This window comes from Ursus arctos, unplaced genomic scaffold (genome assembly GCF_023065955.2).
Source record: "Ursus arctos isolate Adak ecotype North America unplaced genomic scaffold, UrsArc2.0 scaffold_15, whole genome shotgun sequence".
NCBI classification, from domain to species: Eukaryota; Metazoa; Chordata; class Mammalia; order Carnivora; family Ursidae; genus Ursus; species Ursus arctos.
Genome location: NW_026622819.1, coordinates 21,622,356 through 21,694,444, shown reverse-complemented (window position 1 = coordinate 21,694,444; position 72,089 = coordinate 21,622,356). Strand labels below are relative to the sequence as shown.

Genomic DNA, 72,089 nt, shown 5'->3' with positions numbered 1-72,089 from the left:
TTTCCCACCTACTTGACATATGCCTGGGAACACACTCAAACTTCCCACATTTTCCAGAATCTGACTGAAACAAGTTTATGTCTTGGACACATGACGGGTTTCTTTGTTCTAAGCAGAGCCAAAATGTGCCACGACTATACCACAGGGAAGTGTAACACAATATAGGGCGAGGTACATTGGGAAGAAAGAAGACTTTTCCTAATATAAAACAAACAAGTTCCAGAGCTAGTTAAGTTTGAGGAGTTTAGGTTTTTAGGTCCCAAAAATGAAAGTTCAGCATCATAGAATATAATGGGAGAGAAAGAGAATGCTATGGAATGAGGTTAAAGGGTAGAAAGTGAATCATATTGAGAAAAAAAACTAAAAATATTCTTAGTATTGGATTTTATTTTAGAGAGAGAAAGATTAGGTATCAGATAGATGGGGTTTAAAACTTTCTTTTGTTGGGGTTCATGTAGAGCATGAAATTAGCCATAACACCTGGCTTGCTAAAATGTAACACAGAGGCCGCAGGGGGTGAGAGAGGGTTTCAGAGACAGGCATAGGTCTTTGGAATGCTGAGGCCTACATGACCACTCTGCCGTGGAAATGCCTCCCCTGGAGCTTTCTTAGCCCAAATAGCTGCCCTGTGATCTGAGAGATGTAGGCATTGTCCCTTAGGCTATGCTTAGCAGAACTCGTAGAACATACAGATTAGTATATCGTTTTCCCTTGAACAGATCCTCCTAGTTCCAGTAAGACCCCTTGTCACACATCTCATGTTTGAGGAACAGTGATAAGGATTGTGATTATCCTGAAGGACCAATAAAAGCGGGAGCAAAGAAGAGCAAAGGGTCTTCATCTCTGAGTGTTGACTCCCTTGCCTTCTCCTCTCTTTCACAGCAAAGTTTGGAGTAATCTTTCATCCATTGGTACAGGGATTGCTGGCCATTCCCAGCACTTCTTGACCATTTACAAATAGCTTTCCTAAGCCAATGGTTTTATTTGTTTCTTTATCCATAAAAGAGGGATTATAATGGCACTTCTTGGCACAGAAGATTATTGTAGAAATTCAGCGAGATATTACATGTAAGTCACTTAGCGTAAGTTGACAGTTTCATACGTGTTCAAAAATGTTAGCTAGTTTTTCTGATGAGTAGAAGATAGTGTGAATTTGCCTTTTCCCTGACATCTAATGAAGTTAAGAAGTTATGTATGAGAAAGTTCTTGACTTAAACAACTATTAGTTGTATAAGCTAATTGGTATTACTTCAGAATCTCAGCAAAAACAAAACAAAATATCTCTCAAGTTAGTTTTTCTGATGGGTAGAAAATAGTGTGAATTTGCCTTTTCCCTGACATCTAATGAAGTTAACTTTCTCATAAATATATTTTTTATGTGGATATCTTTGTGAAAGGCTTATTCAAAACTTGTTCATTTTCTCCAGGATATCTGACTTTTACTGACAAATTTCTTGAATTTCTTAATACATTTTACATATTTCATATAAATATATGTATTTCAAATATGTTTTTCCATGCTGAAGCTTGCCTTTTGGTGTCTTTTGATAAGTAGAAAGTCTTTCTTTTATGTACACATGTATTTCTTTTTTTTTTTTCTCCATGGTTAATGGTTTCTGGGTTTAAGAAATCTTTCATACTCACTAGAATTACTAAAATGAGACAAACAGTAGCATGTCTTGGCAACCATATGGAGCGCCTGAGCATTTAGTGTTAATTGACCCAATTCCACTCTTGGATAAGTAGCCTCTATATGGAAATACCTATATTTATATCTACCTGAAAACATGCACAAAACTATTGGTATCAACATGCATGTAATAAAAAAAAAAAAGAAAAGAAAAAAGAAACAGCTCAAATGCCCTTCAGCAATAGAAGAGATACACAAAGTGAGTTAGAGCCACACAATGGAATGATAAGGAATAAACTAGGTCTACACACAATAGTTCAGAGTCTAAAGATGATTTTTTCCCTTCTTCCTGATAAATTTATCTTTATTATTATTATTACTATTATTTTGCCTTGAAAGCTCCAAGACTCTTTATTCAAGAAGCCCAGTAGTTTCACATTGGATATATCTTGGTGTTGATTATTTTGACATTTACACTGCAGCTTCAGATATTTCCATATTTCAATAGTTCTTATATTTTTCTTTGAAGTGTTTCTATTTTTCATTTGTTATTCTCTTTTCTTCAGCAACAAATGTTATGCATGTTAGATCTCTTTTTGTGCTATAGCTATCATTTACTTCCTAATAATACATACATCTTTATTTTCCCCAGCTTTACTAGTGTTTATTTCCTCAAGTCATTCCTCTGTCTGCAGTCCTTTTTTTTTTCCAGCTTCCAAATTACAGTATATTTACTGTTTTTTCCTTTCCTTTCCTTTTCATTCCTGAGTGTAGTCTGGAAATTTTTATAGGCTTCTGTTGTCTCATTACTTCTTAAATGCATCGTATCTCTTATTAGGTTACCTCTTAAAAAGAAAACCATTTTCTTTAATCTCTTTTATAGTATTGAAAAAAATGGATAAGTGTTAGATTGTTCTAATTTCTGATTCAATATTGCTAGTGTGCATTTGTTTTTGTATTTTGGGGGGATGATCTATTCTTTTTATTGTTCGGGGGTTTTTTAAATTATATTTTACTAATACCTATGAACACGCCTTCTAATAATTGTCAGAGTTCTCTTTTTTCTAGAGTAGCTATTTGCTGATAATTTTTATATGAGAGGTTTAAAAAAATCAGGTTGGCAAGAAACAGACTCTTAACTATAGAGAAGAAACATGGTTTCCAGCGGAGAGGTGGGGGGAGGGATGGGTGAAACAGGTGATGGGGATTGAGGAGGGCACTTGTGATGAGCACTAGGTAATGTATGGAAGTGCTGAATCACTAAATTGTACACCTGACACTAACATTACACTGTATGCTAACTAACTGGAATTAAATAAAAACTTTAAAAAAGTTAGTTTGGGAAACAGACCTTTTGGACTTAGGGATGTTTTCACACGGTACTTACCTACCACCTCAGCACTAGAAGTATACCTCTGCTCCACATTCTTTTTCCCTCCTATGCTTTTCACTAGACTAGTACATTTTTAGAGTGCTTTGTTTTCATTTTCATTTGTTTGTTTCCTTGTTAGTTTATTGGTAATGTTTTATTTTTTTCAATTGTTTATGTATTTGGAGAGCATTAGTAATTAATGATACAATTATGTGAGTTGAGACACATAAAAGCACCTTATGGTCACTAATCCAGTGAACTTTATTTCAAACAAGAGGGCATTTACAAAAAGCCTGATGTAAGAGAATAATGTAAGATTTGCATTTTAAGAGGATCTGTCTTGAGTCAAAGTAAGGGGATTTCTAGTAGAAGATAGAATGGTCAATTTGGTATGTTGGCACTACCAAATGAAAATATGTAAAATGACTAACAAATAGAATATATATATGAATATATCAGGACCCAAAATACCATTTATAAAGAAAACAAAAGTTTTGGAATGAAGAAAATGACCTGGAGGTTCCTGTGGGGGATACCAGTGATGGCAGTCTTAATGGCAGTCAAAGTCACATGGTTAATGTAGTTTCACCTTTATTAATTATTTATTCCTTAACAGATATTTTGGGAATTTACTGTGTGTCTGGCTAAGAGCTAGGTACACGGCAAGGAGCAAAACAGAGAATGTTCCAGCCCCCATATATTCTAGTATATGTAGAGTAAGAAGTGACCCACAAAAAATAAATGAGTACATATAATGGGGAGTCTGTAATTGAGACTGAAAATAGACACAATAGGTAAAATAAGGAGATAATTATGACCTAGAAAAACCTACTTTGTATATATTCACAAAGATCAGCTAAGAGTTTTCTATTTAATCCAATGTGTATTAAATCATTTTTTCTCTGAATATTCATAGATTAGTGTGGATATGGAAGAAAGTATCATTTATCCTTGAGGCATGTAAGTAGAAAGCTATATAAGAGACAACATATGTGAGCTTGAATGATGAACAGGTGTATATTTGTGATAAGAATGCCATATTATAAACAAGCGTATGGAGGCATGGACTGTGAGGGGTCAGAGCAAAGATGATGTCGGTGTGGGTTACACTGAGAAACAAAACTAACTTAGTTATTTTTGGTTTGGTAAGGAATTTGGCCTTTACACTAAAATACATGAAAATGTTTTAATAGTGGGGTGAGATGAACATTTTGGTTTTAGACAATCTTTGATTTCAATATAGAAGATTGAATGGGAAAAAGAAGGAAGTATACTACCTATGGGCCCCATGACATATTCACTGTGAGAGATGAAGTGCTGAATTAAAGCACTAATACTTGAGATGTTAATGAGAAGAAGTTTTATTAATTTTTAAAGCGTAGGGATAAGGAAGACCCATTTGACTTGTCAGTGAAAATTTGTGAGTAAATCTAGGTGGGAAGGAAACTAGCTTGTTTAATTTTGCAAATGATTTTTTTTGAAGACATCATAAAGTATACTTACTGGTGGCAACATGGAGTGGGTAGTAAGTAAATCATATGGATATAGGTATTAGTGCCATAACAGGTGTGAGAATGTGGAGAGAATTCTCAGCTAAAAGCAGAAACCAGGGGTGTGTAAGAGATTGCTCAAAGTGAGATATATGTAAGTGTAACTAGATAGATAGATGATAGATAGATGATAGATAGATAGATAGATAGATAGATAGATAGATAGATATGCACACAGAACTTACTCACAAACATGCCCATATACTTAACACCCAGATCAAGAAAGAAAATCATGCACTATGTATTCCATTGAGTCTCTGTTCATTCAGCCAACACTGTTTGAGAAATTTATCCATAGTGTATATAATTTTAGGTAGTTCATTCACATTGTATATAGTATTTCATTGTGTAAATAGCTTGTAATTAATCAAATCTAGCATTGCAGGATGAGGACATCAGTATTTTTAAGGTTTAACAGAACTGTCGAATGCATAAAGATATAGAAAGGGACATTTCTTAGTGACAAATGGTGAACCATGACAGAAATTCAGGAGACCAAAGAGTATGGAGAATGTGAGCTTTATTAATAATATCGGTTAAAATGAACATCAGATAAAACAAGAATTGTAAAGTTTCCATTACATTTGGCAATTATTGGCAACATGGCTTAAAACTGCTCAGTAGAGAAAGATACATAGCATTGAAAAGTTTGAATGAGTGATGTTTGAATAAAAGGAGGCAGAATAATATAAAGACTGCTTTGTTGTTTTTTAAGATTTTATTTACTTATTTATTTGAGAGAGAGAGAGAGAGAGCACAAGCAGGGGGAGGGGTAGAGAGAGAGGGAGAAGCGCCTGATGCAGGGCTCCATCCCAGGACCCCGGGATCATGACCTGAGCAGAAGGCAGACGCTTAACCGAATGAGCCACCCAGGTGCCCTGAGACTGTTGTTTTATAACAAACATTAATAATTATATCATGCAGTCACCACAAGAATACATAGATTTCAGAATAGCTTTGTTGTTGCTAAATTATTTTTTACTTACTTTGAGAAATGCATATTTTTATATGTATAGAGAAAAGAGTGACTACTAAGAGAGCTAAAATTGTAGGGGAAAAAAGTCCTAAACATAGGACAGCATTTCAATACTGAAACATACAGGAGGGCGTAGAATCCAATGCAGAGACAGTTGATATAAATGTACACTAGAAATGAGCACCCATTCTTTGGAACTGAGGAAAAAGAAGCACGTAGTTGAGTTTTTAAATAAACACTACAATGTGGTTCAGAAAGTGAATGTCTGGGAATTTTGTGTCTGCTGACCTTGATAGTTCTAATGAAGTGTGAGGCAAGGGTAGCAGCTGAGAAAAGAGGATAGCAGTGACATAGAGGTTACTTCACAGTGATGACATTTTGCAATAGCTAATTCATGGGAAGCTTTAAAGTGTGAGGAATTTGAATGGCAGGTTGTTGAGATGATTGATGAGAATTTAGTAGAGAGCTGTGATTAAAAAAACAAGTATGGAATCAGAATGAATGGGTTTCAAACCCACTCCAACCACTTATATATTTTGTGACTTTGAGTTTCAGATTATTCAACTGTAAAATGAGAGTAAAAAATAATTTATCCACCTGTAAGATTGCTGTAAAGAGAAAATGAAACAATAGAGGTAAAATAATAGACACACTATCTCAATAAATATTAGTTACTCATTTTTTTATGAGTTAGTGGATCTATATGACAAGATAAAGTGGAGAGAGTTTGATAGAGTAGGAAAATAGTAAGGGTCAAGACACACGACACATGATTTTTACTTTTTTAGATCAAAAGTAAGTGAGGTGGAGGAGCTGAAAGAATAAATAGTTTTAGTAAAACAAAAATTAAGTTGATTAGCATTCATCATTTGAGGAGAAATTATACCTGATGGCAAGGAATAAAATGTACTAAAAATTACTAGGAAATGGGAAGTTGTTTGTGAAGATTCGTGGTAAATTCAGGATGTCTCACCTCATACTTACTCATTCTTCAACCAATTTTCATCTGTATTTTGCTCTTAACACTCCAACAGCATTGCTTTGTGAAAATCTGATATCTATTTTTATTTGATCTAGCAACAAGAGATAATACAACTGAATGAACCCTCTTTCCCTTTTAAAATACTCACATCTCCTGACTACCTTCACATTTGTACTCTTGTCTCAAAGTCCTACATCCATGGCTGCTCCACCTCTATCTTCTAAGCAAGTACCACCTCCTCTCTAATGATTCTAAATCCTCAGTTTGGGTGTCTTCAATATAGAAATGGTATTTAGGCTGTGGATATAGTTTACTCCACTTTGGGGGGAAAAGTGTAAGTGGAGAATAGGAAAGCCCAAATCTATATCTTGAGTAAATTTAGTATTCAGAATTGCTTAGAATGGAAGATTTTATGTTTCTCTATTGATACTGAGTGCTTGAACTAGTAAGAATAGCCACCTATCCCCATGGCTTCTTTTTCTCCCATAGTAGATAGATAAAACATGATGTACTCTTCCCATAGTCTCTAATCTAGTCCTTACTAAAGAGTTCTAACTAAGCTATATGTAGTTTTCCTAGAACTCCTTAACCTCAAACTTCTAGCATTATTCTTTTCAGGCTCTTGACCTTCTGGTCAAGTCTTCTACCACAGCACAGAAAATGAGTATTTCCACACCTCAGGCCACCTTTCTTTTCATACACATTGAATGACCAAGTATATTGCTTGTATCTCTGCCTAATAGTATTATTTCCCATCACCAGTACCCTTCAAGGTCACCCCAGGGGAGAGATGGGCACTGTAATGACATAGCAGTCCATTTTCCATAGTGACAACAGACCATACCAAACTTTTAACCAGTCATAAATCTTTTTCATCTCTCTCTGCACAACCTCTGGTTGTAGGGAATCCCTTGTAATTCACTTCATGTTTATAGTGGCTGGGAGCTCAAAGTGTAACAAGGTATTTTGTAAGTTAGGAGAATTTTCTAGACCCACTAGACCCACATAAACATCACAAATATGTCAGATGAGTGAATTTTTGAAAGTTCTATCTCTCACTCTCTGGTTTGCCTACATCTTACTAGATAAGAGTATATCCCATTTACTGCTTCCTTGTTCTCATTAGCATGATGTCATTAATATAGTGGATCAACATGCTGTTTTGTGAAATATCAAGATAGTCAAGGTCTTTGTGAACTATCTTATAACACAGAGCAAGAAAGTTAACATACTCCTGTGATAAGACAGTCAAAAGTTTGAGAACTGAGTGGGGGAAGCCCTTATCAACAGTGCTAGTCCTCAAAATGAAACAAAACAGTGGTGCTTCTCAAGAGCATGGAGTTACCACTCCATCAGGCAGACAAGTGAGAACCAGAGTGCTGGCCAAAGAGGAGCCAAATCTAAGATGAATGGTGAAGGAAATAGAAGATAAATATTGATTTTGATTTACGGATTTCCTGTAGCATCAAGGACTATATCCGAAGATATTCAAATTGACCTCTACTTTGAAGGATTGTACTTGTTCCCTTCTTGAGAAAGAAGTAAGGCCCACTTTTTGTAATAACAGATTTGTATAGTTGCTATTTAATTGGCATGAAAGGTAAAGTGTTACAAATTGAGTTACTACACCACTCATAGTTACTTGGGTCTCATTTATTTCCCTTGCTTCCAGAGTAGAGGGAATGATTGTAAAGCCCTGGCTGAGGTGACTGTGTCTCATCTCTGAACACCATCTCTGGGTAGCCATGGGACCAGGGATGGTTATTAAGTATGCTGCTATTGTACCCTCCAAAGCATGAGCTGCCCCGACTTCAGCCTCCAGTTCAACTGAACTGCACTTAAATCCAACTGGGAATTTCTGCCTTCCTAGTGGCCCAGTTCAGGTGAACTAATGTCTTACAAGTATTTTCATTCATAAGAGACAGGAGATGGGAAGCATCTAGCATAGAAATGTCTTTTGTTCCTTGCATCAAGGAACTGATCTGATGGCAATGGTTCTGAGTAATCTCATAGAGATGTCCCATAACTGAGCAATCATCTTTGTTTTCTTTGAAATTATGTTCAGTTGGATAAAACACATTTTATCTCCTATTCCACTTTTCCCACACTTGCTTGCATTGAACTTCCTGCAGTAAACATTGAGCATGTTAAGACTCATCTCCTGCTCTGCTTTTTAGGAAGCTAAGGCTAAAACATGTTTCTGGGACAGTTAGATAAGATAAAGTTGAGGGTAGAGTAGAAAACAACTTAACATTTCACAGTCCTATGATTATATGAGGCCTTTAGTTAATTACACTTACATTTTAACCCTCACAGTATTATTGAAACTATAGGCAATACGGGAAAAACAAAACAAAACAAAAGAACTATGAGCCCTTACTACAAGAAAGACTTTTACAAGTATGTTTTCCAAAGACATTTTTTTTTCTAGCGTGAACAGATGCAACAAATTAATTTTTTTCCTTGCAGAGCTATAAAAATATTGCAAACAACCTGTCAGTTACGACCTTTAAAATGATACTGGTCTTTTAATCTCATAATGGTGAAAATGCAATAAAGTGTAGCTGCACATAAATTGTATTTCAAAAGTCCCCCCACAAGATTGGATAAAATAAGAAGCAGAAAAATACAGGGTTGTTCAGGGCACTCACATTCAGGGAGTGTAAGAGTTTGTGGAACAATTAATTATTTTTCACATCCAGAAAAGAAACGTGTGTGAGAATCTTGCTGCTCTAGGCTGCATAACTAGTTTTCTTTTTCTTTTTTTTACACTATATTCACCAACATTGAACTAATTTTACCCTAATGTTAGAATGAGTTTGAAGAGAAGGATAGTATTATAATGAGAAATATATGACTACGTGAAAAGTGCATATTTAAAGACAACTCTGTATTACATTGAAGTTTATGTACCAATACTAATGGAAAAGGGGCAAAACAGAGCCCTTTTATGCTTAATTAAGGAAGAGATGTATATTAGAGACTCTTGTTAATGTTTATATTAAATAGGGATTTATTAAATAGTGATTTCTCCTTTAAGGGATTGCCTATATTTATGTATAATACCCCAAATGGATGCCTATGTTTCTACGAAGTCTCCAGACCTGTTTCCCTCAACTTCTTTGACAAGGACAGAGGCTCCAAAGCCACCTATTTGAGCGACATTCCCTCTTTTATGTGGCTCCAGGTCTAGGACTCTGAGTTCATCAAATAGCCAGGTACTTCTGGAAGGTAGAGGAGTTGCGTGGTGAGGTGGTGAGTACTTCTATCCATCTGCTCTCTGTCTGTTAGAGTGAAACTCCAAATGAAGCCATGTTCACAAGTACGTCCCATAGCCTGTATGAGGCTATTCATAGATCTTTTAACTGATGAGTCAGAGAATTGTTAGAAGTTGACTCAGAAACTTTGAAGGAGGAGACCTAAAGTCAGTAAGATATGTGGTGTTGATTCTTTTTTGAATGGACAGGTAGGTTGGGGCAACTCCCTTTGAACTCCAGGCAGTGTTAGAATGTGTTGAGGAAATAGGTGAACCAAGCAACTTTGGGGGGTTACCAACTAGTAAGGAATCAAATACTATTAGTAGACTAATCTGCCATGATATTAACTTCTTTACTACTTATAAAGGTGACAAACTATAATTTAGGCCAACTGTCACCTGAACAGAATATGCCATTAAAGACAATTAACACTCTTTGCCGGCTCCTGTTTCTTTTGGCCCCGTGCAGTTCCCAGTTTCAAGCTGTAACTTCAAGCTGAACGGGAGTCTTAAGCCAATAGGCACAATCATCTTTAATTCCCAAACATGCCTAACAAGATGAATGGTGTATTTGGCTATTTAAATGTAAACTCTTACTGTGTTTTCTGAGGAAAAATGTATCAAACGAACTGCAAAGAAAAATGAAAACAGTAGCTGCAGTCAAGTTGAAAACCTTCCCTTAATGTGTTAAGTGCAATTAGAATTATAAAACAAAAGAAAACAGAAACAAAGTTTCAAACATATCGCTAGAACAGAACTTGGAACCATATCTGTGTATGTTACCTCTAACTTTAATGAGAAGGAGTGTTTTCTGACAAATGGAAAATGCTTCCCATTTATCAATGACAGATAAATGTAAGATCATAGGCAGTACCAAATAAGCAAAAATGCTATAAAAATATGCGTAAGATGGAGCTACTTCTTTTACTTTATAATACCTGACACTGAGAGACTAAGTGTTTCACATGAATTAGTACATTTGGTCCTATCATTCCCGTATCACAGGTGAGGAAATCAAGGCCCAGAGAGTTCAAGGAAATTGTTCAAGGCCACAAAGCTAGGAAGTGGCAGTCAGAAGTTGCATCAAAAACTTGGACTTTAACCACTAAAGTAGAGTGTCTTTTCTACACTCGTGAAGGTATGAGAGATATACAAGTCAAATGTTTAAATGATTTTGTATATACATTAGGCAAGGTAAAGTAAATATGTGGAGTCTCTATTTTTTATAGAGTCTATGTTAATTTAACCCAGGTGTATTGATTATACTGATTTCTGAAAAGTTGATTTGATAAACAAAAGTTGTGAAAACAAGATCTTCAAGTTGTTAATTTATTTTGGTTTTGATATTATTATTGCCTATTTAATATAACACTTTGGGGGGGGGGACCTCTAAATTTCCCTTTCATGATTCCAATAGTTAAATAAAAGAAAAAAATAGCATGTGAAGAATTACATCTTTCTATTTATAAATACAAATGAAAAACAAAGTCATGTAAATCTTTTGATGGATTTCTAATACAGCTGTGAGGGGAAATGTTGATTAGGACCTCAAATTATCTTGGATATGACAGGAATGAGTTAAACAATAGTTATGCTGTATTACTGTATTACTGCTTTCCTTGTTCTTCTTGACAGACATGACTTCTGCATTCCAGAAACTGTTGTGGTTTCTGGCTCTGCCATTTGCTCTATCACTTTGGAAGAGCATTATGTTGAAAATTAACTTCATGCAGTTCATGGGACATAACAGACCATTGGGAATCTTCACAATAAATTATGTGCTTACGTTATTAAAGCAAAAAAAAAAAAAAGGACCTTTGTCTTGCTTTAATTTATTAAATATTACCACTTCGATTCTTTATATGCTGCAATAATTAAGATGAAAATTCACAAAAGATTATGAATATGCACTTTGATATTTTTACATAGAAGACAAAAGTAAATTGGGTGAAATAAAGAATATGAAAACCAGGACAAATGCAGCAAGAAAATATTAACTTATATTTTCCAAGGGAATAATAACAATAAAAAAACAGACCAAAAGAAAAAATCAAACCATACTAGAAAAATGGTTGTCAAAAACACAGAAATTAGCTAAAGCATTGAACAATTTTGTACCTGTTAAGAGGAAAAGCCCTTTTAACTGTCATAAAAACACTCACTCTCTCTCTCTCTCTCCCCCCCTCTGATACTCCTTTCTATCTAATTAGGAGATGTCTTAGAATCTTTGTGTCATCTCTCAGGAATATACATACTCTGACAGCTAGAGTCTCATGTGAGAAAGAGAGAGGTCTGAAAGACGAAGATTTCCCCTGAGAGCTAACATTTTCAGAACAAATTGGGCAGCTGACAGATAATCGCCATATCTCAGAAGATAGTTAAAATTGGTGATCTCAGGATGACCAGAGTAAACAATTACCAAAGATGTACTCAGAACCCAAACATTTGTTGTGACTGTCTTCAAAGAAGTCTTGGGTAATTTTTTTTTTTTAATCACTGTTTGCATATTTTGCTCGGTTTTCTGAATTTGACTGCTGAGTAGATTCAAGTACTTTTTCATGGAATAATATATTTTTCTAAAGTAGATTTAAATATAAATGAACAAAAATATCCCAATCCAAGACCAAAAAAGAAAGAATGGTGTGATTTGAATCAAAGCCATATATTCCTTAGTATGCGGCATGCATAATTTATATGTATATTAGATTACTTATTCTTATTCATAGATTTTGGTTTGTTTTATTTCATGGAATTCTGGCAGCAACCACTCTGCTCTTTATCAATAAACATCTTCCATTTAATTGGAGAAGGAAGGATGAATTTTTTAAAACAATCTTACCCGTATACATGTTTCCTACTCTTCAAAAAAGGAGTTTGCTGTTTTCCACTTACATTACATATTCAGGTGTAAGAACATAACAGAGAAAAAGTATTAAGAATAAGTATTTAAGCATATTTATAAGATTTCTAGTAACCTTGATATTCTTGGAAAAATAAATTTTTATATTTGAATGACACAGCTTGAATCTTACTCTTCTGTGAAAAATGATGAGAATTTGGATTGTTGTTATTTTGTTCTAGAACATCATACTTCACTGGAGAAGCAATATGTAGTGTCGTTGTTAAGAAGACAAATTAGGGACCAGGCTATTTGGGTAAAAGTAATAGGTTTGCCCGTTACTGGCTGTGTTTCCTTGAGACGTTATTTAACCCTTGTAGGTCTTTGTTCTTCATCTATAAAATGGAGATAATACCTCTGTATGTGTTGTCAGGATTAAATAAATTAATGCATGAGGAACACTTAGAATGTGGTCTGACTGACATTAAAGCAGAGTATGTTAGTGATTATAATTAGTCTGTGTTCCTGTCCAGTGATAAAAATTCTAATTTTACATATGATTTCCTGGGGACATTTTATAACAACTAGAATCCACAAGAAAAAAAAAAAAACTCAAAAGTTCTCATCACAGTTATTTGAACTTTCCCAACATGCTTCCTGCATATGTGTATTTCTTCTTTTGACTAATCTGTATTCTACAAGTGATCGTCCTACTTTACCTACATACCTGTCTGCTGATATTGCCCTCTCAAATTCCTTTTCAGATGCTTCCTTCCTCACTCAAGAGCCTTACTAAATCCCCTGATACTAATTAATATGTCTCTGTCTTAAGTCTCATGAGCGTTATCTCTTCCACTGTAGCCAAGATTGCATTCTACTTGCCTTTCTTCGTCCTCATCCAGACCGTAAATAGCTCATCGTTCTACTCCTGAGCTTTGAGTTGACTCATTCCTAATTGCATGTATGGTGGGAGCTTTTTCTATATTGCTTCATAGATAATTTTTAAATTACAAAACTAATGGTTTTAGCATATTCAGCATATCTTAATAATACCTTCCATAAGCAGATATAATTACATAATATATTTTAGACATTCAAATTCGGGGATTTTCTAAATTTTTTTATTTGGGGATATTTGAATAAACATATGTCATTGCTCTTTTCTAATCTTAACTTTAAGAAAAGATAGTACTCCAGGTGCCTGGGTGGCTCAGTCAGTTAAGCCTCTGCCTTCATCTCAGGTCATGACCTTAGGGTCCTGTGGGGGCTCCCTGCTCAGCGGGAAGCTTGTTTTAACCTCTCCCTCTCCCTCTGCCTGCCGCTCCCCCTACTCGTGCTCTCTCTCTCTTTCTGTCAAATAAATAAATAAAATCTTTAAAAAAGAAAGATGAAATAGTACTTTTCCTTTGTGTTTACAGATAGTTCTGTAATATTTCAAAGTTTATTTTTCTCACATAGTGTTCAACCATAATACTAAAGTATATATTATATAAATATGATATACATATATTTAATTCTGTTTAGGTAAGAGTTGGGCTAAATTATAGTTTGTCATCTTTGTAAGGATTAAAGAAGTTAATCAATATCACATTAGATTAGTCGACTAATATAATTTGATTCCTTACTACTTGGTAACCCCCCAGAGTTGCTCAGTTTACCTATTTCCTTAACACATTCTAACACTGCCTGGAGTTCGAAGGGAGTTGCCCCAACCTACCTGTCCATTCAGAAAAGAATCAACACCACATATCTTACTGACTTTAGGTCTCCTCCTTCAAAGTTTCTAAGTCAACTTCTTAAAAATTCTGAATTAAAAATAAATTATGTACTTTGCATAAAATTTCTGGTAAATTTTAGCAAGAGAGACAGAAAGAGAGAGATTAGCCTTCAAATCTCAAAAACACAATTATTGGTTCCTTATTAAGACCTTTACTAATAAAATAAGGATGCTTGGACTTCTCTCACTTTCCATAGAAAGGGGTTTTGTATTCTTTTAAAAGAGAACTTCCTGGCATTTTCTTTTTTTTACGGAAAAGAAACTATTCTTATATTTTTTACATGATTTTTACAGCATCAAGATCTAGAATAATCAGAGTCATTCACCAGGATGGCCATGCACCATAACAAGGCCATCTACGGCAGCAGTCTGTCAAAAACGAAATCATTTTTTAATGTAGAGAAGCCAGGAAGAAATAAAATGAAATATCTGCCCTTTAACATTTCAGAAGAGGAAAACTGATTCACTCTGCCCCATTGCAGTTAAATGTAATAGATGTATTTTTGTACATGTTCGAGCCACAGAGTTTCTGATGGACATTCTTTTAAAAAACTCCTATAAATAGAATATTTTTTTCCTCTCTGCTTATTTTCTCTAGAATGGTAGCTGCCTCAACTTAATGAGATTGAGACCATTTCTCTGAGGATCAGGTGCTAGTTCAATAAGATTAATGAATAGCGTGAAAGCTTAGTTTCCTATTTGAAAAAATGATAATAATCTATCTCCCTATCTATTTACTTACCACTATCCTATGGGAATCTATTCTATAACCAGTGAACACCAGTTCCCTAGGCCTGATTTTATACAAAATACAATGTGTTTAAGTCAAACAATAAATAACACAAGGAGAAATGAAATGATAACTAAGAACCACCATGAATGAAGCTCCTAATTTGAAGTTTATACTGAGAAAACTCTTCGGTATCTATCCATACCTACCAATGAACATATTATAGCATTTTTATTTACTTTGAAAAAATTTCTTCTACACCATATTATTTCATATTTCTAAAACAAAATATTATTTTACAAAATATATTTGCATAACATTCTTTACAAGTTATGACTTATTGTTTTTAAAATGATTTAATTATTCAGTTCATATTTCAGGTATCAATGCCCTAATAAGTTTCTTCTTGTCGTAAATAATGCTGTACTAAACATACTTGTGCATATTATTTTGGTGTAGTTCTACACAGAGCTGTATTTAAGAAGCGGTATGTGCATTGAAATCTGGGTAGACAGTGTGCGAGAACAATAACAAAGAATGAATGATTACCATTCAAAATCATCCTTATGTTTTCTTCTTGTTCGAATGCATAGCTCATTTATTTCTTAGTTTTTAGTTACTTCTTTAGGCATGGATGCCCTGGGAACTGTTTTTATCATATTATATATTCATTGGATCATAGTCTGTATGATTTCTATTTTTCTGAGATTTTTCTTCGTGCTCTTATTCTATGTGTGTAAAATATAATAGATGTTTAAATAGATTGTTATTCATACATTGGGCATGTATATTACAGATTAAAATATGGAGAGATATTGGTAATTTTTTTCTTTTTTGAAAGAGGGAGAGAGAGAAAGGGTGAGAGAGGGAGAGAGGAAAGGAGCAGAGGGAGAGGGAGAGAGAGAATCCCAAGCAGGCTCCACACTCAGCCCAGAGCCAGATGTGTGGCTGGATCCCACAGCCCTGAGACCATGACCTGAGAGGAAATCAAGAGTCAGACGCTTAAACGATGGAGCAAACCAGATGCCCTGGTAATTTTTAACATCAAGTAAAATCAAGTTTTATTTTTATATAATGTCTCTTTATTTTTTTCCTATTAGTTGTTTTGTTTTGCTGTGTTTGGACAAAATTGTTTCCAAATTTGAAATTGTCTATTTTCTATTTTGTCTTCCACTTTTTAGGATACTTTCCTTATGCATTTGTATTTTATATTATTTTAGGCTTACACATTTTCGATGTTATCATAATTTTTATTGATATGAAACAAACCCCTTTGTAGAGGCAGCTTTTAGACTACAGGCTTGACCAATGGAGACTTGATCAAGACAGAGGGCCCAAAGTAACCCCAGCCCTCTGGCTGGACACAGACAGGCCCATCAAGCCACCCACCTCAAAATATCCATAGGCCATAACTGACCAACAGGCTAGTTACAACCAGGCAGAGTTACCAAAAAAAAAAAAAAAAAAAAAAAAAAAGGAAGATTCCATATGTTGCCTTACTTCCTCATCTTCCCCCTTTAAAAACAGCCCCCACCATGAGGCATCTGGGTGCCTCAGGCAGTTAGGCATCTGCTCAGGTCATGATCTCGGGGTCCTGGGATCAAGCCTTGCGTCAGGTTCCCTGCTCAACCGGGAGTCTGTTTCTCCCTCTCGCTTTCTCTCTGCCCTTCCACTCATTCATGCTTTCTCTCTTTCTCAAATAAAATCTTAAAAAAACAAAAACAAACAAACAAAAAAACAACCCAGCAACAAAACAGCCCCCACCCCCTGACTCCTTGCAGACAGCCTCTCCTCTCCTGTCTTGCCCATGTGTCTCTTGAGTTGGATTCAGTAAACTTCTATCTCCTTTGTTCTGCCTCAGGTGATTCTTTCACACCCCGCACTACCAACTTCCACCAATCAGTCGCCCCACATTTTGGGGGGCCCCATGCGATTGGGAGAGATACCACACCCTTGATGTTTTATTTTTACCATAAATTATATTTTGACTAAAATTCATATTGAAGATACTGCTTTAATCTCACCTAAAGTTTCTGGGTCTCTGGAGATCACATTATTTTTAACTGTTTATTAAAATGTTTTTGATGTCTTTTATAAATATTATAATAGTATACTTATAAATCATCAGTCTAAAAAATGTGTTATTTAATAGAAGTATTAAATCAACTCACAATTATTGTAATCCATAATATACTTATTCTTATATCCGATTCTCATTTAAATTCTTCTGTTTGTCTTTTTTTTCCCTCTCTGCATTTTCCTTTATTCCATCTTAAAAACTTTTTTAGAAATATATGTGTTTTGTATTTATGGTTCCTGGTTTCCCTAGTTCTTAAAAATGTCTGGTGTTTTGTTTTGTTTTAACAAATTATAGATCTAATTTAAGTAACCATATCTCAATCAAAAACAACTTTAGGGGCACCTGGGTGTCTCAGTCGGTTGAGTGACCAACCCTTGATTTCGGGCTCAGGTCATGATCTCAGGGTCTTAAGATTGAGCCCTCCCCTCACCACCCCTTCTTTGGGCTCTGCACTCTGGAGGAATTTTGCTTGAAATTCCTTCCTTCTCCCTCTTCCTCTGCCCCTCCTCCCTCTCCTGCACACACAGGTGCTTTCTCTCTCTCTCAAATAAATAAATAAATAAATCTTAAAAAAAACCCTTTAACAGCAGCATAGGCATATATTTATGCATTTGTTCTTGGTAAAAAAAAAAAAAACAGCAACAAAAATATCAATATGCATAACTTCTATAACATGGCAATACATTTTATGTGGATTTTCTTGATCCCTCTCTCCACCATAGTTCTAAACTCAAGGTTCTGTCATATCTAAAATATCTCTTCTTGGGGCACCTTGGTGGCTCAGTTGGTGAAGCAGCTGCCTTCAGCTCAGATTTCAGTGCAGATTGTGATCTGAGGGTCCTGGGATCAGCCTCCTGTGTCTGGGCTCCCTGAATAGCAGGGAATCTGCTTCTCCCTCTCCCTCTCCTCCTCCCCCCTGCTCGTGCACTCACCCGCTCTCTTGCTCTCTTTAATAAAATAAAATCTTTGTATTTAAAAAACCTTCCATTTAAAATAAAATAAAATAAAATAAAATAAAATAAAATAAAATAAAATATCTCTTCTTATCTGGGGCGCCTTAGTGGTTCAGTTGGTTGAGCGGCCAGCTCTTGGTTTCAGCTCAGGTCATAATCTTGGGGTCCTGGGATCCGGCCCTGGGTCAGGCTCTGCACTCAGGGAAGTCTGCTTGGGATTCTCTTTATTTATCCCTCTCCTGCTGCTCACCATGACCCCCCCTTCTCTCTCTCTGAAATAAATCTTTTAAAAAATAAAATAAAATATCTCTTCTTATCTGCAAACTCATACCTATACAAAGAAATATTTCAAGTAACCTGAAAGTTAAGAGGTAAAAATGCTGAATAAATTATAATACATATACATAAAGAGAGAATAGAGGAATATTACAGTTTTTAGATGGGATTTGTATGTTCTTCCTGGCATGATATCCATATGTTGTTTAAGTGAGAAAAGCAAGTTTGAGAGCACTGTGTGTCCTTTGATTCCAGCTTTCATAGAAACAACAAACCCATTTACATATGTGTGTATGTGTATATTTTTGTATGGGTGCATGGTGTCTTTTTAAATTCATGAGGAAAGCCATAGTAAATTACAAAATGAACAATATTTGTTGCTTGAAGAAGCTAGAAAACATTTTATTTCTGCAGTTGAATTAAAAATGTTTTATTTTGCAATTCAAGCAGAAAGTAAATTTAGTTTTCCTCCACCTTTTTATTCCACTCAGACCCTCAGTGGACTGGATAATGCCCATCCACGATGGTGAAGGAAGTCTTCTTTACTTGTCTGCTGATTGAAATGCAAATCTCTTCCTGACACCCGCACAGACGCAGAATAATGTTTTACCAGCTACCTAGCCATCTCTTACCCAGTCAAGTTGACACGTAAAATTAACCATCACAATTTAACATTAGCTGGGCCTTGCTGTTTTTTAAAATTTATTCTTTGTGTCTTTTTTTGTTGCTGTTACGTGAATTCATTTTCGGTTTTACTGGGAGTATCTTTATGATCAATTTTCTTTTAAAAAAAATGAGTATTAAGGAGGGCACTTGTGATGAACACTGGGTGTTATATGTAAGTGATGAATCACTACATTCTACTCCTAGAATTAATATTACACTATATGTTAACTAACTGAAATTTAAATAAGAACTTGAAACTCCAAAAAAAGGGTATGTAGTTTATTTTTTTTTATTTTCTTCAATATTTGCATTTTGGTTTTTATAATTATAGTTAGATATAGAATTATTTTTACACTATTTTTTCTTATAAGAGTTATACAAGTTGCTATGGCTTTTGGAGGGTGGGACTGTCCATCAATAATTTTTTGTCACCTCATCACATAATAAGGAAAATGTAATCTTTTTTAAGTATAAATATTCCTTCTTTCTAGAAGTTTGTAGGATTTTATTATTTTGGGTGTTAATTTCCGCTGAATGTTTCCAGTGAAGGCACCATTAATCTAAAAAGTTGTTGTTGTTTTTTTTAATTCAGTAAAATGTTCCATTTATTTATCTGAATTTTTTTTTCTCTCATATTTTCTCTATATTCCTCTCTAGGGTCTATGTTGTTAAGCCTGCGTTTAATACCCAAGCGCCCTGATCACTAAGTTTCATGTTCATATTTTGCGGGAATGCTATATCTCAAGTTTTAATGAAGATATTTATTAAGGTAATTGTATTTATTTTTGCATTAGTTTTCTTTCCTAATGGATAGTTCTTTCCTTTGTTCCAGCTGGTGTTCTTCTATGTTCCCCTCAAATATTTGGAGATTATGGATTTTCTGTATAAATTCTTAATAGTAGTTAACATAGATCAATATTAATAGTTTAACTGGCTTTTTTTTTAAATCACTCGCTGCAACACTAAATGTTTTTCTTTTTCAAACAGTGAATGTACTTTTAGTTTACTGATTTCTAGCTGTAGTTATAATTATGCATTTGATTCAGGTGCAGCCTTCCTGCTGAATAGGAAGGAAGTGACCTTCCTCCAGTGATGGTCGGAATTCATCCTGGGCACTTCTCAGCTTCTCTCTCCAGATGCAAAACCCCTCTGGGAAACTACTTTCCTCCATCTCTTTGGAGAGGTATCCTTGCTAATTTATTCAGGGATGAACACTATAGTTACAGAATATGGTAAGAGGTCACTGACATAGCATTAATGAAATTCATACTTGACTACAAGACACCCTCCTCTGGTTTCCCAGAACATGTTTCTTGATCTGTGCGTTTGGGAAGATTTGAAATCTCACTATTTTGAAGTTTCTTCATTTTGTCTACATTGGGTTGTGGAAGTTTCAGATTAGGTTTGTCCTGTGAAGTAAATCTGATCTTATTGGTTTTATGACCACCAGAAATATGTCAATAGTTTATTCTTCTGAAGGAATCATCTTGGTTTTTCATGAGCTCCCAGTCTTTAATTGGTGGTCATTTTGTGGTCATTCTATTTTATTTTGTGGTCATTCTATAATTTCAAAGTGATTTCAGAAAGAAGAAGAGATTAACACGTCGTTAGCCACTTTGAACCCCCAAAATCTTACATCCCTTTTATGTAATATCACAGTGAGGGAACAAAAGAAACAGTTAATAGCAGTCAGAGTTTAGGATATGACTACAGTTCTCTGAATTATATTTGCATTTATGTAAATAGCAGTTGAAAATAATCCCCATTAGAACAGGTTGCACATTCTTAAATGTGATTATTTTAAACTTTATTATAATTAATTTTAATAAAATTACATACCAATTTTCTGAAATCCAGCTTTCCAGTAACCAAAATCAAAGATATGATTAATGTATCCACATTAAAAGTGCTTTTAAAAAATTAAGCAAGAAAAATGCACTAATAAAGTAAATGTGGATTTTATTGGTAAATAAAGAAAGTCAATTGGTTTCCAATAAATTACAACTAGATATTTCCTAGAATTTAAATTGAATGTAGAATAGAAATCCCATACAGAATGTAACTTTAATTCATAAGCCAACATGGCAGTTTTTACCATTTGTAACATGAGAGTGAGTGAAAAATCATTTGGGTTTCTTTTTAAAATGTTTATTCCAGGTCCCCATCCCCCAATATGCTAATGCGGTGCCCAAGAAACTAAGTTTCTAACAGAAATCCCCAGGTGGATTCTGATGACAGACTCTATTCAAAGACGGTATGTACTCATTTTGCCACGCAAAGGCTCAACAGAAACAATCAGATTTGATAACGCTGCAGCATCACTAGCGAAAATAATAACAGTAATAGTAATAATAACAATAACAAGAGGAAACACAAATTAATTGTTTTATAGTTATCAAGTGATCTGCTATAAACTGTAATGATTTCTCCTAATTTTTATTTTTAAAAATCAGTTTCTACTAATTAAATTCACATTTCTGATAGACTTTAGCCTAAGAAAGAGGAACCTATTGTTTGATGTCCTGTAGGTAGCAAGTAGTAATATTCTCTGACACCAGAGATTTCTCTTATAGTCCTTCCTACTAGACAGTTCTATCTAAAATCATAATTTTAATAGTGAAAATTAAAAACATATGTATATTTCATATAATTACTATGCATCATGTTAGTGTATCACATGACTAATAGAGTGACACCTTTATAATATTGATTTTTCCTATGAAAGAACAAGGTATTTCCTTTCACTTATTTTATTTTTTTATTATTTTTTAAGATTTTATTTATTTGACAGAGAGAGAGAGACAGCCAGCGAGAGAGGGAACACAAGCAGGGGGAGTGGGAGAGGAAGAAGCAGGCTCATAGCGGAGCAGCCTGACGTGGGGCTCAATCCCAGAACGCTGGGATCATGCCCTGAGCCGAAGGCAGATGCTTAAGGACTGAGCCACCCAGGCGCCCCTCCTTTCACTTATTTTAGTTTCCTTTTAAGACTTTCAATAATGCTTCATCTGTCGAATACCTAAAAATTTCTGACTATTTCTAAATATTTTCTTTTTGTTCTACTAAAAGAGAGATTCTTTTTTTTTGTTATGTTTTCTATCTTACTATTAATTCTCACTAGGTAAAGTATTTTTGGTGTGAAATTAAATCTCCAGACGATCTAACAAATGTCTTCTTACTTTTATTTCTGTTGTCTATTACTAGAATTTTCCAGGGGAACCACCTGTAAACTTTGAAAAATTTGTGCACTCGTCTAGTAATTATGCCTCTCATATAATCATATGTTGTTTGAATACATACTAATCAAAAACTGTGTCTGGCTCTATGACCAAGACTTGAGTGAAAAACAAAATAAAACAAAACCTTGCCTCATGAAGCTTACAATTTAATGGAACTCTCAGGCATTTGTGAAAAAGTCATACAAAAATATAATTCCAAACTGTGGTAAGTTAAGAAAATATGTAGGAAGTTTTGACAACGTATTGCAAGGGTGATGTGATTAATAGTTTAGATTTTAGGGAGGAGCTGCAGTTACTAGGGGAATCATAAAAGAAGAACTTGTTTTACAGGCAGCACTGTTTGCAAGCTCCGGACATGAGGGAAAACATGGCACAGCCCACAAAGGAGGATGAGATAGAAGAGTGTCCTATCTGTTGCTATGTAAGAAATTATCCTCAAATTTAATGGCTTCAAATGAGAACTCTGCTTTTTCTAACAGATTTTGGGAGTCAGAAAACAGACTGTGACTTAGATGGATGCCTTGATCTCAAGTCAAGCCACTGGCCAGCTGGGGCTATGGTCACACTTAAAGACTCCAGGTGAAAAGCTGGGGTGAATCCACGTATAGTCCCATTCGGATGGTGGCTGGCAGGCTTCAGTTCCTCCCACGTGAGCCTCCTACAGGGCTGTTCCATAACGTAGCGTAACATGGCGAGCAAATACAAGAGAGTGTGAAAGAGAGTATCCAAAAAGGAAACCGGTCTTTTTTTTTACAGCCTAATGTTGGAAATAACAGCCCACCCCTTCTGCTGTATTCTGCATGTTAGATAGGGCTCTGTAAGCCCAGTCCCCACCACCTACAGATTCCCCCATATATGTGTGTACACTCAGCCATTCAGATCTTCTCCACCTTGCTATCTCTTGTTTCTACTTCCACAGTGACCGTAAACTCTGATTGACCACAAGAATCTTCGTGTGTGCACAGCCTGACAGTGCTTTGCCAGATGCCCGTGTTGTGCTCCCCCTACCTCCTGAGGACTTCTCTGTTAAGCTGGTGTAAGGCCTCATTTGACCCATTCACTTATGCAACCCGAAAGTGTGTGCGTGTTAAGCCTCCATGAGGTAAACCTTAACAATAGGATTCAGTGAGTTGTGGTAAATTAATTCTTATTTCCCCCTTCTAATAGAAGGACCAGAAATGAAGTCACTATGAATTTTTGAGAATAATAATAGTATTCTGCTATTTTTCAATAATCTGCATTTGTATTGGCTCTCCCTTCCTCCCTGCCTTCCTCCACTTTGCTCCTCACTTCTGTTCCCTAGAATTGAACACTGCTTTCTGAAACTCAGGCTCAGCTTTCTGGAAAGATTATGCTACCAGTTGATACTTAGAATGCTGATATTTGGGGTAGAATTTTGGAACTGGATTTTACCCCCGACTAAAAGCAATAAGAACATTATGTAGTGGCACAATTACTAAGACTTTTACCTGTAGTTTGGATGAGATGCAGATGGAAGGTGAAGAGTTGAGATATACAGTGGCTAAGGCACTTGAGTACTATGATAACCAATAATAATTAAAAGGATTGTGAAGTAGGTTGACTTTTTTAGAACTGTGGCCTATAAGAAAGTACTGTATACAGCTGTTATTTTTAAGTCAAATTTTAGAATAAAAATATATGACTTTCAGAAATTAAAAGTTTACATTCATATATCCTTTACCTAGAGTGTCCAGATTTCATTATTTGCTATCTATATCCCTTATCTCTATCTACCTAAACATATCTACATAGAACAATACACATTTTGAATTACATACTTATTATTTGAAACTAAGTTTCTGATACTTCACACTTAAATATTTTAGCAGGCATTTCCTTTTTATAAAAGACATTGTATCCAACTGCAGGAAAATGATTACACTCAGGAAACTTAACATGATATACAAAGATGTCCTTCATTATGTATGTCGTGTAGTCAGTATACCAATTTGCTGCAAATATCCAATTAGGTATCTTTCATAGATATTTGCACTTGCTTGTTTTTGATCCAAGATCTCATAAAACACCACAGATTGGATTTGGTAATTCGGTCTCTCTTATCTCCTCTACTCCAGAACAGCCCCATCCTCCTTTTGTTTGTGTAACGTTGGAGGCTTTTGAAGTTGTGGCCGTGAGGATTTTCTTCACTTACCTCCAAGTCCCAGGAATGGACTTGTCTGAAGTCTTCAAATCCATCACTCTGAAATCTATCCCTGTGATGGCACTGACGTAACAGGCTGTCCGCAGGGCAGATTCCTGGAAGATGATGGATTCAGTTTAGAGCTGATGTTGTCAGGACTGCTGTCCTTTTATTTCCCATTCTTGATATTGGCAACATTTCATTCTTTCTATGGGAAATTCTTTTGTTGTTGTCATCATTGTCATTGTAACTGTAGTTTTATCAATTTTATTGAACTTTTCAAAAAGTAACCTTTTACTTGCATTGATTTTGTCTATTTTTTTCTGTTTTCAGTTTCTTTAATTTCTTCTCTAGCCTTTATTCTTTCCTTATTTCTACTTGCTTTGGATTTAATTTGCTTACTTTTAAGTTTCTTAAGATAGAACATTAGATTATTGAGCTAAGACTTCTTTTTTTTCTTTTTTCTTTTTTTAGGCAGACTCCATGCCCAGCATGGAGCCCAGCACAGGGCTCAATCTCACAACCCTGAGATCATGACCCGAGTTGGAAGTTTATGACTAAGCCACACAGATACCCCTTTTTCTTTTCTGATGTAAGTGTTTAATACTATATATTATCCTGAAAACACTATTGTATCTGTATCTCACATATTGTTATATATTGTATTTCTATTTGTATTAAATTCAAAATATTAAAAATTGGGATATCGAATTTCTAAATATTTGAGGATTTTTCAGATATATTTTTTATTGATTTATAATTAAATTCCATTATGCTATTAGAATATGCTTGCTATGGCTGCAATTCTTTTAAATTGGGTGAGTGTTTGTTTATTTGTTTGTTATGGCCTATTATATGGTATATCTTGATGAATGTTCAATATGTCTTTGAAAAGAATGTTCTGCTGTTGTTGGGTGGGTTGTTCTATAAATGTCAAGTAAGACTATGTGGTGGGTAATATTCAAATCTAAACTCTTCCTGATTTTTCTATTTGTTCTATCAATTGCTGAGAAAGGATTGTTGGAGTCTCCAATTTTAAATTTATATTCCTTATTCATTTTGCTAGCATCCATTTTTGCTTCTTTATTTTGATACTCTGTTTCTAAGAACATAGACATTTAGGGTCATGATGTCTTCTTGAAGAACTGACCCTTAATCATGATGTAATGTTGCATCTTTTAGTCCTGATTATATACTTGATTGTGAGGCTTGCTTTTGGAATATAGCCATTCCAACTTTTTCTGGGTTAGTGTTTACACAGTATGTCTTTCTCTATCTTTTTTACTTTTAACCTATCTTTATCATATATAAACTGTATTTCTTATAGACAATATAGAATTTGATTTTGCTATTTGATCCAATCTGATAATTGCGGTTCTAAGAAACTTGTGTTTAAGCTATTCATAGTTAATGTGACTATGGGTGTGGTTGGATTAAAAATATACCAAGTTGCTAGCTATTCTCTGTCATTTCATCTAATCTTTGCATACTCTTGCTCTTCCTTTTTTGGTGCTAAATGAATATTATCTTTTATATCTTTTATATCATTTTACCTCCTCTACTGGCTTACTACTTATACATCTTTCATGTATTTTTAGTGATTTCCTTCGGATTTAAAATATACAGCTTTATATTTTTTTATATTTTATATTTTTATATTTTTAATCGATCAGGTTCTACCTTCAAATGATGTGCTGCTTCACCTGTTATACGAGGACCTTAAAACTGGCCTTCAAATGTCATAAGTCCAGCAGTGTCACTCTTCATTCAGATTTAGGCTTCTGTTTTGTGGTGGAGAAAAAAGAGGAGGATCTATGTTGAGGGACATAAATTGAGAAGATGTGGCTGCCCATTGACCTATGAGCTAGATGTGGGGCAATCTGAGTCTCCATACCCCTACGCGGTCCTTGGAATGGGGGTTCTGCTTGCCTTTTCTGCATCCAGAGGCTGCTCCAAGGATATAGCCTTGAGGTAGTGATGTGGTGTTGAAAATACCTGCATGGTGTTTTACTGAACCCAGTTATGACCTCTATATAAACTTTTAAGATTTAGTGGGAGGGAGGAGGTGCTGGGATCTGTTAATCTTGCCACCCAAGACAAGGCTCTTGTGTAGGTTACCTTTGCTTATTAAAACTGCCACCTACCAACCTGGAATGGCCTCCATCTTTCTTCACTCTCTCCCTGCCCTTTGCTATAAGAGGCCCATTTCAGATTACTTCCCAGAAGCACCCAGGAGTTCACTAATCAATGATCTGGGTGGAGATACTTGTCCCTCCCACATGGCTATTGTTTCCTTCCCCTGGTCTGCATTAGAATGGGTACATCCTAGTGACCTTTTAGACCTTTGTTGTGAAAGGCCAGTGGGGTTCCTGAAGAAAGAAATTTCCAGAGTAAGGAAACTCCTCCAATTTCTTCAGTGCACAGATGTTTCACTTGGTACTGCCAACCTATAATCATTCTTCTCCAATTTGTCAGCTGTACTAGCTAAGTTCTTCTTACCAATATCCTGCTGTGTGTACCAATTTTGTTTTGTTTTGTGCTGTTTTTTAAAACGGTGTTTTATCTGTATATAAAAGTACTATTGCATTATTTGGAACATTAGTCTGTCTCTTACATGTCACTTTCTAAAAGACAATTTCACATCTGACTCTGACAAATTTTAAATTCTTAAGTGTATTAACTGCTAGAATTCTCACGATAGCAAATGTTACACTGAAAATATTTTATGATGAAAAGCCTTTAGAATAAAATGCCCTTGATACTGCAAACAATGTTTTAATGTATTAAACAGGGAAGTTTTTAAACCAAAGTACTTAATAAGTTTCTCACAAGTTGGTATGCCAACTTAAATACATACCTCACTAAGAATGATTGCTTCTATAATAGAACAGTCCTACACTGAGATCTATTTCATTACCGAAATAGCTGAATATCAGTGTGTTATTGGGAGATATATATAGCCAGTTGTATATTCATATTGTGCGGTATACTTTATAATAAATACTCAAGGACTTTAAAATACTATAGCTAAGTGATTTACCCTTGAGATTCAAGGATTACTGTAATGTATTTTGACTTTCATATCTTATATAATAGTAAGTTCATTTGGTTCAGACCGAAATATTTTCGAGCGACTACAATAATTCCAGTACCAAACAGTTTGGGAAATAATTGTTTTGAATCTCATTTTTTTTTATTACCCATCATCTACACTATGCCATCCAGACAAGAGAATAGTGAAGTAAAAGCACATTGTTGATTTTCTGGTTACATTAAAAGTCTTCTTATTAACATTCATTGATATGGGCTTGATTTTTTTAAGTTCAAGGACTAAAATCATCAAAAGTAGAAAATAGTGTACTTTTAACTGTTGTTTTTAGATGGCTTCTGTTATAGAATTGCTATTTTTGAATGGTAGTCACAAAATGCCACAAAAGTCAGATGTGTAAATATTATATAGATTATGATATATTAACTCAAATTTAACTTAATCCTAATTTTAGGAAAGATACTGAACCTAACAGAAACAGCAAGTCAACGTAAAAGCTTGATTTGAGATATGCAGAGGTATGATTTAAGATAAAGCAAAAGATTATGCATTCTTATCATTCTACATTTTGTAATGTAGAACCTAGAATTGTCAACATTTTTGAGATATTTGGCTTAATCCCATGAAGTTAACATTTAAAATTTCAATAATTTACAGAATGCTTAACAATTTTTTAAAAGATTTATTTATTTATTTATTTATTTATTTATTTATTTATTTATCAGAGAGAGAAAGAGAGCACAAGCAAGGGGAGTGGCAGGCAGAGGGAGAAGCAGGCTCCCCACTGAGCAAGGAGCCTGATGTGGGACTCCATCCCAGGATCCTGGGATCATGACCTGAGCTGAAGGCAGATGCTTAACCAACTGAGCCACCCAAGCATCCCAGAATACTTAACAATTTAAAACAACATAAACTATGGATATATTATCCGGAATTTACAAATTAAAGCTGAAATCCTTATCTGAAGCTTAGTGACTATTGATTCCTTTGATCCAAACAAAATGAAAATTTCAGGACACCAAGGCACAGTTCAGTCAAGTAAGTTCAATTTCCCTTATTTTCTTTATTAAGTAGGAGACAAAAAAATACTCAGATATAAACTATGTGTTCTTCTGTCTGATGATAACATGTCAGACACAGTGGTGTTTACCAACGCAGTCTATTCAGCCCCACTATTTTCTGAGCAATTTTTCATCTAGGGAAAGCAATATAGTATAGTTCCAATAAAGATATGAAAATAAATCACCGAATGAAGCTGCTGGGAATATTTTAAAGAATGGCCAGATTCCATGGGCATTCACTTACACTTTTGCACTTAGGCACCTTATCTTTTGTTCTAGTCTTTTCTCTTCTTTATGCTTGGGGTAATGGCAGGTTGTCCAAAGTTCATCAGCCATTCTATGAATAGGAGTTTAGAATCTACATGCTAAATAAAGATGGCAGAGCAAGAAGACAGAATGAACTTGGGCCTTTGATGACATTGGTCAAGTGCTGTATTTTTAATAGCAATTTACAATAATACCACCACCAACAAAGCACTTAAGAGAGAGGTTGAGTATGAGAGAGACGTGTAATGAATTTCTTTAATGTTTTCCCTCTTTGCACTCTTTCTTTAAGACAGAGCACCATCATAGAATAATATGTTCCAAAAATACTTAATATTTATAACTAATTTATTCAATATATTTTCCATGAGGAGAAAAAAAAGTCATCAATGATAGAATCATAAAAATGTCTCCCCAAGATTTTCTGTTCTTTGATTATTCAGTGAGGCACTATTTTAGGTAATGCTGAGAAGAAACTTTGCACATGGAATCAAAATTACTAACCCATTGATTGATATTAGGGAGATAATCCTGGATTATGTGAGTGGGCCGATATAATCACATGAGCCCTTATAAGTCAAAGAAGACAGAATAGTCGGACACAAGACGAGATATTTGAGGAATGAAAGTAACCTGACCCACTCTTGCTGATTTGAAAATAAAGGAATGGGACCAACTGTTAAGGAACCTTCTGGAAGCTGAGAATGATCCCTAATTTCTAGTCAATAGCTAACAAGAAAGAGGGATCTTAGCCTTGCAACCACAAGGAAATGAATCCTAGAAAAAACTTGCATAAGGCTGATAGTGGATTTTCCGCTTGAGTCTGCAGAAAGGAACACAGCCCTGGGAACACCTTGATTTTGGTCTTCTGAGACCCAGGCCAGCTAGACTTCAGATCTACAGAACTGTGAGATCATGCCTGTGTTGTTTTAAGCCCCTAAATTTGTGGTCATTTTTGGCAACACTATGAAACTAATAATCATGGTAATATAAAAGAACCTGTTTAGGGAATTTACAAAAATGCCCTGAAACATTAGCCTTTCCAAAATTATTTTCATCAAATGATAATGCAGAGGTCAGAGATCAGAACCCTGAAAAATTACTACTAAGAACTAAGTGTTTTAATGGAGGAAGGAAAAACAAGGGTCATGAAAGTCAATCAGAGTGAAAAGTGTGCGGCACTGTGGATGGTTCTCATTGGGTGAGCTTCCCCATCTGAAGTATGAAAAATAAATGCCATGAAGCTACACTACATTATAGTTTTCACATTTGTCAATTTCTTCAGAATATTTTTTAAAGATTTTATTTATTTGAGAGAGGGAGGAGAGAGAGAGAGAGAGAGGATGAGTGAATGGGGGGGGGAGGGTCAGAAGGAGAGGGAGAAACAGACTCTCTGCTGAGCAGGGAGCCTTAGGCAGGGTTCAATCCCAGGACCCCGGGATGATGACCTGAGCTGAAGGCAGACATTTAACTGACTGAGCCACCCAGGTGCCCCAGTTTCTTAAGAAATCTTCTATAAATTAATATAATTTTGACAAAACTGATTTTACTAACATTTTGTATTGTTGTAACTCTCAGATTTGAATTGTAATGTTTACTGGAGCATATAGGGAATCTATACTTATGTATTTTTGAGTACATAAAATGGGGAAGTACAGGTTGAGGGGAACACCTGGCTGGCTCATTCAGTAGACCAAGTGACTCTTGATCTCAGGGTCACGAGTTCAAGCCCCACATTGGATGTGGAGCCTACTTAAAAAAAAAAAAAAGTAGATTGATCAAGTCTATGTAATTCCATCTATTCACTCTTTTTGTTGTTGCGTTGAAGTGCTGTTCTCTTTTTTAAAAAAGTGCAGAGTGCAATTGAAATGAAAGGATTATAGTTTATGAATTATTCATTTGTAGTAGTGATATGTTCAATCAATCCAAAAGTATTAACTAAGTAACCATTATGTCCTGTGATTTTTATGCATAAATTTAACTATATTGCCATGACACAATACATATTTTGAATGTATCATATTGTTTTACGCACACAAATTAAGACTACAGCATAGTTATTAAATTTCACCTCTAAATATCTCAGTAGGTGATTAAATAGTAGTAATGCAGAATATAGTTAATAGTACCAGCCATCATTTCATCACCCACTCATAGTCTGAAAACAGATTGAAAAAAGAGTCCGTGCTTTATTTATCTGAGTTCCTCAAGCAACTAACAAAGTACCTAATACATAGGCAAATAAAAATACTGTTGAAATGAACTGTATCTTAATACTTATAAAATTTAAGCAAGAACATGGCCAAGGGTATTTGTATATCTGAGTAGTTATGTTTTGCCATTTTGATGAGATTTTCAAAATAACACTGAAAAGTCAATATTAAGTTTAATTCCTAATTACTTGACATCTTTCATTCTCTCAACAAATATTGCATGAGCACTTACCAGGCAGCAAGTATTGTTCAAGAGTTTTAGGATATGGAAAGGAACAGATAGAATCTTTAACTTCAAGAATTTCCTGGACACATTAGAATGTTTTGCAGGGATCGGACCTGAAGATACCTATTAGAAATTTATTCAGCATCCAGCAAAGAGCAAAAGAGGAAGTGCTTAATTCAAGGTAAGTTATTTGTTATTTGTTCACTTGCTTGCCAGGGAGAAAAATCAGTGAAACTGGCTTAAGGGAAATGTCATGTGGTATTCTTGTTTAATTATTCTGAAATGGGAAATGAAGTGTTTAATATGGATACATTAAATTATTTTATGATGAGTAAATTAAATGTTTTTTGCATTGAGGTTTTTTTATTTTTATTTTTAAAAAATTTTTTAAGGTGAAATTTAAACTTTATTTTTTTGAAGGCATTTGAGTATTTATTGAATATTTTTTTGTTTGTTTCAAGTTTTTATTTAAATTCTAGTTAGTTAACATATAGTGTAATATTGGGTTCAGGAGTAGAGTTTAGGGATTCATCACTTACATATAACAACCAGTGCTCATCACAAGTGCCCTCCCTAATACCCATCACCAATTTAGCCCATCCCCCATCCACTTTTTCTACTGACAATGTATCCATGTTAATTATGAACTTTAGAAAAGATGTAAATGATAAAAGAGGAGCGAATTGTATTTTTTGTTATTGACCAGGAGAAATATGTTTTAGGCAGTAGCAACTGAAGATGCAATTTGCAGGGCTGTGAAAACTCATAGAATCTTTGAACAAAGACAAGTAGTTTAGAAGAGACAGAGCAGAGAGTTTTGGTACAGAGTAGTGACAAGGGATGAGTCTAGAAGCAAGGAGGAGCAAGATCACAAACAGTCACAAACATATTGCCAAAAAGTATTTTATTTAAAACTAGACTGTGGGAAGCCAATGACAGTTATAAATTGCAGAGGAATGACCATATTTCCATTTCAGAATAATCAAACTGGCAGCAACATAGAGGATGGTCACAAAGGGAGGCCGGAATTTGAGTACGCAAACGAAGAGATAATGAGCACCAGCATTAGCCCAATGCCAGTGGAAACTGGGTGGAGGAGAGAGCTTCAAAAAAGATTTAAGACATAAAGTTGGCAAGACTTTCTGATTGATTTGAAATGAAGGGAAGGCACAGCAAAGAAAGAGTCAGGGAACCACCCCAATTTGCTGGCCACCAAAACTTAACTTATCACAAATACCTGTAATAACTATGAATTGAGATGAAAAAAATCTTATTTATAGTTAGATTTTCAGAATTAACCTAAATATTTCCTAATGAAGTCTGCCTCTAAATTATGCTTACTTCTATTTTCCTTTCTAGCACTCAACAGAAGTAACTTTACTTTTCATGTAATCATGGTGTACGTACCTTGAGAAATGTTAATTATAGTGTATTTCTTTCAGTCTTTCTCATGTTTGAATATTTCAAAATGGTTTGTGATATTAAATAAGAAATAAAAAGGTATAGTTCTAAATGCCACTATGAAATGTAAATATAGTTAGTACAATTTAACTAGAATAAGAAAACAAAAAAAATAATGGAGTTTTGTCCACTTACATTGCCTACTGATTTGTAGCAGTGGTAATTCATGTAAAAAGCTATAATGGAATGCATTTGAGATTATGTTTCTACAATCCTGTGGAAAGAATGCTGGAAGTGTATGTTTGTACCAAAACTGGAATCATTTTCCTGATGATACTGTTCAAGTAAGACTAAAAGCTATACGTTTTAAGAGTAGTCAGTAAATGTGGGTGGTTCAAATCACTCATTCCTATTAAAGTCACAAAATGCGTTATCCTCAATGATTTCCAATAATATTTTGTCATTGAAATAACATATTTGTAGAAAAAATAGTATATACACAAGCAAAGCAGGGTGAAAGAAACCAAAATTACTCATGATCCCAATAGCAATCATAAATATATATATAATTGTGAGAGAAAGAGTTTACGTGTGTGAGCAAGCTACCTGACCGCCTAAGACTTCCTGAGCAAAGTCTATCATTACAGTGATTACGGGACTCCAGCAGCAGAAAGGAATATTTTGATTCTAGTACATCAAAGTGCTTAGTCATTGGGGAAGCATAGTCCGGCATGAACACAATGACCAATCTTAGAGCAACTGAAGGCTGTCAACCAGCTGTCTTTCCCACAGAAGTTTCCCTTGAATTGAAATATAATCGGGACACTTCCTATCCATGTTTTTGCTTCACATCGATCCTCTTCTCCAACTGTGTTTGTAAACCATCTCCTCCGTAGTTCTTGTGGGTCTGTGTTTTTGGGGGCAAACTTATGAGAAGTTAATGGGGAGAGGTACAGTCACCATTGCTGCAAGTGGCTTTGGAGTACTTTTTATATTTACCATCTCCCTCCTCAACTACCAATACTAATTTCCTCCCTATCCTTAACTATTACCATAGGACTTGGTAGCTTATTTGGCTTCATGACGTGGAACCAGCTACATAATAGTACATAATGAAATGTAGTATTCCTTTTTTTTTTTTTTAAGATTTTATTTATTTACTTGGCAGAGAGAGAGAGACAGCCAGCGAGAGAGGAAACACAAGCAGGGGGAGCGTGAGAGGAAGAAGCAGGCTCCCAGTGGAGAAGCCTGATGTGGGGCTCGATCCCAGGACTCTGGAATCCTGCCCTGAGCTGAAGGCAGACGCTTAATGACTGAGCTACCCAGGTGCCCCAAAAATGTAGTATTCCTGTTCAAAAATTACTAAGAATTTCGAGACACTCACAGCAGAGAAATAAACCAAGCATGAGGTCCTTTCTATGCACAGAACCCTTCATGACTTCACAGGTCAAATACCCAGGAAGCTGGCCCTGTTGTGGCCCAAACCTAAATTTCTAAAGGGATTGAGACCTTGGTAATCACTCCTTTTTCTGGCTGCAGTTGCCGCATTCATCCATTCACAGTTACAATTGAGTTAGCACCAAATTTTTTTTTTTTTAAAGATTTTGTTTATTTATTTGACAGAGATAGAGACAGACAGCAAGAGAGGGAACACAAGCAGGGGGAGTGGGAGAGGAAGAAGCAGGCCCATAGCAGAGGAGCCTGATGTGGGGCTCGATCCCATAACGCTGGGATCACGCCCTGAGCCAAAGGCAGACGCTTAACCACTGTGCCACCCAGGCGCCCCAGCACCAAATTTTACCATGAAAATGCAAAATAAATTATGCATTTATGAATTGAGAATGAGGAATTGGATTAACATTGAAATTGTAAATGGGGGAATGGTAAATTAGAGCAGAGAATTCACTAAATTACAAAAATGAGGAAATCGATCTTTAAAAAAAAGTTTCAACATTATGCCAGTTGAATTCTATCTTTTTTTTTTTTTTGGAGAGAGATTGTGGAGTGGGCATGTGGGGGGTGGAGAGGGGAGAAGCAGAGGGAGAGGGAGGAGAGAAAATCTTTAGCAGGCTCCATGCCCAGCGTGGAGCCCAACGTGTGGCTTGATCTCATGATCCCAAGATCATGACTCAAGCTGAAATCAAGAGTTGTACGCTCAACGGATTGAGCCACCCAGGAGTCCCTGAATTGCATTTTTTTTTTTAAAGATTTTATTTATTTATTTATTTATTTGACAGAGAGAGAGCCAGCCAGCGAGAGAGGGAACACAGGCAGGGGGAGTGGGAGAGGAAGAAGCAGGCTCCCAGCGGAGGAGCCTGATGTGGGGCTCGATCCCAGGACTCTAGGACCATGCCCTGAGCCGAAGGCAGACGCTTAACGACTGCACCACCCAGGCGCCCCTGAATTGTATTTTTTTTAAACTATAAATTACTTTGTTTTCATTTCAAATTGGATTCTCCTATTTCCTGAAAAGACCTATGATTTCTGAAAAAAAATATATATAGAAGTTTTGTGATTACACAAACATATTATAAACTAATTGAGTTGAAAACTGGTGTTTAAAGGTCTTATGTCTTAGAAGAGTTGACAGTTGTTGAAGAAAAAATTTGAAAAAACTTACTGGAAAATATGAAACTTATTTGGTTAAGAATAAAAAACATTCTTTTGAAAAAATCAATATGCTGTGTCCAGTAATAATAATAAGTATTTACAAAGCACCTTCTAGGCACTAGGAAAAATTCTAATTGCTTTGCATATATTTACTCATCATAAGATACATGCCCCCATTTCATGGATGAGGAAACAGAATGAATGAATCTATATGAAAATTTAGCATTATTGTCTTAATTTTAAGATTAATTACAGATTAGTAAAATTTATGTGTTGCTATAAATTCAATTGTTTTGAATTACTTCTAAATTTTTATTATAATGATACTCAAAAAGAGAATTATACTTGTATGTTTGATTAGAGAGGAGAGTGGTCACATTTCAGGAAGTATAATGTATAATGTATAATGCCCATACTGGGGAAAAGGCTGTTCATTTTTGTTTGTTTGTTTTAAATAGTAGCTTTATTGAGATATTATTTATATACTGTGAATGTCACCACTTCAAAGTATACAATGTTTATTAGTAGTGGTAAAGCACTCAATGTTTAGTATATTCACAGAGTTCTGCAAGTATCACCACTACCTAATTTTGGAGTGTTTTCATCACCCCAAAAAGAAATTCCACATCCTTTAGCAGCAGCTCTCCCAGTCCTTCTTCTTCATTACTCCTATTCAACTGATAAGTTTTTCCAAACTTAGAAAAGCCATGTTGAATCTTAACCTAAGTCTTCATTTTTTGTTTGTGTTTAAGCTTTGAAAGACTTAACTGACTTTAAGAAGGTTATGAGAATGTTGCTTTTGAGAGAATTACAATGCCAAACATTGAGAGTTTTATATGAATCTTATTTTAAATGTGTTATACTGGATATTATCATAAAATTCAGTTTTTTTCTTCATGTAGCATGTTAAAGATGGGCTGCTTATAAATTTTAATCCTTTAAAATGGCTCTGCGTTGAATTTTTATGGTAGCTGGGCATTTCCCAGGAAGCATAAAAGACGTTGAGAGTTCTGCCTCTCCTGCTCCTTTTCCTTTTGCCTTTCAGATCGGGAGATCATGACTCTCCAGAAATCCCTGGGACGCCCTGCATACCTTTATTTGGGGCATGGAAATAGTTTATTGTTACTATTAATAAATAGCTTATCATTATTATTATTTCCATCCTCAAAATTACCACTGAAACTACCATGATAGATTTGTAAAGAAACAGGAGAACTCATGATAAAGAAAATTGTCTTTGATAGACAATTGTCATGATAGAAAAGAAGAAAAAAAGATGCGTCTTTTGATAGAAAATTGTCATGACAGAAAAGAAGAAAAGAAGAAAAAAAGATGCGTCAGAAATAGGAAGTCAAATTCAAAGCACTCTCGTCACGTCAACATATATGATAGTTCAGCACACTTTTTTCAGTGTATTTTTAGATGAATAAGGATTTAGGACACACTCTACTTCCATGTATATTGCTATTTTGGGAAAATGATGGCATTTTTCATGCTCGTCTCAAGAATAACTGAAATTCCAGGTGAATGTGGGACCAATCCCTCAATTTTATAGTGGATTCTAGTAAAGTTTGTCTTGAACCCTTACTTTATATATTTCATTAAACAACTAGGAATGTTTTATTATTTGTGAAGCTGGGCCTAAACCTTCGCTGAGAAAGAGAAAATCTGTTATCGTGAGTCATAATCAGAACCAGGTAACTTAAAATCCCTGACTTATTGGTGACTAGGAAGGGAGGCAGTAAGTGTGTGGAAAGAGCATGAATCTTCAAGTACCTGATAAAGAAGTATATGCTTTTTCCTCTTCAGTTACAGCTATTAGGCTCATTTCATGCTAGGGCCCTTCACCTTAAAGGATTCTTTTGTCACAGAATGTTATTTATTTGTTATCTAGAATCTTCTCATAGTCATTCAGTTAAATCCAGTGAACATTTGGAGTTCTTCCTAAGTGACAGATAAAGTGCTGGGTTAGGAATAGGACAAGGATTAGGAAATTGTCTATATCTTCAAGGTAATAAGAGTCAAATGATGGATATTTCCATGTAAACAAATGGTTTTGTGTAAGAAAAAATAAATGCTAAAGTATAAATTTCTACTAAGTTATGCTTTGAAAACTTAAAATGAGTGTGTTTGTCTCCCTTTTGTTTCCTAGGAGTGTACAGGTACGCTGTATAGTAAATATGAGTAAAAACTAATAATATAATTAAATATGTGCACTGCAGTTGCACTGCAGTGAAGTAGGTGATGGGTGTTAGCCTTCTGCAGCCATCTCCGGTGACCTCAGGGAGCATCAAAAATAAGAACCAGAGCACCATTTAGGCAGAGGCTTGCAGGCAATATTTTTGAATAATCAGACATGATAGAAACATAATATATTAAGATGACTTAAGGGTCGTTCATGCGTCCATGTGGAAATCAGAAAACCTTCATTTTTACAACCAAATTATACCTCATGACACAGGATTATACCTTGGAGAACTGCTTGCAAGCACATATACCCCATCCCCTCTTTGCAGTCCCCCGTAAGCTAACAGCTTTGGAGAAGTTCTTCAGAGCAATCTGAAAGACTGTCTCCTAGGCTATAGTTCTCAGTAAGACAACGAATAAAGCATTTACTAACCTATTTTGACATTGGCTCAATAATTATCTGAAGGTTAAAATGTGAAGCATTAGCTTGCAGGTATATAGGGCAAGGTTATATGGCAATGATTTTATATAATTACATTAATGTCTGAGGAAAAGAATAATGAGGTAAGGCATGGAGCTGTAGGCTGGGGACGAACCATCCATTTCTGAAGGGAGGGTGCAAGGCTGGGTGCAGACTCTGAAGTTAATCTGCCTAGTAGGAAACTTGGTGTCTTAATTACTTGGATGCCCTTGGCCAAATTGCTTACTTGTCTCCACCTAAGTTTCTTTACCTGTCAAATGTATCTGAGAGGCAATGCAGTCTTAAATGAGGTGACATATGTAAGCACTGGTCCTCTCTGAACCAAAAAATATAATCTATTAATTCATCAAACCATTCATTCATAAATACTTTTGTTATTTGACTAATGTTTACTTGTTCATACTGTGTATCAATCACTATTTAAAACAAGTGCCCTTTGACTGGTACTTAAGTGACCATTTTTGCCTCATGTTATTATCAGTGTTTCTCTCTATATATCATAATAAATTAGATATTCTTTTATGAGTTTTCAACTCAGAATATTTGGTTCTGGTGAACTTTACTTCAACACTTATAGACTTGCTACATTAAAATATTTCTAATTTATCATTTTTTCATCAATTGATGTTCAGTTACTCAAATATTCCAAGATAAAAGTTAAGACGCCAGGCTTGGGGTGCCAGGGTGGCTCAGGCATTAGGAGTCTGCCTTTGGCTCAGGTCATGATCCCAGGGTCCAGGGATCAAGCCCCGCATCGGGCTTCCCTGCTTAGTGGGAAGCCTGCTTCTCCCTCTCCCACTCCCCCTGCTTGTGTTCCCTCTCTCGCTGTCTCTCTCTGTCAAATAAATAAATAAAATATTAAAAAAAAAAAAAGATGCCAGGCTTTACATACATTATTTCTTAAGGTTTAGAGAAGTACAGACAATTAGAGAATACTAACAAATTTAGCCCTCAGCATAAAAAGTACCAGGGTATACTCTCATGATTTTCTCTGGGCTGGGAGTAAAGGAAGGGTGACAGTGAGATCATTTCTAATCTAAAGGGCTCCCTTGTGCAGAAAGGACATTGTGTGGGGATAGTGGCATGAGCAGAGTGCCAAAATTCCCCACTTCTGTAGTTGACTAAAAAGTTTGCTATACCCATGGATATCTTTACCATTAGTCATCTGGGTGGTCGAGGCGGAGCGCAAATGGATGTGGCATCTGTGATCATGAGCAGGTGAGTTTGGCTAGGCCACTAGAAGGATCTCTCTTATAGAGGCATGAACCTTGGGGGCTCCATGCATCCACAATACAGGAGACTTAATAAGCCATGAAATGAATTCACTCACAATGCTAGAATTAACAGTATCATAAAAGATGGAATGCCCAGCATCTCCAAGTAAGCCTCAAAATGAATCAGAAACAGAGCAAAAAATAAGTCTCATCTAATGCAGAAAGGGGAGTCAAGGAAAATTAGTGGTGATATGATAATAAGTGGAACATACGGGCAGATCTTTCCACAAGTGTGGCCAAGGAGAAAAGATATTGCCAGACAACAATAGAAAAATACTTCTTCATTTTTTTTTTTTTTAGAAAACTAGCATGAAAAAGAAAAGAACGAAATTTTAAAGAAAACCTAATTCAAGGTACAGAAGAAATTTCCCCACAGAGATTTATTAATAAAATACATCCAATAAACAGGAACTCATAGTTGAAAAGAAAAATTATAAAAGCCCATAGGGAATAAAGCAGACCTCATACAGAACCGATAAATGATTAGACGTGCAAGGAAATGAATTGATGCAGCTGTAAAGGGACTCACCAACAAAAAGAAAAGTAAAAACTTTCAAAATGATGTAGTTTAAAGAAATTAGGAATAGGATAACAAATAATGAGGACAGAAAAAAAAAATCCCATTTAAAGATAATTGGTATTTCTAGACACCGTAACAGTGAGAAGGAAAAGATTTTAAAATAACATTTTTCTGAAAGGAAATTTATAAAAGAAAGAATAACTGAATTCGAAGCCTACTAGAGCACACTGGGAAGTGATACAGATAATTGACACTGAAACATATCCATTTTAAGTTGCAGAACATCAGATAAAAAAAGAATTTAGGCAACCAGTCAGAAGGGAAAAAATCACTTTTGTGGGTGAAATTCAAGCTGGGCCCAGATCTCTTGTGAGCGCCAATCAGTGCCAGAAGATAAATGAGCCATCAGCACATTTTTCGGATAAATAAAATATGACCCCATTTTAACTAAGGTGTTGTTCGACTATAAAAGTAGAATACATACATTGTCAAACCTGAAGAGTTGAAAAACAAAATCTAACACCCATTGGTCTTTCTTGCAGAAAAAATCCAGCCAAACAAAATACTTACAGAGAAGCAAGCAAAAGACTAAGTGAGATATCTTCATAGAAGACAAAGGGGTCATATCTGAAAAGTTCTGAGACAAAGTGTGAAATAAAACTTTTCTACCTAGTCTTTTTTTTTTTAACTGAACAAAGGCAACACTCAAGCACTCACAAACATGCAGAAACTCATCAGAAACACCTGTAAACTGTTTTCACAAATATTTTTTTAAAGATTTATTTATTTTACAGGGAGAGAGAGTGGAGGGGAGGCACTGAGGAAGAGGGAGGGAGAGAATCTCAAGAAGACTCCCCACTGAGCTCAGAAGCCTTGCGGGGCTCGATCTCACCACCCTGAGATCATGACCTGAGCTGGAACACAGATTTGGATACAAGTGACAGCCATATAGGCGCCCATGCTTTCACAAATATCAAAAACAAAGCACAACAACAATTTAGCCAATTAAATCCAATGAACTAAGGAAATGAATGTGACAAAATAACTTGTGACTAAGAAACTTTAGCAGAGAGACTGATGGATCTGCTGAATTATTGTGAGAGATCAAACGTGCACGACCAAGGAAAACTGAGAAACGTGAGGACTTTGATACATTAGAATTGCTATCAATGAAGTAATGGGAAATATCAGAAATATTCTGACATTTTCTTTACTTATAAATGTGGGAATAATTTTCAAGCAGGTGGGGATGAAATAATGTAGATCCTGAAGCAATCTCTATTTGGCTTTATATGGTGAAAGGACTTTTTAAATCTATTTTAAAATATAATTTATTTTAAACAACTGTGGAAATTAAAGTTGTAGAAGAAAAATTTAACAGAAATGATGAAAATTGGAAGATAATGGGTGGAAATGTGGGAGGAAATTTAGGTGAGCTAATTCTCTGATCTTTCAAAGAAGGATTCAATCCTAATTCAAATTGCGTAGCTTTTTATATAAAAAAAGATAATGTTCCAAGGTCTTAGTTTTTTTTTCTATCATAATCTACTTTCTTTTAACTTTAAAGGAATGTTTAAGGAGAAACTTATCTGAATAATATAAATTTGTGTCTGATAGTCACTGTATTTCTTTCAGTATTACTTCAGCTTCTTTTATACTTCAAATCCAAGTAAAAATATAATTTATTATTATAGCATGCTTCTTATAATTATTCCCTAAGAAAGCACAACTTAAGTAAAGATACACATGAGTGCATCATTGGGCAGGCGATCTCAGGAAACAATGGTGAATAACAGCAGGAAAAAAACAAAACTAGAGGGAAGGCCAAAACACAGGAAAGGCTAGTGAATACTGGAATTAGTTGGTCTGGTTATCTTAGTTATATCTTACCCCATGCCTTAGTGTCAACAGAGAAGCCACATGGTGAAGGCAAAAGTCATATGATGTGGACTGAGGCAAGATTCTTTATGTTACCAAGTCCCTTCAGTGGTGGCTGGAATAAGAGAAAGTAAAATAGAAAGCACCTGCAGTGTTATATAGAAACAGTCCACCATTTATTACACTAAGATATCTTATTCTTTCGGTAGTTCTGAAGAATGAACTAAGTGGTAGTTCTTTCAGTAGTTCTGAAAGAATTTATTTTTCTGCAGCTCTCATGTTACAAATGAGTCCTGCATTGTTGGGAGAACAATTGCCATTATTTCTTGGAGGTATGACTACTGTCTGTCACAGATACCCCTTAAAGGTATTATCCAATCACAATTTTCTAAGTTTTATTTATTTAAGTTATCTCTACACCCAACATGGGGCTCAAACTCATCACCCCAAGATCAAGAGTCTCATGCTCTTCCAACTGAGCCAGCCAGGCAGCCGCAATTCTTGAATGACTCAAAGCAAGACGGTGAAAAAACAACAGTTCATACTTGTAGGTGACTGGGAAATCTGCATGATTTTACATGTAATTTGCACATAACTTTCATAGCTGTTTGGCCTAATCCTGAATGCACCATTTTTATTGTACAGTCAACTTATAATGTGCCTGCTTGACTTTTTGGCTCAGTGATCTGATAATGCCCAGTTGATGACGGGCAGCTGTTGTCTCACAATCACTTGATGTTCTAAAGCCATGCTTAATAAGAACCTAGTGGTATGTGAGGAGCTGTCATTCAAACTAAGAGTAATTTGCTGCCACACAAACCAAGACCTCCTCCTCCAATCATAAGATTCTTCAGTTAGACTTTCTAATTAGGACATAATAAGTGTTTCATTTCTCTCAGATTCCCTACCTTGTTCATAGGACCAGATGGCTTCACTTGTGAGTTCAATCAAACATTATAAGAAGAATACCAGTCCTTCTCAAACACTTCCAAAACATAGATGAAGAGTGAATCCTTCCAAACTCGTTTACAAGGCCAAAATTAACTGATACCAAAGCCAAACAAGGACACTAAAACAAAAGAACATTACAGGCCTATATCCCTAGTGGACATGCATGCAGAAATCCTCAGTAAAATATTATCAAGCCATATTCAACAGTACATTAAAGGGATCATACATCATGAACAAGTGCAGTTTATATCTGAAGTGCAAGGATAGGTCGACATCAGCACATCACTTTGATACACCACATTAACAAAGGGGATGATAAAATCATATGATTATCTCAGTAGATGGAGCTAGATAGCATATGACAAAATTCAATATTCATTTATGATAAAAACTCTCAACAAAATGGGTATGGAGAGGTCATACCTCAACATAATAAAGCTCATATATGACAATCTCAGCTAACATCGTACTTAATGGTGAAAAGCTGAAAGCTATACCTCTATGATCAGGAAAAAGACAAGGATGCCCACTCTTGCCAATTTTATTTAACATACTGCCAGAAGTACTAGCCAGAAATTAGGCAAGAAAAAGAAACAAATGGCATCCAAATCAGAAAGGAAGAAGTAAAAGTGTCTTTGTAGATGACATGATATTGTATGTATAAAATCTGTAAGACTTTACCAAGAAACTGTTAGAAGTAGTAAATAATTTCAATAAAGTTGCAGAATACAAAATCATTAGCATTAGAGAAATTAAGAAAAAGATCCCATTTACAATTACATCAAGAATAAAATTAACCGAGGTGAAAGATTTATACATTGAAGATCTGTTCGAGATTGAATCTTGGGCAACTTTTCATGAGTCAGTTGGTTATTTGGATGTCTTCTCTGGAAAAATATCTGTTTAGCTCCTTTGCCCATTTTTAAAATTGGATTCTTTGTAGTTTTCGATTGAGTAGTATAAGTTCTTTAAATCTAAAAGGACTATTTGGGGGACACCTGTCTGGCTCAGTCAGTAGAGTGACTGACTCTTGATCTTGAGGTTGTGAGTTCAAGCTCCACTTTGGGTGTAGAGATTACTTAAAAAAAAGAAAAGAAAGAAAAGAAAAGAGAAAAGAAAGAAAGAAAGAGAAAGAGAGAAAGAAAGAAAGAATTTTGAAAAGTCCTGCATATAAAATCCATGTAGAAACAGCGCACATATCATCCTTTGTACATTTATCTTAAATGGAAAATGGAATAAGCATGTGAGTAGTTTCAAAGTTGAGGATTTATTAATTTTGGGAAATTTTGTTTGAGATCTTTTTTTTCCAATTTGATATGAAAATCTATATACTATATGTCAGTTGCCATTGACCTGAAAATCTACCATACCAGACACTTCCATACTACTACCAAGAGCAAGTTCTGTCATGGGCTGAGTTGTGTTTACCAAAAAAGATATATTGAAGTCCTAAAACCTGACGCCTGTGACTGTGACTTTATTTGGAAATGGTGGTCTCTGCATAGTTAATCAAGATAGGTGAGGTCCCATGGATTAGGGTGTGTTCTAAATCCAAGGACTTGCATCGTTATAAGGAAAGAGGGACACAGAAAAAAAGGACACACAGGGGAAAGGATCATACGTGGATGGTGACAGAGGTTGGAGTAACAGAACTGCAAGTCAAGCAAAGCCAAGGATTTGCGAGCAACCACCAGAAACAGGAAGAGACAAGAAAGGATCCTCCCCTAGAGTCTCTAGGAGAGCTTGGCCCTGCTGACACCTCAATTTCAGACTTCTACCCACCAGAACTGGGGCAAAATAAATTTCTATTGCTTTAGGCCGTATACTTGTGATACTTTATTACTGCAGTTCTAGAATACTAATACAAACAGTATATGCAGTACATTTGCAAGTGATGTTCCGATTGAACAAACATTTCTTTGATGTATACTTACATATAAGGGCATTTGTCGTACCTTAATGATCTGTGATTTATGGTTTTGCTTCTGTGACCAGACACATTGTATGTGTCAGCATACAACAACAGCAACACCAAACAGCAACAACAAAAAGTATTGGATGAAGGAAAAGCGTTGTTTCTCATGAAAGACAATTAGAAAATTAATCTTGGACAGGGTTAGACATAGAGAATGCACAATTTCTGTAAAAATACAATAGACTAAAACCACTTCACTTTAATCTCATCTTTTTTAACGTATGGCAAATGCATACAAGAACACAATAATAGTAGAAAATTTGAACTTTAGTACAATAGAAAAAAATCATAATTTCAAAATACAAACTGAATTGCACTAACCAAGAACTGTGAAATATTAATGTAAACAAGAGTGTAAGTGTTTATTTTCATAAATTTCCTCATCCCCCAAGATATTCGTGTATTTCTATAAAATTGTTGTATCCTGCATAATCTCTACAAATTAGAGCTAAAATACGAAAAGTTATAGGAAGGCTATGGGTACAGTAGAATATATTCTGTTGGGACTCAGCCACTTCCAATGGAGAAGCAGAGAGCTGAAAAATAAAAATATGGTAACAAACCATTTGCACATTTTCTATCATAGCCTGATAGTCGCTTCAGTGAAAGCTGGATAGAGAAGGAGTGTTGCCATAAACTGAATGTAGTGTCCTCCCCAAATTCATATGTCAAAACCTAATTTTCAGTGTGTTGGTATTTGGAGGTGGGGCCTTTGGGATGTGATCAGATCAAAAGTGTGGAGCCCTGGTGAATGAATAATGCCCTTATAAAAGAAGCCACAGAGAAATCTGACCTCCCACTCCCTTCCACCATATGAGGTCACAGTAAAAACACCCCTCTGTCTATGAACCAGAAACAGGCCCACCCCAAATACTAAACTTGTGGGCACTTTTACCTTGAATTTCCCAGCTTCCGAACTACGAGAAAAAAGTTTCTGTTGTTTACATGCCACCCAGTGTATGGTATTTTGTTACAGCAGCCCAAAGGGATTAAGACTGGAATCGAGAGTCAGCCCATGACTTTACTAGTTGAGGGGTGAGCTGGTTATTGTCTGTGGGTTCTCAAAACTACACTTTTCTTTGCATGAACTCTTTTGTACCTCTGGGCTGGAAAATGAGCAAAGTACATTCTTTAGACAATATTGTTAGCCGGATTTCTCTTAGTTTCTGTCAATGAGAAGTGCTGAATAGAATTTGCAAGGTAGTAAGAAGGAAAATAATATTATTTTGCTCCCTCTTTTGGCTTCTGCCAGCACCTCGGGTTGTAATAGTAGCAATACTATAAGAGCAAATATTCTATCCATGGTGTTTTTGGCATGGAACCCCTCTCCTAAGAGAGGGATGTGCAGGGTGTGATGGGAGCAGAGAAGGGCAGACAAGTTCTGCAAATATACTAAAATTCATTGAATTATATGCTTAAATGGGTAATTTTATAATATGTAACCTATATTTCATAAAGCTGATTTTTTAAAAAGGTAATTTCAGACAACATGGATGTCAGTAACTTTGAGAGTAGTTTAGCCGTAATGGGAAAATGGGCTCCCAGCTTTTGCTTAATAGCAAAATACATTTCTAACCATAGCAGAAGCAGAGAGAGTGCTTGCACCTCACTGTCAGCAGCTCTAGGGCCAAAGTGGTCACATGAGTTGCAGCCTAAAGGCAGTGACAATTTCTTGATCTAAAGAAACAGCTCTCTTCCCTTAACACCTTTAGCCATCCATCACTCTTGTAACCAAGAGTCAGCTATGTTTCTCTGTACTTAAATACTGAATTGTTTCCCTTTATTGGAATGGACTGAATCAAGCATTGGGTTTTATGTGATGAATCACATTGACCAAATGTATGCTGACTACTAAAGGTTTGTCGAAGAAGAGTTTGGAAACATCTTTGAATCCATCCTCAGATAGTTCTAGTTACCACAATTGCCAAAATCTCTGACAAATAACAAAAATAATTCAAAGACAGGTCATCATTATAAAGAAAGTGGCATGGGTTCTATGCATAAAACTTCTTTTTCCCTTTAAACCAGTAAAAGGAGATTTCTAATGAAGGATGATCACAAAAAAAACAAGGGAGAATGGAAGTAATTGTCTATATTTGCATAGAATTTATAGATATCTTTATATATAATAAGTGAAATTTGAACAGTGAGAAACACATATGCCATGAAAACTTAATTGTATGCTCAAAGAATATGGAAGTGAGTTGAAAATGTCACAGCAAAACAAATTATTAGTATTTTAAGAATTAAGCAAATGAAACATTAAAAATGTAGAGTCAAAAGTATAATTTTTAAAAACTTTTCTGAAAAAAAAGACATTGAATGTGCAGACTGAAGGGACTCATAGATTTCCAAGAAATAATGATACCTAACATTCATACCTAACATTTTAAATCAAAGCGTATTCTGGTAAAGATGTTAGAATTCAAATACAAAGAAAGAACCTAGGAGTAGACAAGGGAAAAAAATCATGCTTCCTACTAGTGTGAAATATCAAGTTAGATTCGACTTCTTCACAGTAGTATTCAATGCAAGAAGACAGTTTGATCAGTATCTAAAATACGCTGAGAGGAAGAAAATGTGATGCAATAATTTTAAAATAAGTCAAGCTATCTTTTGATTATAAAGAAAACTTTTGAGTATAAAGATTAAGTATGCACAAAGTTATGCCATTTATGAATAACAAGGTCTGAAATTCCTGGGAGAGAAGGCTAGACGATGATAAGAAAAAGGGGAGAATGGAGCTGAAATCAATTGGATGATGAGAACTAAGTTACGTTTTTGAATAGACAGAAGTAAACACCCATTTTGGCATGGAACCCCTCTCCCAAGAGAGGGATGTGCAGGGTGTGATGGGGGCAGAGAAGGGCACCCCCCCTCCTGCCCAAATACACTAAGATTAATTTTTATTTAATGAGTATCAAAGAAATGTAAGTGAGGTGGTCACAATGATCACAGTAAAAGTAGCAGGAGTATTCAGCCAGCTTCTTTTGGTTTAGAGTCCCTAACTTTGACCCTTATAAGGAGTCTTATCAAAATGAAAAGCTCTGCAGAAGCTTTTTATCTTGATGAAGTCCACAAGTTCATTTTATCTTTTCTTTCTCTTGCCTTTGGAGATGTGTCATGAAAAAAGTTGCTGTGGCTGATGTCAAAGAGGTTGCAGCCTATGTTCTCCTCTAGGATTTTGATGGATTCCTGTCTCACATCGAGGTCTTTCATCCATTTGGAGTTTATCTTTGTGTGTGGTGTGAGAGAGTGGTCAAGTTTCATTCTTTTGCATGTAGCTGTCCAATTTTCCCAGCACCATTTATTGAAGAGACTGTCTTTTTTCCACTGGATGTTTTTTCCAGCTTTGTCAAAGATTAGTTGCCCAAAGAGCCGAGGGTCCATTTCTGGGTTCTCTGTTCTGTTCCATTGGTTTATGTGTCTGATTTTGTGCCAGTACCATGCTGTATTGGTGATCACAGCTTTGTAGTATAGCTTGAAATCTGGCAATGTGATGCCCCCAACTTTGTTTTTCCTTTTCAACAATTCCTTGGTGATTCAGAGCCTTTTCTGGTTCCACACAAATTTAAGGGCTGTTTGTTCCAGCTCTTTGAAAAATGTCATTGGTATTTTGATTGGGATGGCATTGAAAGTGTAGATTGCTCTGGGTAGCATAGACATTTTAACTATGTTTACTCTTCCAATCCATGAGCATGGAATATTTTTCCATCTTTTTGTGTCTTCTTCAATGTCTTTCATGAGTGATCTGTAGTTTCTAGAATATAGATCCTTTACCACTCTGGTTAATTCTGAGATAACGTATGATTTTTGGTGCTATTATAAATGGAATGGATTCCCTAATTTCTCTTTCTTCACTCTCATTTTTCGTGTATAGAAATGCAACTGATTTCTGAGCATTGATTTTGTATCCCGCCACATTACTGAATTGCTCTATAAGTTCTAGTAATTTGGGGGTGGAGTCTTTTGGGTTTTCCATATACAGTATCATGTCATCTTGAAGAGAGAGAGTCTGACTTCTTCTTCACCGATTTGGATACCTTTTATCCCTTTTTGTTGTCTGATTCATCAAGATAAAATGCTTCTGCACAGCCAAGGAAACAGTCAAAAAATCTAAGAGGCAACCCACGGAATGGGAGAAGATATTTGCAAATGACGCTACAGATAAAAGACTGGTATCTAAGATCTACAAAGAACTTGTCAAACTCAATACACGAGAAACAAATAATCAAATAAAAAAATGGGCAGAAGATATGAACAGACACTTTTCCAATGAAAACATACAAATGGCTAACAGACACATGAAAAAATGTTCAAAATCATTAGCCATCAGGGAAATTCAAATCTAAACCACATTGAGATACCACCTTATGCCAGTTAAAATGGCAAAAATGGACAAGGCAAGAAACAACAAATGTTGGAGAGGATGTGGAGAAAGGGGATCCCTCTTACACTGTTGGTGGGAATGCAAGTTGGTAGAGCCACTTTGGAAAACATTGTGGAGGTCCCTTAAAAAGTTAAAAATTGAGCTACCCTATGATCCAGCAATTGCACTACTGGGTATTTAACCCAACGATAGAGACAACATGGACGGGACTGGAGCAGATTATGCTAAGTGAAATAAGTCAAGCAGAGAAAGGCAATTATCATAGGGTTTTACTCATTTATGGAACATAAGAAATAGCAGGGAGATTGGTAGGAGAAGGAAGGGAAGAATGAAGGGGGGGTAAACAGAAGGAGGAATGAACCATGAGGGACTATGGACTCTGGGAAACAAACTGAGGGCTTCAGAGGGGAGGAGGGTGGGGGACCGGGATAGGCAGGTGATGGGTATTAAGGAGGGCACATATTGCACAGTGCACTGGGTGTTTGCACTGGGTGTTACATGCAAATAATGAATCATGGAACACTACATCAAAAACCAAGGATATACTGTATGGATGACTAACATAACATAATAAAAAATTATTATAAAAAAAATGAAAAGCTCAATTCTTTCTATGCTTACAGCTTTTTCAGAATCAAGTCACCCAATACTATTCAAAAAGAACTTTAGACAACTTGGATTGTGGTTTTCCAGTCAAACCACCAAAATCTAGTCCACATTGCTTTCTAAGGACACGATGTTGCAAACAGAAATCCTATTTATCCCCAGTCCACATACTCTTTCTTTTCCTCTTTCTCCTCCCCCAGTGAGACATACAGATAGACAGATATAAAGATGTAAATTTCACACTGAACAAATCTATTTTCCTACAAAATGTTACTCATATTATTTCATTTGATTTCCCCCATATAATTATTATTCCTTATACCTTTTTTATTTCCTACCAAAGGAATTATATTACTTTAAAAGCAGTATAAAGAGAAATAAAATTTGAGAGTTTCATTAAATATCATAAAATAAAGCCATATATACAAATCTACATAAGATAAATAAAAAGGACAAATCTACATATGATAAATAAAAAGGACAGGTATGAAGAACACAAAAATCAATAACAATGTGTAGGAAACTGGAAAATAAATTCATGAGCTTATTAGTAACTATAATTTTTATTCATATTTTTATTTAAAAACCTAAATATGGCATTTAATGTATTATAGTCATGGAAGTTATTATGATAAACAGGTTTTCTCTACATTTCAGTTGATAATTCATATTTCTGATAATTTAGTTACATTATAATCTTATTTTTCTTTCTAATGTACAGTTTTCACTTTTTTAATCTTATTTTTGTTCTTATAAATGGAGTTATTAATCTAAGGCAGAAAATTATTTCAAAAACATAAAATATCAGATTATTAAAGTTATATATTTTTTTGAGTAGATTACTTGAGAGCATCCATCTCATTGTATTTCTGTTAAAGTAGTTTATGTTACAACACAAATAAAAATAAACGTATAGAAATTATGCATGCAATGCATTTATTCAATAATGAGTTCCTATGTTGTGGATTTTTAGGTTGCTTTTCTGTACTTTTTATTTTATTATTTATTTATTTATTTGACAGAGAGAGACAGCCAGCGAGAGAGGGAACACAAGCAGGGGGAGTGGGAGAGGAAGAAGCAGGCTCCCAGCAGAGGAGCCTGATGTAGGGCTCGATCCCAGAATGCTGGGATCACGCCCTGAGTCAAAGGCAGACACTCAATGACTGCACCACCCAGGCGCCCCTTCTGTACTTTTTAAATAGAATATTATTTTAAAAAATAATTAGAATAATATGTGCAATGTATATTGATATTGGAGAGCCCTAAAAAAAAGTGAACCCATCGCCTACCTTCTAGAAGTAAAATATTGGTATTTGTCATTAAGGATGTCATACTAGAATTAGGTTTTTTTCCTGTGTTCCTAAGAAGCACTTACGATAAAAGTGTAGAATTATTTTTAAAAAGAATAAGGTTTCAAGAAGTTGGACGTTATGTAATAGTGATTAATAAACAAAGAAGAAGAGTGGCAACGTGATCCTCAAGGCTAAAGTAAGCAGGAACTGAAGTTGTTACTTCAGGAAGTCTTTGTACTCATGGTCAAGAGGAACAGGGTCAAATGAAGAGGTATGGATGAAACAGATGAAGTTAGTAAATATTTTGTTTTTAATGAGACAACTGTATTAGTCATCTAATTAGTACACTTCCCACCAACCTACAGATGGATGCATCAGACATTTTCCCCAAAGCAAAACATTAAAATGATTGCCTTTAAAGCAGCACTGTCAATCAGATATTTTAGAGATGATGTAAATGTCCTATCATTTATTCTTTCCAATATGGTAACCACTGGCTACATGTATTTACTTTAAGAATAATTTATGTGGCTATGGGTTTAAATTTTAAATTTTACTTAAATGTAAATTTTAATATCATTTAATGTTAATGTTTTAATGAATTTACACTTAAATTTGGGCTTCTAGCAGGATGGAGCAGATGTATTTTTTTCCTATTCCTCCCACTAAATACAACCAAAAACTCTGGGTATTATCTAAAACGAACACAAAGAGCCTCTGAAAAACAGAGAAGGAATACACGGAAAGAGTGACATATTGATGAGTTTCCTGGGTTTGTTTTTTGCTTTATATATCTCAGAGTTGTAGTTAAAAAAGCCAGAAACCAGCAAATTGCCACAGGTGCAGACAAAAGCCCTGACAAAAGCCTGTTCTCTCGATCTAACAGACAAGGAAGAGCAGCCCAGCAACACAGAAAATTCTTAAACAATAAATATTTTATTCCAGAAGACCAATATAAAAAATGGTGGCCCCATTTCTTCCACTGAAGGAGAAGAGAAAAAGGGCATACTGAAAAAGTACTTGAAGAAATAATGGCTGAAGGGCACCTGGGTGGCTTAATCAGTTAAGTGTCTGCCTGCTGCTCAGTCATGATCTCAGAGTTCTGGGATTAAGCCCTGTGTTGGGCTCCCTGCTTAGTGCAGAGTCTGCTTCTCCCTCTCCCTCTGCCCCTTCACCTTGCTCATGCTCACTCTCTCTCTTTCAAATAAATAAATAAAATATCTAAGAAAATAAAAAGAAATAATGGCCGAAAGCATCCCAAATTTGGTAAAAGACATAAGCCTACTAATTCAAGAAAATGAGCAGATCCCAAATACAGTAAGCCAAAAGAAATTCAAACTGAGACACAGCATACTGAACATTCTGAAAACTAAAGGCAAAAAAGTCTCAACAGCAGTAAAAAAGAAAAAGAAAAAAAAGCTTACCCAAAAATGGAAAACAAATAAAAATTAAAAGAAAAAGAATACAAATGAGAAAAAACAATGGGAATGCAAATTTCTCATAAACAAGGGTTGAAGCAAGAAGAAAGTGACATAATTTTTAAAAGCTGAAAGAAAAGAATTGCCAACCCAGAATCATATCCAATGAAAATATCCTTTAGAAATTAAAAGCAAATCTTCTTAAATAAAAGACAACTAAAAGATTTGTTGCCAGCAGATTTACTCCTAAAAATATTAAAAATTAAATAATAAAAAATATAAAGAAAGTGTTAAAAGAAGAAAACTTGGAAATTGGAAAGAAGAAAGAAAATAGAAGGAAAACCAAATAATTCTATAGTCAACAGACTTCTCTTCTTGAGTCTTCTAAATTATAATTAATGGTTGAAACAATAATTACATCATTATTTAATGTAGCTATAAATATATGTGGAGGCAATAATTAGGATAACTGTATTATAAATTAGAGAGTGTGAAGTGACTTAACAGGAAGTAAGATTTTTAAGTTTTATTCAAATTGGCAAAAGGATGACACCAGTGGACTGTACTAAGGTATGTATATATAATATGTAGAACCACCTCAAAAGTATACAAAGAAATACACTCTAAAATACTAGCTAAATCAAAATGAAATTCTAATAGAAAATGTTCAAGTAACACACAGGAAGGCAGAAAAAAAAAAAAGAACACACAGAAAATAAGAAAATAAGGTGGCAGATTTAAGCCTAAATATATCAATAATTCCATGAAATGTAAATTATATAATACACTATTTAAGATAGATTGACAGAGTGGATTAGAAAATATCACCCAACTGTGTATTGTCTACAAGAAACACACTGGAAGTAAAACAATATAAGCATATTGAAACTAAGAGTTTTATGCAAACAATGCAGGAGTCACTATATTGGTATCAGAAAAAACAGACTTCAGATCAAGCAAAATTATTAGAGACAGGGAGATAAGTTTATTATGATAAATGAACCAGTTCACCCGTATGCCATAGCAATTCTAAATGTGTATGTAGCAAATAACAGAGCTGCAAAACACATGAACCCAAAACTAGCATAACTGACAGGAAAAGAAACAGATCCACAGACATAGCTGGTGACTCCAGCACTCCTCTCAAATGATAGAACAACTATCAACTTCAAGGATAAAGAACTCAAAAACATCAAGAACCAAGATGATAATATTGATATAGACTATTCCATTCAATAACTGCTGAATACATGTTATTTTTAAGCTCCCACGGAACATATACCAATATGGACCATATCTTGGACCATAAAACAGATAAAAAAAATTTGAGTTGAGATCATACACAGGAAGTTCTTCAGCCACAAAACAAATGAATTTAACTGCATAAAAATGAAATACAACATATTAAATCTTGTGGAATACTGCTAAATGAATGCCAACAGAAAATTTAATGGCAATAATGGCATACTTCAGAAAAGAGGACACTGAAGAGCAAAGTAAATATGAAGCAAGCAGAATAAAAGAAATCATAAAGATAAAAATATTAACTAATCAGATTAAAAACAGAAAAATGATAGAAAAAAATCTGAAACAGAGCTGATTCCTTGAAGAGATTTATAAAGTTGCTAAACCTCTAACAAGTCTGACAAAGTAAAAAGACAATTTATGAATATCAAAGTCAGAGGAAGGGATATCACTATAGACATTGCAGACCTCGGAGGTTAATAAGTGTAAACTACGAACAACTCTACACACACAAATATGTTGCATTAAATTCAATTGGTCAATTACTTAAATAACACAATGTAATATCCACTATGAAATAGATCACCAATAAAGGATTTGAATTTGTAATTTACAAGCTCCTGAAAAGTGAATCTTCAGTTTATGTGGTTTCATTAGAGAATTTTGCCAAATATTTAGAGAAAAATTAAGATTAGTTCTTCAAAATTGCTTTCAGAAAACAGAAGAATCTTTCTGATTCATTTCATGGGCATATTATTATAGTAATACCAAAAACAAGAAAAAGATAATACACAAAAAGAAAACAACATATAAATGTTCATCATGAAGTAAATGCATAAATCCTTAGCAAAATACTAATAAGTAAAATATAGCAATATAAAAAAGAACTATACACTATTACCAATTGATATTTATTTTCAGCATGCAAGACCAATTCAATATTTGGAAACTATCAATGTAACGCACTCAACTAACATACTAAAGAAGAAAAATTGTATGGTCACATAATTCAATATAGAAAAAACATTTGGCAAATTTTACAATGAGATAATGATGGTAAAACAAATGAACACAAAATACTCTCAGAAAAATAGGAATAGAGATGAAATTTTTCCACTTGTTGAACAACATACATGAAAATCAAAAGCAGAAAGAAAACCAAAGCCAAAAATTACAGTTAACATTATACTTAATCATGAAAGACTGAATCATTCCCCTAAAGATCAAGAAAAAAGTTTTTCAGTCTCACCACTCTCATTTAACATAGTATGAGAAGTTCTAGCAAATGTAATAAGGTAAGAAAAATAATTAAAACACGGATACATGAGAAAGGGCAAAATAAAATTGTCTCTATTTGCTGATGACATGATTACACATAAGCCAAAGTCTAGTTATTACACATATACTCAAAAAATAGCTCTCTAAAATTAATAAATTCAGCAAGGTTAGAGGATATAAGAAAAACTTAAAATGCTAATTATACTACTACGTGCCAGGAATTAACAAATGGACATTGAAATTAAAAATTCAGTGTCATATAAAATCACTCAAAAATTAAGTATATCTAAAGTAGCTAAATATTTATAAGACTTTCATCAGAAACTATAAAATGTTGATGAAAGAGATTTAAAAAGTCCTAAAAAATGGAAAGACACACAGTGTTTGTAGACTGAAATATTCAACTTGTAAAGTGTATTAGTTTGCAAAGTCTATCATGAAATACTATAGACTGACTAGCTTAAATAACAGAAATATATTTTCTTGTAAATCCTGAAGGCTGAAAGTCCAAGATCAAGGTGTCAACATGGTTGTGCTTTGCCTAAAGCCTTACTCCATGGCTTGTGGATAGCCATCTCTTCTCAATGTCTTGACAGTCTTCCTCTGTGTGTGTCTGTGACCTAATTAGCAGTCATGTTGGATTGGGGCCTACCTTAATTACCTCATTTTCATTTAGTTATCTCTTTAAAGACCCTATCTCTAAATGCAGTCACAGTCTCAGATTGTTAAATCTGACGCATTAAGACTTCAATACATGAATTTTGAGAAGACACAATACAGCTCATATCAGCAAGGATGTCAGTTTGGCCAAAATTGATATGTAAATTTAAGCCAATTCTCATCAAACCACTAGTGAGAGTTTTGTATACACCAGATTATTTTAAAATACATATGGAAAACAGCAAAGGAACCAGAAGGGCTAAAAGAATTTAGAAAATGAAGAATATAGTAGAAGGAATCTACCCAGTTTCAAGCTGGTATTCAGTAGGCTATTAATAGCAATTAAAACTGTGTAGGCAAAAGACCCACAAATATGCCCAAATGATTTTGAGAAACAAAAGAAAAAAGCCTTGACCTAAGTTAAGTCACATACTCATAGAAAATTTAACTCAATGTGGAATATGGAATTAATTTAAAATGTCAAAATTTCAGCAAAAAACTTACAAGAAGGTCTTTGGAATTCGAAGTGTTCTTAGATATATATACATACACACACACACACAGACACACACACACATGTATTTATATTTATATATATTTATATTTATATATTTATGTATATATATATTTATGTGTATATATACCCACTCATATTTATATTTATATATATTCATATTTATATACTTATGTATATATATTTATGTGTATATATACACACATATATTTATATATATTCATATTTATATATTTATGTATATATATTTTTTGTCCTCTAAAGCAATTTAAAATAATTTTCTTCTCTGAAAAACCTGTTAATAGCATAAGATAAGCTATAGAGTAGGAGAAATATTTGTAAATCACATTATCTGACAAAGGACTAGTATGTATAATATATAAAGAACTATCAAAGCTCAACTAATAAATAAACAAACACATAACAAGTAGCACAATTAAGTTAGACAAAGACATGAAGAGACATTTTACGTAAAATGATGTATAGATGTCAAATAAACACATGAAAATATGTTCAATAATATGAGCCTTTAAGGAAATGTTAAAGCTACAATAAGAAATGATTGTACACTTAAATAATAGGCAAAATAATGTCACTATATGGGAACACCAGAGACTAGCAAAGACAAACCAAATCCCTCAAATATTGCTGGTGGAAATTCAAAGTGCTTCAGGCACTATGGAAATTTGTTTGGGAGTCCCTTATGAAAAAACCATGCAATTATGACATGATCCAAAAATTGCACTCCTAAGCATTTATCTCAGAGAAATGAAAATTCATGTTCTTACAAAATTCCATGTATGTATGTTTATAGCCCTTTTATTTGGAAGTCAAAACTCAAAATAACCCAGATATTCCTCAATGGGTGAATGGTTAATTCATGGAATACTACTCAGCAATAAACAGAAGAGCCTCGTTGATGAACACAACTTGGTTGAATCTTCAGAGAATTATTCTTAGAAAGACAACCAAAGTGATGAAACTGAGTGAAAAAATCTTATGGTATGTAAAGTTCCCGAAGTTTACATTCCATTTTTAGGATTCCATTTTTATAATGTTCTTGAAATGCCAAAATTATAAATATGGAGAACAGATTAGTGTTTATAAAGGGTTAATGAAGAAGGACATGTGTCTATAAGAGGACACAGAAGTACATGTGTCTACAAAAGATGACGAGTGATCTTTGGGGCAGTGGAATTTTTCTGTCTTGACAGCAACAATGCCAATATCCTGGCATTGAGACAAGCCAGGTAGTGAGTACATAGTTCCCTCTGTATTATTTCTTGTAATTGCTAGTAAATCTGCCATTCCCTAAAAATATTAATAACATTTAAAAATTCTAAATAAGATTATCAGTCTAAATGCTGATATCATAAAATAAAGTCTTTGTCAGTTTGGTGTTTGTGTTGTCAAAAGTTAGGCCACCTGCTATCAGCAGGTCAAAAGAAAAGATACTCTATGCATCCTCTCATCCAGCAAGAATCATATCTCCTTAGAGCTAACTAGAAGATAGACCTATTTGCCAATCAGCTGGGGGACATGTACTATCTAATTACATACGTGTTTGTGTGTGTGTATAAAACTATATACATACACTTTAGGATTCAGAAATGTTACATGTTAATTTCACAGCTTAGGAAAACCTTTCATTGTGAGTTTAAGGGAAGAAAAAAATAGCTGACATGTAAATTAAACTAAAGAAAGTTATAATAAAAAAGATAAGAAAGAGAAAAACCCAACAGAGCAGGTAATGAAATTTCAGCGCACACCAATACAGGCACTTTTGAGAAAAAATGGTAGTGGAACACAATAATACGCATAATTGAAACTGAAAAATATTGAGGATAAAAGCAGTACATGCAATTTTTAAATGGTCAATATAAATTAAAAAAATAACAGAAATTGAGGAAGAACATTATTTTCCAAACATGATCTAAAATGACTTTTTACCAATTGAGGAAATAGTTTTAGCCTAACGTCCCTCAAGGAGTATTTGGATTATGACTGAATTTTTAGGGATGGAAAGCTAATTGTTATTTCATTACTCAATATGTTCGCAACCATAATAATATAAATATTGTTTATTGGCTTTCAATTTAAGAGTCAATTTTTAGCCTGGAGAAGATGTTATGTTTAAAGGATAGAATGAAACACCAAGAACTGTGAAATATAAAAGTGAAACAACACAAAGCAGATTGTGAAGAAAACTTGGTAGAAAAGGAAGGGCATTAATATTATCACATAAAGTACAGAAACCAAATAGAAAAAGGTTAGAAATATCAATTGAGTGTTAATGATATTATTTACATGAAAGATAATTGCTAGAAAATCCCAAACAACAAAACAATTGTCAAGCACAGAGATGAAAGAGAGGAGCAAGTTAAATGTTTATATTTCATATTAGGGGAATAATAAATGTTATGTGATATTAATAAATTTGGAAAATAATATTATTTCATAAAGAAAATAACCAAAATATAAACAATTTTAAAAGTACCCTGGAGAGGAGACTTAGAGGTGATGGAGTAGTATGAGACTGTTAATTTTCATTATGGCATTCTTTTTTTTTTTTTTTTTTTAAAGATTGTATTTATTTATTCGACAGAGATAGAGACAGCCAGCGAGAGAGGGAACACAAGCAGGGGGAGTGGGAGAGGAAGAAGCAGGCTCCTAGCAGAGGAGCCTGATGTGGGGCTCAATCCCAGAACGCCGGGATCACACCCTGAGCCGAAGGCAGACGCCCAACCGCTGTGCCACCCAGGCGCCCCCATTATGACATTCTTTAATGTGAGTTCCTTACTGTGCACATATCAATTAATAAAAAGAAATATTTTAAAAGTGTAACTTTATTTACTTAGAAGTGTTAGCTATTTATGGCTTAATGATGTTTATTGCTGAATTATTATAAAAAAAGCTTAGACTGCAAACATTTTACCAAACTGGAATCATGCATATAAACATTTTTTCTAGAATCTTTTATGTGTAAAAATATGTTATTTTTCCTTGGATTTTACTGCTGAATTTGAAATAACACCCACCCAAGTCTCTTTGTTTCTTCCTAGTTATTTGGCTAGTAGCTGCTTCTCTTAGCAATGTGAATTACAAGTAAATAAAATAATTGGCCTCAATTAGAGTAGATCTCCACCAAGTGGATTGTTGTACCCTTATTATGGCTTTATAGTCTAAATAGCCACACTCACAACTCAAATCTACCTTTAATTTAACTAGTTGTACTTTTTAGTTAAGAAAATTTTATTTTGTGTAAAATATGATTTCATTAAAATAAATACAATAAAAAAATTAACTTTCATTGGGAATATACAATTAAAAGTAAGATTTAAATAATTTTAGCATGCTAAGTAAAATGCTCATTTCTAATATTTAAAGTTAAGAATCAAAATCTTTCTGGTTTTACCAAAGTCATCACCAATATTTAGAAATGTGTGCTTGTGGAATAAATCATCCAATTACTCGATTTAAATTCCCCAGTTCTTCTAGCAGTAGAGCATAAGTCACCATTGTTTGTTTGTTTGTTTGTTTGTTTTTTGTCTCCAATAGAGTGGCTGGTACTTTCAATCCTATCCCAGAAACCCACAGTTATACTGTCTGAAGTAATTATCCAGGTATTTTTCAGTTCATTTTTATAAGCTTACTATTTACCTGTGATGTTGCTTATTTTTACAGCTGGACAGCATCATAATATACTCCTTTACAAATAAATGTATTACAGATTAAAAGATGTAATTTTTCTTCTTTGATTAATTTTCTACAATTCTTTTCTCTCAATAACAAATATAATCGAAAGTAGTCATTGATCATTTGTTTTAATTTGTCAGTAACAATTATAATTTCCTAATAAGGATAACTGTTAAAAACAAATGATTTATTTTTCAAGAGTCAAAATGACCAAGATAATAAAGGTCTTGTAATATTTTTCTTTCTGAATGTAATCATTTAAGCTATAACTGAATATAATCTTTTCTTTTTACAAAACACATACAGAACAATAACAAGTTTTCAAAAAATTAACTTTGTTATCTCACAAGGAACAGAAAATTAAATAATAGAATGAGAGACTATATTCCATTATCTAACAGGATAATCAGTTCTATCAATATTCACAAGTCTTAGCTATAAATTTGTAATGCAAATATATATATATTAATGTATTTTAAAGGTTTTAAATAAGAATCAAATATATATATATATAGAATCAAATATATATATATTTTTTAAATAAGAAGCAAATATATATATATATAAATGTATTTTAAAGGTTTTAAATAAGAATCAAGAGAATTTAACATTAATGGTAAAAAGTACTTATTCTTAATATCATGTTTCTTTTATTCCTTAATTATACTTATTTAATACTTTAAAGTTACACTCAATCTTATCATAATATTTGTGAATTAAAAATTCATATTATTGCAAATATATATGCACACAACATCAGCCCATAGAAGTATACAAAGCAAACATTAACCCAACTGATGGGAAAAATAGCAATGCAATAATGGTGACTTCAATACCCCACTTTTAATAATAGAGAGAATATCCCAACAGTTTAAAAAGGAAAAAGAGGATTTGAAAAGCACTATTGACCAAATAGACCTAATAGATATAGATAGAACATTCTACTCAACAGCAGAAAAATACAGATTCTTTTCAACTGTACTTGTTTTTCTCCAAAGAGATCGCATGTTAGATTACAAAACAAGTTTTAACAAATTTAAGAAGTTTAAAATCCTACCAAGTATCTTCTTCAACCACATTGGAATAAACTAGAAACCAACAGCAGAAAGACAACTGGAAAATTCATAATTATGTGGAAATTAAACAATCTTGAGAAGAACGAAGTTAGAGGTATCACACTTCCTGATTTCAAAATATTTTAAAAATTTATAGTAGCCACAACAGCATGGTACTGGCATAAAAATAGACATATAGACCAGAATAGAGAACCCAGAAATGAACTTGCGCTCATACAGTCAACTGATCTTCACCAAGTGTGCCAATAATAAACAATGGAGAAAGGAGAGTCTTTTCAACATATAATGTTGGGAAAAGTGGATATCCACATGAAAAAGGATGAAAATAGGACCTTATATCACACCATACACAAAATCAACTCAAAATAGATTAATGACTTAAATGTAAGACCTGAAACTATAAAACTTCTAGGAGAAAACAGGAAAAAAGCTTCATGATATGTGTCTTAGAAATTATTTTTTTGAATATGACACCAAAAGCACAGACAACAAAAGCAATAATAAACACGTGGGACTACATCGAACATAAAACTTATACACAGCGAAGGGAACAGTCAACAAAATAAAAGGCAACCTATGAATTGGGGAAAATACTTGCAAACCATATATCTGATAAGGGGATAATCTCAAAAACATACAAGGAACACCTATATTTCAATTAAAAAAACAAAAAACAAAAAACAATGACCCTATTTAAACATGGCCTAAGGACTTGAGTAGACATTTCTCCATGAAAGACATGGCAAACAAGCATATAAAAAGTTTTTTTCAATGTTACTAATCGTTATTATATAAAAAAAAAAAAAGAACAAGTGTTGGTGAGGATGTGGAGAAATTGGAACGCTTACACACTATTAGTAGGAATACAAAATGGTACCAGTTTGGAAAATAGCATGGAGCCTCCTTAAAACATTCAAAATAGGACTACCATGTAATCCAGCTTTCCCATTCTGGGCATTACTCGAAAATAACTGAAATCAGAATATTGAAGAGATACTACCAGTCCCATGTTTATTGCAGTGCTATTTGCAAAAGCCAAGAAACAAATGTCCACTGACAAATAAACTGATAAAGAAAATGTAGTATATACCTATAACGGATTATTATTCAACCTGAAAAAAAAGAGGGAAAAACCTGCTATCTGTGACAACATATGTGAATCTTGAGAGTATTATAAATAAAGCAAGCCAGATAGAAAAATATTACATGATTCTATTTATAAGCGGTATCTAAAATACTCAAATTCATACAATTCTATTTATCTATCTAAAATAGATAAAATTCATAGAATCAAAGAGTAGAGTAGTGGTTGCCAGGAACTGGTTGAGTGGGTAGGAAATGGGGAGTTGCTAGTCAATAGGTGTGAACTTCCGCTCCAGGAAGATGAAAAAATTCTAGAGTTCTGCTATACAACATTGTCTCTTAAGTCAACAGTGATGTTCTGTACAGTCAAAAATACATCAACAGGAGAAATCTCATGTTAAATGTTCTTGTCACAATAAAATAAAACAAATTTAAACATTTTTTTAAAGAATAGTATTTAAATATCGGTATCTTATTACAAAGAGTAATCATTGCTATTACTTGTTATTGCTTCAGAGGTTTTCAGGAAGAGAGAGAGGAAATATATAATTCAAAAAAGAAAAATAATACATCTACCTTGATATTTTTACTTTAAATTGAAAATCACAGAGTTTTGCTAATTTTTTAGATTTCATATTTGTATCTCTTTTAACTATTGTTGAGAAATTTTGGATATCAGGAACAGTGATACAATGAATTACTTCAATTATCTTACAATATATTTAAAATAGCTTCAAATGCATAAGAACAATATTAATTATCAAAGTATAACTGAGTGTGGTTTAAGATTCTTGGCAGTTTTTGTGTCCATAAGATTATAAACTGAGTATTATCAAATTATTGTATTTAACTTTGGTTAATTATTTTCTCTTTGGTTAATTCACTTGTATAATAGACATCAGTTTCAGTTTCCTACACACTATTTCAAACTTCCTTTTCTTGTCTTTTCAATTATGTAAAGAACCTGAAGATTCCAGAACCAAGACTACATAAAAAGTTATATTTTGTGAACTGATTTTCAAGTCTGCTTCTCAACCATGCCCTCCCTTATAATCATTTTTATGAGTTTTTCTTCTCTCTTTCCATTTTTTTCTTTACAGATGTAAGAAATTGCACACAAACTCAGGAAAGGAAGGAAGGGAGGGAGGGAGGGAGGGAGGGAGGGAGGGAGGGAGGAAGGAAGAAGAAGAAGAAGAAGAAGAAGAAGAAGAAGAAGAAGAAGAAGAAGAAGAGAAAGAAAGAAAGAAAGAAAGAAAGAAAGAAAGAAAGAAAGAAAGAAAGAAAGAAAGAGGGAGGGAGGAAAGGGAGAAAGGGAGAGAGAGAGAGGAGGGGAGGGGAGAGGAGAGAAGAAAGGGGAAAGAAATAACAAGAAAAGGGGCGGGGAAGGAGAGAGGGAAGGAAGAAGGAAGGAAGGAAAGAAGGAAGGAATGTAAGCTAGCTGTAAATCAAGACAATAAAGAATATGAATAAATTGGGAAGAACTGCTTAAATCAACATAATTATCTTAGTTTGCTTGAAATCTGTGTGAGGGTGTGAAGTCTGTGCCATAACTACTGTATTAAAAACCAGCAAGATTATGTATTTTGCTCATATTCACATTTCTCATAGACTTTGCCTGGAAATAACACATTTGAAAGTTTTACTAGATTTCAGCAGTAAGCCGTACATGCATAGCCTCAGAAATAGATCAGTGTCTCTTGTTAATACATATCTTGACCATCTTATTCTGGGTAGGAGCTACAGATTAATATTTTATCCCCTATTTTTTGTTGCATATAATACACCACCAGAAGGGATATTGCACAGCAAACTAATAAGAAGTGAAGCCTGGGTTTGCGGTTTGATCAAATACGTTTCATGCAAACTGCCTAGGAACATCAAAAACAATTAGTCAGACCTGAAATTCAATCTGAGCTAGCATTCATATTCAAAGATTTGAATGCAGGTAAGTTCAGAAACCAAATATTGTATTTTGATTTGTTTTCAAGTGGCCATCTGCCCAAATCAAAAAAAGCTACTACAACAGTTTGGCAGGCAGCTTAAAGAACCAAAATAACTGCTTTGTGTAGGTCAGGTTCACAAGCATCCCTGTGTTGCTTGGAAAGCACAAAAAGTGGTGTTCACAGCATGTGGTACTTTACCACGTTGCCATCCAAAAGTGTCCACAGCTTCTAAATTGTCAAAAATTGCAGCTCTCATAAGAATCCTTTAAGGAAACTTTATAAATTAAAACCAGACTTCAAATATCAGTGGCCAACATATTTTAAAATAGCATAAAAACCTAATGAAATATTTTAGAAAATTGCATTATCATGCAATAATAATCCTGATGTACACATAATTTGCATCTTAACACATTAAAAATGCTCCTTTTGATTAAAAAAGAGCTTCAAAGATATCAAAAGTCTTATTAGTACACTTCATGAATTCGCTGGTCAATAGTCAAATTTTTAACTGTTTAAAGCAAATCCAATACCACAAAGACGTATCTTAGTCATGCCTTGCAGACTTCAAGTGGAATAACTCTAGCTTTACCCCCCTGTCCCCTCACCTCCCTTCTAAACCCAGTCTTCACCCTAGTCCCAAGCCCATGCCTAGGAACTGCAGGCCACTGCGGTTTCTCTTCTTGGAAGAAGGGTCCTTGAAAGGTGTTAAAGAATGCTCTCAGGTGGCAAGTTAGAGTTGGAGGGTCCTGGGGGGTTGCCAGGAGGACAAGCTCCCTTGGTATCTGACACTTGTACAAAAGTTTGCAGTACCTAGTGGACAACCAGCTGAATTCTTTAGAGCGCTTCAGGCTGGCAGGCAGAAATGTGGCCCAAGCATCAGCCTAAAAAATGCTAGATGTAGCTGCACTTTAAAGAGCTCACCAACCAGATGACGATCACCAGGAGGATGTTCCCGTTGCTGAAGGTGAGTATATGTGATGTGGACCCCAATGTTGTGTATTCTTTCCTCCTGGACTTCATGGTGGTAGGCAAGCAACGCTAGACGGATGCGAACAGAGAGTGGGTACCTGGGGTTCAGACCAAGTTACAGGCACCCAGCTATGTCTTCACCCACCCCAACTCCATGAACTTGGGGGCTCACTGGATGAGTGTGCCTGTACTGAACTCCTTATCTACAGAGAAACTTCAAATTCACACAGTAACAGCTTAGAGTCTGCAGGGGATGATTAGGACCCATTTCATTCCCAAGATGCAGTGAAGAGCTCTGAAGGCTTATCAGAAGGAGGAGACTGCAGCTCTTAAAGCTAAATAGGATCTATTTGCAAAGGCTTGCCTTGATGCGAAGAGAAGCAGGGATGCAAAGGTAAGATGGAAGAACCTGGAGGCAAACAGCAACTTGGGATTCATAAAGGAAGTGGCTTATCCTTGAAATAAGTACCCTCTGTCTCCTCCAACCCCCACCCTTAGTTTGGAGGTCCTTTCTCACTTCTTCCACCCATGGCTGTGAAAGATAGTCTGTCCTGAGGTATCTCAGTTCACCCCCCATTCCTTAACCCATACATTCATTGGAACAATTTTCCAGCCTATTCTGACAATTCATTTGCATGTTATCTGCCATCACATGAGGGTCTCACACAGCAGGGCTGTCTAATGGGAGAGAAGTCCAGTTCTTCCTACTGAACATTATCATGTCCAGATAATCTCAGGTCCCTTCTCCTCAGAATCCTCAATGTATAAAACCCTGTTGTGTCTATCAACATTCCTGACAGTCACGATCACTTCTTGTCTCATAACCTCATGGACACTCCTGTCATCACCTTCCATGTAAATCAAAAACCTTTTCTTAAAATATACACTACTCGTTTTGTTATGTAATCAGTGTTGATTTGATCTACTAGGTATGAAATGACAGTCTCATAGGTCGAGAAAAAAAACAAAACCTTATTAACTTCACTTTAAAATATGAGAAGAGTACATGTTCGGCTATTTATCAAAAAATAACCCCACCTATCTTCTGCAATACCAGTTTCGTTCTGAGTTATATTTATATACTATAGATGAATATAAGTATGGAAACAAAATTTACTTGGCCTAATTCACCGGTATTTGATCACAATAAAATTTGTTTGCCAAGGTCTGCAAACTTATTTTTTGTGTCTCATACAGCATATCAATGACTTTGACAGACTAGAATTAATAGACTCAACTAGTATTTTTTTTAGTAAAATAAAAATAACACTGTTGTTTCTGTTTCTTGTTGTTTTGGAATAGTTCTCATGTCCCTTTTTTGACAGTTACCATACGTATAGTTGAGCTATTAAGGATAGATTAAATTTATAGTTGAGGTTGAATATTTTAATTAAAATGGAAATTTCACTGTTCTGCCCACTAGACTGTATTTATTTTTAGCATATGTAATTGTCTCTTGTATTGTTAAACCTATAGCTATTATATTTTTCTTCTGATAAAATTAGCCAGATAATCACCAGAACATTTTCTGCAAATAAAAGCATATGCAAAAAATAAAATGTAACAAAAGAAAAACAAATGTGATACTAAAAGGTCTTGTGAGAATTCAGTATTAGAATTAGTAACTCAAACATAATCCACAAAAATTTGCCAAAGTTATGTAGGTTGGCCCTTGCTCTAGAACAAAGAGATATATTTTAGGATATAAAACTCGATTACATATATATATATTTTTAAAACTAATAAATGATTAAAATGACTTTTCCTTATTAAGTGTCCAGTTGCCAAAGGCATTGCACAGGCAGATTAAAATACAGTATTTTTTTAAATTAATAGACTATTTTTTTAGAGCAGTTATGGTTATCAAAAAATTAAGTGGAAAATAACAGACTTCCCAATTACCCCTTTATTAGGTCTTTAGTTTTTTGGTTTTTTTGTTGTTGTTTTTGTTTTTGGTCTGGACTATAAAAGTCCCTGACTCAGTAAACTTTCCATTTTATTTTATTTTACTTTAAAGACTTTATTTTTAAGTAATCACTACACCCAATGTGGGGCTTGAACTGACAACCCTGAGATCAAGAGTCACACACTCTACTGACTGAGCCAGCCAGATGCCCCTAAACTTTCCATCTTAATTCATCCACAGTTAACACTTAAAAGCCATCATTTTAAAATGAAAATCTTAGCACCTGTCATATCAGTGCTGTAACCTATGAAGAATATACCAACTCATTAGTAAACATCCCTAACTCTACCATGTAGGTAAAGATGTCATTATGGCCATGATTCTCAAACTTTAGCAGGCAATGGATTGGAATCACCGAGAAAGCCTATTCAACCCTGGATTCCTGATTCAGGTTCTGAAGAAATAATAAAATTGATAAAATAAATATTATAAAGTTAAACACACACATTTCTTAATGTTTGTGTGAATAGAAGAACCTGAGTTTTTGGATTCCTTATAAATATCAAAGCCTGTTGTGTCCTCAAAACTTAAGCATGAGGCCAGTTCTGAAAACTGTAGTATCTACAAAAGCTAAACACACAAATTTTCAAAGATCGTCAGTTCTACCCTATTTATATACCTGAACCCAAAAGCAGTGCGTCCACAAGCTCACAGAAAAGCATGCACTAGAATATTCATAATAGCGTTATTTGTAAGCACAAAGTGGAAACTACCAAATAAATGTCCAGTCACACGAGAAGTCATAAATAATTAAGGAATAGTCATAAAATGAGAATCAGTTATTGCTAATGTGCATATTGCATAATTTATTAATATTAGTATAAAAAGGGCAACACCAATCTTTGGTTTTAGAAGTCAAGAGAGTAGTTAACTGGAGCAGTGACTGAGATGACAATGTTCCAGGCTGATGGCATTTTTGATCTGACTCCGACTAAACTGCTGTCTTCTGGTTGGAAATCAATCCACAGAGCTGAATCCTTCTGATATGGCCACTGTTCTCTCTAAATACTACACTCAACAAAAACTTTAAAGTACATGGAAATTAAAAATGTCATTCCCATTTATTGCATTTTATAAATAATTTATTAAAAAGAAGTAGAAAAACTTTAATTATTACATGCATTGTAAATCAAAAGAAAAAAAGTAACCTAACTTTCAAAGACTTTTAAGATCACTTAAGAAAACAAAATTATAGAGACCAAGCAGCATCAGGAAATCTATACAGAAAGATAAATTAATTAAAAATAAATGTTCTAAACACCTGGAAAATAGTGCTGTTGATACCAGTCCTATGGGCTCTGTAGCAATGAATTCTGTGAATTTCTTGAGGAAAACATCCAGCACAAATAAAATCTCCCTGGACTCAATGAGCAAATGCCTTACTATCCACAAGTCTAGGCATGAACTTGGACCTGGAGTCTGATGAAGAACTGGGAGACAACCCAACCAGGTGACCTGATTGAGCTGGCAGCCCAGATGCTTTATGGATTGACCTGTTCCTGCTATGTCTTCACCAACCTTGGCATCACCCTGATATTGGAAAAGTACCGGCAGGGAGACTTTGGCTGCTGCCCCATGTGTACCATGAGAACCAGCCAAAGTTTCCATCAGCCTTTCAGACAGCCCAGGTGAGGCCACGATGAAGCTCTACTGTTCCTAGTGCATGGACATATAAACCCCAAGGCACCATCAAGGCACCACCACACAGACTACACCTACATTGGCATATGTTTCTCTCACACACTTTTCATAGTGCATCCCAAATGCAAGCTCAAGGAGCTCACGCACCAGTTCGTGTCTAGGCTCTACAGTGACAAGATCCATCCAATGGTCTACAATTCCAAACCACCAGCAACTCCAAAAGCCCAGTCAAGATGATTTGCTGATTCCCCACCGAACCTGTTTGTCGACTGATATCTTAATTCCTTTGCTGCCACCCTTTTAGGAACCTCTCTAGTTTTTGTGTTTAATTAAAAGGATCATTATTTTGGTGGGACTATAAAATCAAGTGGAAGAAAACGGAAAAAAGCATTTATTCAAAAGTTATATAAAATCTTGTCAGATCTCTTCAGGAAAAAATAAGAAGGATTTCATGTCTTCTGATATTGAAATTGCAAAATGATATGTCATTGTTGTTGATAATTCCATGCTAATATATTTAATTATTAAATAAAATTGATTATTCCTATTAAAATACATTAGCAAAATTAATTAACGAATAAGGAGAATACTGAACAGTACAATAATAATGAAGAAAATTTTTTAAAAATCTACAAAAACTACCATTTTGAAAAGGGAGAGAGAGTGTATGGCATTACAGAGGAATTTTTCATATATGTAAAACCAGCGAACTCTCGTAATATGTGAACAGTTCTAGGATACAGGTTAAAATGAACGTTGCATGCGTTGAACCACAGATCTGAATGGCATTTTTAGAAAAACAAATCTCAAATCTCACTAGTAAATGGCAATTGTATCTTAGGAAAAAATATTTTTTAAGTTTTTATTTATTTTTTACTTTTTTTTTTTAGTTTGCAGTTTTTATTTTAATTCCAGTTAGCATACAGTGCTATATTAGTCTCAGTTCCATACGTCACCTGTGCTCCTCACCTATTTAGTCCATCCTTCCACCCACCTCCCCGCTGGTAACCAACAATTTGTTCTCTATAATTAAGAATCTGTTCTTGGCTTGTCTCTCTCTTTTTCAGGAAGAAATATTTTTATATTTGATAAAATGTAATGCAATGTTTACTAAAATTCAAGGAAAAGTATAAATAGCAATAGATATATCTGAACATGAATAAGAATACATACCTCAATCCACATATGTGCCAAAATATTCTGGAAATTATTTTAACAGATTTAATATTCTAAAGGTGGAAGGAAGCTAAAATTGGGGTATTTGACCTAGCAGTTACTATAGTGTACTATAATACAATATATTTTTGTCTTGGAATAGAGATTCAAGTTCAAAATAAGGAATAATCCAATTAAATCTGAGTGTATATAAAATTTCTGAATATTGGTGAGGAAAGATTAGGTAATACACTGTGTTGAAAATTGTCTCAATTATGTCAAATTGGTTTGATAAGGTGGGACATCACTTAGTTGGAGAACTAAAACCCAGTCCCAGCTCAGTGGAAATAATCAAGATGCCTGTTTGGAGAGTGTCCTTAGCCATCAACATCTGGCTAGGCCGATTAGATGACCAATGAATTCACCACTTCTAGGTGAGTGACAACAAGTACAGGCTCTGAAATAGTCATACTCTTTATAGTACGTCAAGAGAGAGGATTTGCCAAGCACTGCATTTCGCTTTAGTTTTTCTCATATTACAACTGTCAGTTTTTGTTAACTGGATTTTTCTACACCTATCTCTACTTGAGGTGTTTGGATTTATCTGTAAATACTGTGTTAGGAGTCACAGCGACATCAGGGTCAGTACATAATACATTTATGTAATTCACAATGGAGTCATTGTAGCAAGGTGTGGGGAGCAGCGGTTTATTAATATTTAAAGAGTAAATGGGAAAATAAAATAATAACAGTGAAACTCAAGTCCCATTTAAAATAAGCATATGTGTTGAAAACTTCAATCGAGGAGGCAAGGAGAAAGATGAGTAAGACCGAAGAGCAGACAGCAGTGAGTGGTATTTTGGAAAGACACATACATGCAAAAATTGAATATTGTCAGCACCAACTTCTTTCATGTAGTCTTGATTTTAGCTGTAATTGAAGCACAGATCATAAATCATAATGGTTTTTTAACCTGGCATCTTTAGAGGGGAAAAAGTGGCAAACGTAATTTTCAGATTTCAAAGCATTAGTTTGATCATTACACTTTGTTATAAATATACAGAATGAACGTGGAGAATATTTATGTACCACTTATCCTAACGACACACAGAATAAGAAGCTTTAGCCATACCTCATCATTCTGAAATTTAATATCTTTTGTTTACAAAAAAAAGGCAAAATGTAAAGCTGTAATAAGCAAATGCTTTACAGTTATGTCTATGAATTTATATTAAACATGGTGTTTATAATAGGAAGCTTCTGTTCAAATGGGTGTTGCAACATATTTTTCTTGCTCACTGAAATCTACAATTTATGTTAGACACAGGAAACTTAACTGACAAATTTACTCTAATTATCCATACATATATCCCAGTTATGTTTAATTAATGTAAACATTATATAAATTAAAATTATCTTGAATTATGAAAAACATTTTAAACTACCTTTCTAGTATGTTGTGAAGGTAAAATTAAAATCGTATTTGGACTAGATTTATTTAAAAACATTTTTTTCTCGGGGCACTTGGGTGACTCAGTCAGTTAAGGACTCCACTCTTGATTTTGGTTCAGGTCAGGGTCTCAGGGTTGTGAGGTCATGATCTCAGGGTCATGAGGTGGAGCCCTGTGTTGGGCTCTTCAGTGGGCATAGAACCTGCTTAAGATTCTGTCTCTCCTTCTCCCTCTGCCCCACCCACCTCAATCCTCCGTTGTGCGTACACTCTCCTTAAAAAACAAAACAAAACAAAACAAACTCTAGAAACATTTTTTCTCAAAAGTTTGATTGAAATAATGTTTTTACTGTTACCTCCACCCCTGGAGGGATTGATTGAGTCTCTTAGCATCAAATAATATATCCCTAAAATCTAGAATAATTTATTTCTTAGCCACATGGGTTATGAAATACACTGCCTTGTTTCAAACCCTCATCCTGATGCTTTCTAATCTTGAGAAAAGATGCGTAATCTGTATTAAATTCAATTTATTCACCTGTGAAGTTGACATACATGGTGTCTTCTTGTAGATTGATTGCAGAGTTTAAATAAAATACGTCACATAAAGCATCCAATTGTACATAGAAAAAGTGATCAATACATGTTGGCTATTACTGATATTAATTTCAATATAAGTATATACATTTGATAATTTCACCCTGACGATCTCTCTACAGTGCTCCTAGCTGCTGAGGTCTTATGAGAGCCATTTTCCCTAAAAGTAGATGATTACCACAACAAATGCAGCATACTTCATTCAAATATACCTTTGATCCTGTTTCTATTTAGTATCCTGTGATGTACATGGAATTTTCCAAAGGGAGCCAAATGTCTTTTGCTGCATTTTGTAAACAGATTTTAATCCCCATACCTGACAGGATAGCGCTCATCTCTTCAGTACGCCATGAGTTTGTCACTCTACTCACACCGTTGCTCAGGGCCTCCTGTTCTATGTGTATTATAAATCAGCTCCTGCAGCACCATTTCTAGGGTTATTTATTTCTGCACTTTTTGTACCACCAAATGACCCTAATTATAGAACGATTAGTCCCTTGGTTATTTGGTATCTCAAAACCACTAGTTTTCGA

General features: G+C 34.6%; 1 pseudogene; it reads left to right on the top strand.

Annotated features, from left to right (window-relative positions):
* The first annotated feature begins 39,117 nt into the window (after positions 1 to 39,117).
* On the top strand, positions 39,118 to 68,591 carry LOC130543680 (casein kinase II subunit beta-like; annotated as a pseudogene).
* Positions 68,592 to 72,089: the final 3,498 nt, after the last annotated feature.